Genomic DNA, 72,089 nt, shown 5'->3' with positions numbered 1-72,089 from the left:
TGCTTGTTCAGGTAATGTCCAGCTGAGGGCTCACCTTGTGATCTGACCACCCAAAGAACTCTACAATATGGTTGAAGATGTGGGTGATAAAACTGCTGTGGGTATGTTCAGCTGAATACTAGTTAAGGTTAACTGGGTACAGGGGACAAGACATATGTGTAACATTCATTATCCCACATCAGGCAAAATACTCAACCTTTCCCTGGAAAAACAACATGGGGTACAGATACATTCTCAAATCCTGCAGGTGACATCAAATGTGTCTCCTTAGTAGGTTATTTCCCTTCGTTTGGTTGTCCATACAATGGTCACATCGCTCAAGTGATTCACCTATACATTGGTTTTCTGCACTCAACTGATGGGTCTTAGCAGGATAAATTCATTATGCGGTTACTCAGTGATAGGATACGCAAATATGTGGTGCAAATAATCCTCATGTTGGGTTATATGACGATATATGAGTTTACTGACACCATACATCTGTGTATGACATCACTGAGTAACCATGTAACTAATATTAACAAATAGTTCCATGTTGTAAAGAATGTAGTAATTTACAACAGAAAAGTATTAAAGCATTTTAAGGTTCTACATTTCATATTCAAGCAGGGCAGTATGTAACTGACTGCCAAATTACCATTTGTTTCCCAGAAATGATGGATTAACTGACTGGACACATTTGTTAAGCAAGAACAAACATGCTAAATTACACTCTAAGTATATCGAACTAACTTACTTTTGTTGACTAAAATGTGATATTCCATCTTTCTGACTTGTGAATACAGGCTATTCAGTAATCTTAATCAACAATAGGTATAACTTGGATTTAGTAGCAAGGCTCCAAGGATGGAAAATCCCCATTTTGTTAGGTGCTTTACATATATGCAAAACCTCAGCTCAATACACACGGCACTTTTTGAGATACCAACCATAAAATATACTTTAACATGGATTCTAATACACAATAAACTTTGTCATGAATTTTGTAAATTATAGTATTTATAATGCCCATATTGAATCAACCATGAAATGTACCGCTCGTGTTATTGTGCTCTACATGTATCTAAAACCTAAACTCACACATGCAGTGCTTTTCAAGATACCACGCGTAGCATTTACTTGAACAATGCTTTCCCTGTTAATGGCGATTGGCAAAGCACAAACAAGCTATAAAGAATGAATGAATGCTTGGGGTTTAACATCATACTTAACAATTTTTCAGTCATATGACCAAAAGGAGTCATTAGGTGTGTCTACATGTATGGGTCTTCTTGTGGCAGGGTGCCACCAAAGTGCTGCTGCCACTGAAGTATGATGCCAAAGACACCAGACATGACACCCCACCCAGTCACATTACACTGACACCTGTACGACCAGTCATGTTTCCTCACTCCAGCCTCTCAGTGCTGAAAGCCATTAGAGGCAGCAACAAATACCATTTCTTTGCTATAACCCTACCTGGGATTGATCCTGGGTCTTCCCGACATCGAGGCGGATGCTTTGACTAGCAGGCCAACGAACGGTCGGCAAGCTACATGTAAGAATCACACACATAATCTCATCAGTTATAGGCATGTCTTCTACAGGTATATACATGTACACAAAACCTCAAAGGATACATTCATGATGCTCTACTATCAACTTGTCATCATGGTCAAAGAGCAGCAGTCCTACCACACCCATCAACATGATCAGAGCACCTCGCAACTGAAAACAAATACATACTTCATAATCACGCATTTACAACATGCAATATGTAAAACATACAAAATACAGTCTATGAAGAATTTCTCCACTGGTATTTTAATTTTGGAGAAAAGTGCCAAATTTAATTGCCCCACCAGTGAAGTATACATATATATCAAATGTCCCACTCATTTATGTTGGAATGCAATGAATTTGGTTTGGAGGTTCTAAAACAGATTTTTAACAATTTCATATTAGAGCAGTGACAAAATAGTGTGTAAATTTAAGTATGAATATAGAAAGTCAGTTTAAAGATGCAAACATTTTAGTGAAGATTTCATTTGATAAGATTTAACTGGAAACTGTGTAAAACACTGGCACATTCCTGATCAGATTTCACTTTCCCAAGAGATCTGTTACAGGAGCAAATAGGCATTTACCATTTACCAAAATATTTATCCATTAATCTCTTAATGTACTTTTCCTGTCTTCCTTTTTTCAAGGTACACTGCTTGAATGGTATGAGTTAATAAATGAATCATTTAATACACATGTACATGAATTGTTATGCAGTCATTCAAGCTTTCCTGGTGAACATATTCATGGCAGGGATTGTTTTGGAATGTTTCATAAACAGATCCATATCCCAGACACAATATCTAAACAAACTCATGCAGCAGTAACCTTACCTTTGAGGGGCCACCTCCATTATTAGAAAACATTGCACTAGCAGCTGCTATGACAACAAGATCACTGTGTTCAAACAAGGCTATTGTTCTGTAACAAGATAGAAATGTGCAAAACTAATAACCATACTTAAATGACTAAACTTGTACCAATATTTTTCATTCATATTAATTTATTTATTTATTTATTTATTTATTTGATTGGTGTTTTACGCCGTACTCAAGAATATTTCACTTATACGATGGAGGCCAGCATTATGGTGGGAGGAAACCGGGCAGAGCCCGGCGGAAACCCACAACCATCTGCAGGTTTGTGACAGACCTTCCCATGTACGGCCGGAGAGGAAGCCAGCATGAACTGGACTTGAACTCACAGCGACCGCATTGGTGAGAGGCTCCTGGGTCATTACGCTGCGCTAGCGCGCTAACCGACTGAGCCACAGAGGCCCCTTCATATTAATTTTTCCTATTCATCTGATCAGTGAGTTAAATGGTCTTTAACATACTGGTTATTTCTGCATGTCAATTCTTAAATTTTTACAGTTAATAATTCTTATTTATATTTATTTTTTTAATTTTATGGATAGTTGATGCAGAATTTGGTGTAGAATATTTTTCATCTCAGGGTCAGCTTTTCTGTTTTAGCCTTGAGGAAGAGAAAGTCAGGGTTCCTGAAAGAACTATCTGCACACCACTACAGCCACACACTGTTCACATGCAGAGTTAGAGTTCCTTAAAGAACTATCTGCACACCACTACAGCCACACACTGTTCACATGCAGAGTTGAAAGAACGTGACTAAAAATTGGTTTACAATACATGTAGTGTAACATGCTGTTTTGATTTCCCTTTTTTAGTGTTTGCTTCATTTGATACTGTAAAACATCTAGTACAGTACTACTGCGAAATTTTTTGTGATTTAAATTGAACAACTAAAAGTGAATACAGTTGTAGCACGCACAAACCACATGTATTGTAACTAACATAGCTCTTCCATTCAGGATCGGCTGGTTTCTATGATACTGCTGTGGATAGACAATCTTCATCACAAGCCGGTGTACTTGTTCCTGTCTCAGAGCATCTTTACACAAGAAAATCTTCAATCTCAATATGTTCCAACGTATTTAGTCCAGTGGTACATGTGTTGAACACTATATTCGAGAACTTTCAACATATACATGTAATACAGTGGAGAGGAGCAATCCACTGCCATTCCTTAAATAAAAATGTACCTGTCAAAAGACCTTCTTCATACTTCCAATTTTGTTCTACAAACTGGAGAATGGGTGAACAGTGTCATAGCATCAGCAACGTTGAATGCAGGACATTCCTCACCAACCCCACACCCCCACCCCTCGCTTCTGTCACCTTTATCGCAGTGTTTAGCAGGCTCATTGTCCATTGTAGCATCCAAAGCATTGTCAGATTTAAGACACCTAAAGACGTCTAGAACAAGAAGATTCCTACTGGGAACTGTAATTTGGGAAGTGTCTTCTTCTTGAAGATGCTTTATGGTTGTAGTTTCCCACCATCAGCACAGGTAAGCATAACCGTAAATCCTTTTTTTTCATTTCCAGTAGTACAGATTGACACTGTTTTAGACCCCCCGCAATGAAATGGATGTATCCGCTGATAGGTCAAAGGTCAGTGGCATTTGATCTGCATTACTGATCTGTTCCAACGCACGATATCTCATTTTCTGTTCATGGATAATGCATTTCTGAAAATTCATCAGCTTCTTTTCAAAATCCATAGGAGTTGGCATTTGATCTGCATTGCTGATCTGGTCCAAAGCATAATATCCTGTTTTCCGGACAATGAATTTCTGAAAATGCATCACCTTCTCCACATAATCCATAGGAAGTTTTTGGGCAACCTTTGTCCTAGATTATTCCTGTGCATGAGTTTATGCACCCACAATGTATATGCCTTCCGAGTGCATTTGGCCAGTGTCAAGGCTCTTATATTGATTTCCACTGCTGAAACAGCCAAGCCTTCCTTTCTTTTTTCCCTCGGGGAACTGAGGGCTGCTTCCTTGGTTCATGAACATCTTCTCCAGTTTACTTTACATCTGCCGCCAGTGCCTGACATTACTCTCGCACATGGAGAACTCTTGTCCAGTGGCGCGGTTACCATGAGCCTCAGCATAGCGAATGGCCTGTAGTTTTCCCTTCACTGTAAGTGTAGGGCATCTTGACATATTTGCTTTTCGAGAATCATCTGCATTATGAAATTATAGATCATTTTCGCTACTTTTATATTCTAAGGAATTAAGATCAGCTCCACCACAACTGTATCTTTGTGTGTGTGTTGGATGTCGCTAGCATTACATGGAAGTTGTTTCATATAGCCAACTTTTTGTATGTAGACGTTACAATTCAAACCGGGTGATGTATCTTGATGATCTTGCTGATTTTATGAAAAGGTAAACAACAAAGCCATACTAATACTAACTTCATGCAGTGTTGATATACCCAATGCAAGCTAGCCAAAGATGTCCACACTGATTATTTACATTCATCACGCTGAGCTTAGTCGAAGGTCAGCACCACTCACAGCATGGGCCTTTGATGGCTTTGCGTGCTGAGTGATCTGATGTTCCGAGTGGACGGCCTGAGTTTGTTTTCCAGCTTATTGGTTGTTAAAGGTGTTTTTTTGCGATTAACCACTCAAAGTGATCACTCCAGCACACAAGAGGATGAATGATGTATCCGTGGCTTTACGGCACTTCAGCATTAGGATAATGTTGAGGCCGAATACAACAAGAGCCCTGACATGTTCTTAATATATGACCAAATGTTACCTGAGAGGCCCACATAATGTCAATCCAAACAACCACAACAGGTTGATGCTGCTCCCGAAGAATGCATGTCGAAAAATCCTCAACCACTGAAAATCAAACATTGAAGCAAGTCTTAAGATTAACTTGAGCAAACCCTCTATTCAAACTTAGCCTTAAAATCTTAGGTCAATTCAACTCTATTTGAATTTTCTTTAATACATTTAATTCTCTCCAACTAGTATCCACTTAGTACATGCATGTGGTGAATCTAATATACCTGTTTTACTTTGAGAACAATATAGCTAAAACAAAAAAAGCTGATGGAAATGTGATATGGTACTCTATTCTCAATGAACTACAAAATCTGACAGGGCAGGTGAAAGTCCTGATGAACAACAGAAAACAACTTACTTGATTCTTGGTAATTCTCTTTCCTGTGGAGAAAGGCTTCTGTAGAAATATCAGTGGAAGAGCTGCTCTGTAAACCCAACAAGAAACAAATCATAATATGGAAATCCCTGTAACACCTTAGACATTATTAAACATACCTGATATACTAACAACAGAAAAATGAATTCAAGGAAATTACTAAAGCAAAATTCAAAAACAAAAAAGGCCAAAACTGTCTAATTTGTTTATTTCTTTGATAGGTATTTTAAGCCATACTCAAGAATATTTCACTTATATGACGACGGCCAGTATTATGACGGGGGAAACACATGACCATCCCCTGGCTGACTCAAAATTGTCTTATTTATTTATTTATTTGATTGGTGTTTTACACCGAACTCAAGAATATTTCCCTTAAAGGACGGTGGCCATCATTATGGTGGGAGGAAAGTGGGCAGAGCCCAGGGAAAACCCACGACCATCAGCAAGTTGCTGACAGACCTTCCCACATACGGTTGGGGAGGAAGACACCAAAATTGTCTTAAGCTAAACGCTTATTAAAATTGTACAAATGATAAAAAATTTTTCTTATCACTGTAGAGTACATCTATTCAGTAGAGATAAAACACTGAAATCTCAACACCTGCATAAATACTGGCTGTGAGACTACATGTATAACTCCTAGGTGGTGAATTCAGGTGTCACTTGAAATACTGGCCACAGGATGACTGTTTCACAGTCAGAAATTAAATGTCTTTGTTGTAATAAATATTGGTGATGACTGTATTAAAATTTTAAATTAAATGAACTTACGCAGCTTTGATTGTACATAAGAACTGCACCACATGAATGACCTTCAGCAAGTCATAAGACAGAAAAAGTCCAAATGCTCGGAAGAACTTGGATAATCCTAGCAGCCCTAGGTAGATCATCAGCCTGAAATCAAAAGATAAGACAAAATTCTGCACACATTCACACCCTTGCAATGATTTGCAGCCATATACATATGTACCCATGTATCTGTTGTAGCTAGAGTGTACAAAGACATTGGTTCAAACAAAAATTTGGCTGTTTGACAACTTTGTGTCCAAACAAGGTCCAAATCACTGCCTTTCATTAACTACCTAAAATATGTGTTAATAACACAGATAGAAGGTGGATTTGAACTTGTAACCTGTTGGTAACGAGCTTATGGGTCAACTGTGCCAACACCTACATCATCATGTAATGCAATTTAACAAATTAACAGTTGAGAAATAATGACTTACCTTCAAGCAGCATTTTCATAATTAATACACCTGACATAACCTGTAAATCTGCAATACCTGTGCATGTCATACCTGGTTTTTAATAAATCAATTTAGTCTGTAACAAAGAACTGCACTTACTTTGCATACTTGCAGGAGCAGCAGTACCATTTCCAAAAATATGTATGGATGAAATTGTATGCATGCTTTTGGACTTAAAAATTTTTCAGTCATATGAAGACGAGGAGTCATAAGTGTGTGTACATATATTGTGTCTTCTTGTGGCTGGGCAAGTCCATGCCATCAAAGTGCTGACGCCACTAAAGTATCATGTTGAAGACACAAGACACATCATACTGACAAAAGGCCAACCAGTCCTGTTTCCTGCTCTAACTTTTCAGAATTTGGTATGTGCCCGGAGTTTGATCCTGAGACAGACACTCTTATGGTAACCATTAGGCCACACAAGCAGTCCATGTCTAAAGGGAGGTAAGGAGGCCATGGGACAGAGTATCAAATTAGTCAACTGTCCAGAGGCTGCCTAAGAAAACTGGGTGCTCTATAGAAGTCCCAATCTATAGTGATTAAGTAATAGGATTTATTACAGAGTGCACAACTTTTGGATAGAGATCATCAGATCATGAAGCCACTCTCAGTTAGCTAACTTTTAACCTTCATTACCTTGAAGAAGGGTATATAGCCCTTGATGGCAATATGTTGGATCCAAAATCGTCATGCATTGTTCTTGTTGTACTGGCACTTCTGATAAAAGTTCAGACCACTAATTCTATTCCCTGCATTCTCTGCTTTCATGAATTTGCATAATCAGCCCATTTCATAACTGAATTTATGCTGCTGACCACATCCACAGGATGAATAATCTTCATCAGAAGATGCTGTAAATAGACACAAGAAGAACAGGTAGCATCAATTTTTACATGCCGCAGTACACTGTTGTCAGTAAAGAAGTTAACAAGGTGTTTTTATCACATACACTAAGACACTATATATACAACAGCTCTAAACTGTTGATAATGATCTAACTGTTGATAATGATCTAACCCTTATCATTTAATGTAAGTTCTAGTCAAATAATTTGGACTAGCAACAGTCATATAATTTGTAATCTATATGTCAAAAGTTACTTGTTATAGCTGAGTGAGTTAAATATTGATAATGGGGTTCCCATTGTCACTGTCTTTTGTCTGTTGTATTCTGAGTACAGTGGTTATCCTGTATTGTTCCTGGACCCCGCAAATGCAAATGGTGGGCATGTGTACCCCAGGAACCCAGATGTTGTGTGTGATGGGCAGCCATCTTTGTGAAGTTCAAGCTAGTGGCAAAGTTGAACTTGCTGAAATATGGATGGATATTTACCTTTGGGATGATCGACAGCTCAGGATTTTATCAGTCTGGCGGTCTATGAACTTAAAACATTTTAATGGAGTAACTGAACAGGCCCGGGTTGGGGTAGCCAAGAAATTTGGCTGTGAACTTTTAACATAAGGTGAGGTATAGTTCACAGCCGAGAAGCTGTCCATAGTAAAATATGTATATGGGAACAGAGCCTTCCACCGACATATTCAGTAAAATTAAAATACAAGAAAAACTTTATGTCTAATCGGCAAAAGACAAGTGAATTACATTTGTTGGCGGCTTCGTGGTCTTCCGGACAATTTTTATCTAATTCCGTGGTGTATACAAGTGGTAATTCCATACCTCGCTTCTGTGCCCTGCTCACAAATGTCAGACACATGTAGCTATTGTTTTTGCTCGTGGTGCATGTGCATCAGTGGTTGATGTTTAGGTGGTGAAAAAAAACCCTCACAGTCACAGTGTCAATTTCTTGTCATTTCAAAAGCATCTGGCCCTTCATACTTTTACTTCACTCAACAATTAGCTTTCAAAACAACACTGTTGTCCACCTTTACGTGCTGAGCAGTTCTACAGATTGGAACCTAAATAATGTTGTGATATATTTTTACATGTTGTCAGATTCTCAACAGACGTCAACATGATTAGGTCAATCAGGTAGACGGAATCACGGTAGGTGTGGGAGTGGAGATAGTAATCAAATATTTCCCCGATACTTTACAAAACATCCTACCAGGGTGAATGGTGCCTAGCCATGAGTATGCGAGCGCCAGAACAAATATAAAAGTCATGCATCACTCGATCAAATCACTCGGTAAACTTTGTTAATTTCCATCTACATCGGTTGTATTTCAACTACTGCAGAACTGTGTATTTTAATACACAAGGATTAAATGATATTAAGTAACACTACATAGGCTACAAACATTTACATGTAGTACCGGTAGTCGTCAAATGCAAGTGAGTAGACCTACCGGTTGTTTATGGAAAACTTTAAGTGTCAAAAAATTATCACAATAACAAAATTGCCCAAAAGTTATACCTCGCAAGAATTCTGTAATTTTAGAAACTATCTTACATCACTTTCCGTTCGATAGCACAATAATTTCACATGTTTTCTAGGTGTCAAACCACATCATTTTAGTCCACGATGGCAAATGTGCCGGAAGTTGTTTTCTATATCGCGCCTGCGATGTGTCACCGGAAACAGCTGTCTGGCGTGTGTTCGTTGCGGGGAAGGGCATGGAGTTGCGTTCCGAAGGGTTTGATATTGTTAAAACCGCCGTCTTCACGCTGACAACCCGTACCGTAGAATGGGTTGCGAATTGTTTTGTCTGAAACAAAAATTTTTCACCCAGTCGCATTGCAAGTTGATACTTCATACACTTCATAAGTGGGACTTATCAGCTCACTTCAACTTGTAAACAACCGCATTGCCCCGGTTTTGCCGACATCATTGAATGATCGGTTTCCGAGAGGGTGATTACGACTTCGTAGAGCTTTGCAGATGACACTTGACAATGCACGTTGGCAGTGTCGAGGGCAATTTTATGATATCGACCCTTGCATTTTATGAAAAATGTGATGTGAAAAAACCTTGTGTCTTGTGATAATATCAAGACACTGACAGATAAACAATTGATATTTGCTACTAAGTCACAAGATAATCAGGTCAGAAAAATGGATTCATCTGAAGCGATTGTGCTGGATACTTTGACAAGAGCCTGCAGCCAGGACTCCACAGTGCTAAAACCAGCAGAGCAGCAGCTAGAGGACTGGCAGACAAAACCAGGATTCCATATGGCATTGTCTGTAGGTTACAAATGACGCCACATGTAGTTATGTAACATCATTTAGACATAAGTAAAGTTTAGCAGACCAGGTGATAAGTCACTTTGTCCATAACTCCATTCATTCAAGTCCAACCTCTTTTGTCTGACTTAAATGAGCCTGGTGTCAGCCGGCTATACTTTACAATATCCAGTCAGTACTACTATGAATACTTTGTGTTAGTGTTTGCATTTAAGAACTCTTACAAGTGGGGGCTCTCGTTAGCTAACGTAGCTAAAAGACGTGATTTAGAGGAGCTGCTAACAGTGTGATTGAGCTGACATACATGACTATGCAAGATATATATTCAGTTTAGTAACTACTGTGAAACCTTGCCCTATAGCCACATTAGTTGGTGAGAGTCCCCACCTTGTCTTGTCTAAACCTCCAAATTTTGGAGACTTCTGAAATACCGTCATGGCTTATTGGACAGAGTTTGATCTGAACAGAAAATACCTCAGTGATAGATTTATTGATTTTGTAGTGCTCAGATTTGTAAACTTCTTGAAAAAGGTGGACAAAGGATTTATTGCAGTATACAGCATGCATGTTCTTGCTTTTATACAACATTTGCTTTAAAGTTTAATTAGTATGGGCATGCATGTTTGGAGATTAAATTAAAAGTGAACTACTCTGTTATGTCCTGAGAGCAGTGGTCAAAGTGTTTGCCTTTCAATCCCTAGGACACACAAGGCACAGATTTACCCCCAGCTGTGGAGTGAGTGAGTGCTAGGGGTTTAGCTTTGTACTTAACAATTTTTAAGTCATGTGACGACGAAGGAATCCTTAGAGTGCATGTAATGTGCCTTCTTGTTGCATGATGGATTTCCACCACTCTTTTATCAAGTGCTGCTTCACTGAGACAACTTACCGAAAGCAAGTAAGCTGCCCCACCCGAACCATTATACTGATACGGGTCAACCAGTCATTGCACTATCCCCTTCATGCTGAATGCCAAGCAAGGAAGTTACAACTTCCTCTTTTAAGGTCTTAGGTGTGACTCAACCCACGATTGACCCTGGATCTACTGCTCCCGACACCCAGCCTTGGACAAGGAATGTGCGCAGTCCCATGCTGTCAATATGGCAGACAGTAAATCTCTTGTAAGCGAAAAGTCTGTAGTGGATAACCTATATTACTCCTTGTTAGTAATTTAAAACCTTGTTTTAATTATTGGTAGTGTTATGGTATTTCTACATTTTTCGTTAATTTTAAAGTTTTATTTTTCTTCTCACAGACCATTTTTCTAAACCATAGCTTAGATTCCAATGTCAGATGGCTGGCAGTGCTGTATTTCAAGAATGGTGTGGACAGATACTGGAGGAAATCGGCGCCTAAGTAAGCACATGGTTGTGTACATAAATATTGCTAGGTGTATGATCAAAATCATCATCTACCTGCAAACTGATGTCAATTAATTGGCTGTAACTTGACCAGAGAGATTGCAAGATCGATTTCAGCTATTGCTGCTGAAGGTGAGGTACCTAGCAGAAGTTAGTTGTTCACTCTGGGTGCTCTGGTTTTTTCTACTCATAAACCTAAGCACCAAGGGATAAGTGAAATATTCCTGACGCATGAATGTGATGGTACAACACCAGTAAAATAATTAAATCAAATTAATCTCAGTAATTTTAATTTTAAAAGGCAACTGTTTCATTTTATGAAAAAGATTTTCGCATTTAACCTGATAAATGAGACCTGTAAAGACGAGGAAATGCACACAATACAGGCAAAACAATGCACCTAAATAAATAGAAGTTAATATTTCTGACGTGGAGCGTTTTACTTGCAATTGATGATCCGAGTGAGCCATATGCAGAATACTCTCTGTCAAGATGTTCCATTCCTGGTTTGTTTCTCGAATTACAGTGCTATCCCTGAGGGTGAGAAGGAAGAAATCAGGAAAAGATTGATTTACAGATTTAATGAGCCAGTTCCTCAGGTCAGTTTCATGTAGAAAAGTAAATGTAAAGAAGTAAACAAACTAGAAATTACCTCTTTTACTCTAAAAGACCTACATGTAAAATTTCACCCATGACTTAATTGCACATTTTGCCCAATTTGGAGACTTCTAATGATCACTGGAAGCTTTTTTGGGGAAGCTATTTAGACATGGTATTATTGTTTGACCCTAGAAGCATGTGATTTTTCATGTGCAATTAATGCAAGTTTCCAGTATTTTTGCATTTAACTGATATTTGACACATTCAACAGCGTAATGTATTTTTTTTTTTCACCTGGCTCGTCAGTCTTTTGATGTTTACATTTCAGGTACACAATTAAAATGTCAGTCTTTGATGTGTTTGAGCAGATTGCCACACAGTTAGCTGTGCTCATAGGTAAAGTGGCCCGTCTGGACTGTCCACGCAACTGGCCTCTCTTGATTCCCACGCTTCTTCAAGGGGTGCGCTGTCCAGAGGATTTACTGCAACAGAGGGCGCTGCTAGTTCTGCATCATGTGACCAAAACCCTGGCATCTAAGAGGCTGTCTTCCGATAGAAAGGTCTTTGAAGAGGTACATACAGTGTTTGATGTTAACTTCATTTGTTTACATAGTCATTTGTTTTTCACTTTAGAACAATCTAGTTTGCTATATACTTTCTTGTTTGCAATGCTTTATCTCAGTGTGTTGTCACGTAGAGCAGTTTTAATTTTGTCTATATACAGTTAAATGTACTAGTGAAATATACACCTCTCATTGAAGGCACAGATTTTACTTGGCACAGATTTTACTTGAGAAAAACATACCTGTAGTAATAACATAAGCTTGAGACAGAAAGTCCAACCACAAGCACGTGAAAGAAAACCTACAAAAGAAGGAAAATCTTGAGGTACTGAGAAGGGTTTGCTGGGAGGACCTGTGTAATTTCACAGTCTTATTCATTCGTTATAGATCCGAATTCATTAAATCTTGAGTGGCTTGTTTTTCATTTAAAAATATCTATTTTTTCTATGTTAAGCTGACTCTGGATATCTTTGGTTTTATTCTGGACCTATGGAATAAGCACCTCTCTGAGTTTCTCCAGTTGGCGTCTCAGCATGATGAACAGATGCTAGCCGCAGTGGATAGAGCTACTCTTAGTTTGAGAGGTGAGCAGTATTGTGGGTTTTGATAACTTCATAGCTTTTGTCACGACTGCAAAAATTTAATTTTTTTTACTTTTGTGTGGTGTCCGCATACAGTCTGTTTTGTTAGAAATTAGTTTAATTACCCTTGAATATGGGTTAAGCTCTGGTTAAATAAATTCTGAATAATCACATGCTTGTAAAATAATAATATTTTCTGCTTTTCACAACAGATAGTATCATAACAAGGGGATGAAATATAAAAATATGCATCACCAATTTTGTTCAACTGTTTGTACATTTGATTGAATTGTAATGATCTAAATTTCATTTTAATCTTTGTGGTAGACTATACAGTTTGTAGTGTATTTAGATATTTTAAGAGTACATTTTACAGAGATACACCATTGGTCAGCTGTTTTCTGTGACTAATAACCTGATGAGTTCTTTCTGTAGGGGACCTCCGTGGCGAGCACCTCAGCACAGCTCAATGGCCCAGGAGCCTCTCACCAATGCGGTCGCTGTGAGTTCAAGTCGAGCTCATGCTGGCTTCCTCTCCTGCTGTACGTGGGAAGGTCTGGTAACAAAATGCGGGTGGTCGTGGGTTTCCCGCCGGGTTCTGCTCGGTTTCCTCCCACCATAATGCTGGTCGCCGTTGCATAGGTGAAATATTCTTGAGTACGACATAAAACACCAGTCAGATAAATACATTCTTGCTGTAGACGGTTGACTCCTTTATGATGTGTATATGTACTCTTGGTAGTCCTCAGGAAACAGGCTGCATTTGGATTTCGGGATCCCCAGAAGAACCCCTTGATCAACACGTTCCTGACCATGGTGTTTGAGAAAGTTAAACCCACTCTGGAGTGCAGTATGTGGTTGACATTTACTTTCATTCTAACATGTGTCTGTTGATTAGCATATACTTTGTGCAGGTTTACTTGATCGAAAGTGATGACAAGCTTGTTTTGATAGAGATATTTAGTAACATGTTAACCGTATATCTAAGTGATATATGGTGAAGTGACAAGGAAATATAACTATAAAGGAAAATGTGAGTTTTTTTATTTTTTTATTTTTTTTTTTCAGAATGACTTGAAACATTGTTGGATAAAATCAAAACATTTGTTTGTTTTTTTTCTCTTTAAATAGGAAGAAGTTTGTGGGGGAATCACCAGATGGTTGAGAAAGTAGAGAAACTGACATTGTTGATGACCAAAGTGGTAGGTACATGTATTGATGCACCTATAATTTTAATTTGGTTTAGCAGACTTTAACACTATGGAACAATTCTAATTTATTTACTGAAAATATGCAGAGTAGCTTACGAGTTTAAGTCCGAATGTCACAGACAGGTTTTTCCTCTTCATAATTCTCGGTATGTTGAAGTCTTGAATCCGTACAGGTTTGAGGTTGACAACTCTTGAGGCATATCCTGTCTTAACTGCTAAATATTTCTCTGTGTTGTCAGCTCCTTGACATGTTAGAGTCCCATCCAGCTTCGTATGTTCAGTACATCAGGCCAACTCTCGATTTTGTGGTTGCATACACCTTCACCGATGTTGGACAAGGTAAGAACTACACGTAAATAGATTTTTGTTGATTTTTTTGTTGTTGGTTTGAGATTCTCTGGCCAAGCTGTTCTTTATTTATTTATTTGATTGAAGTTTGTACACTGTACAGAAGACGATTTCATCTATGCACCTAGCATTATGCTGGGAAGAAAGTTAACAGTGCCTGGGCTAATCCACAACCATCCACTCAAACCATTGTGGAAAGGTCACTAATTCTTGAACACTGATTTCACTGCAACTTTTAAATCCAACTGCTGCATATGTGTAGTGACTAAAATATGGATGTTTTGGACAAATTAGTTCATACGAAGCTGTCCATCTTCAAGAAATTCAATAATTTTATTACAGAGTATGTATATATTTTTGGGGGGTTGTTTCAGATTGTATAAAATATTTTTTCTTTTTCAGGAATTTTATTTGAACGATTTATTGTAAACTCGTTCAACTTGATGAAAGGCATTGTTCATTGTGAAGAGTATAGACCAGCTAAGAACATTGAAGGTTAGTCTCTCTTTGGGATGACTGTTCATGAGGAAAGCTTCGTAGCTCTGAAATTGAATAATGTGATATTGTCAAATTCTAATGCACAAAGTTGTGCTCCACCTGAAAATGTATCTTTTGACATTTTGAACAGAGTACAGGAAATAAAACTTTGATGTTATAGTTTTATTTATCACATGTAATCTTATTGACTTGCTGTCTCACACAATTCAGGGATTTATTCTAGAGCATATCACTCAGCTGTGAACATGAATGAAATAAATACATGTAAAGGTGAATTAACTTGTATACTGTATTTGTCCATATTTCACTGTCAGGCCATTGACCAGTCAGGTTGCGTGTTCAAATCTGCCTCTCACTTTTTGGGTTGGGGCTTTGAGTCCAGCGGTTAGTCAGGTACCTGGTGAAGGTCATTGGTTTACTCCAGCTTACTCTACCCATTCACCTGATCACTGTTTTTTTGGGGGAAAAAATTTTTGAGCGCAGAGTGAAACGCCAATCAAATAAATAAATATATATTCACCCAGATACTGCGGACCCGGTTACTCTTGAGGCTTACAAAATCAAGATGCAGTTCTTCACGCCTGGCGTCCTGACAGAAATCTGTCGACAGCTCGTCTCAAACTACTTTCTGTTGAAGACAGATGACCTGATGACATGGGATGCGGATCCTGAAGATTATGGTAACTTTGCTAACAAAGACTGGTAATATTATGCATCCTAAAAAATGTAACTTCTTGTATTATTCCTGCTAGCATTTGTTCGTTGTAAAAGTGAAGATATCTTAGGAACTTTTAGGAAAGTTTAAGAAATAATCATTTGAAATGTATCTTGATGGGGGATTGATGTTGGAATACAACGTTAAGGATTATTCAGAAACAAAACAAAAACCTAATGGAAGAAAATGGTGTAAATCAACAATATATTCATGTATTATTGTGAAATTATACTGATTTTTACAGCTCTCGATGAAGGTGGAGACAGTTTTAGATTTTCCCTCAGGGTAAGTCTCAAAAGTGACAATCATTCTTTGTGGTAAAAAAAAAAGCTCTCTGGTAGCCTTGCTACCAAATCTAAGTTTTTTAATGTGCTTGGTAGCTCAAATCAACAAATTGGGAATCAGAGCAACCGGAAACACAATGTTGTAACCCTCATACCCCAAGACCATATGGTTAAAAGGCAATGCAGGGTTTGAGTGACCTAAGTGGAAACAGATGTTTCCTCTGGTCATAGTTACAACTCATGCCTGATGTCCCCGCTTTCGTTTACCTCAGTATGTGCAATTTGGCTTACTTTCAAAAGTGATAAATCATTTGTGCTATGTCTCACAAGGAGAAAGTTACGCTTTTTAAACTTCTTGTGGGATACTTGATTGATGCATGTATACATTTGGCCTAGTGTTATCTTTTCTTTTACATCTATATTTCTGTTGTCTGCTTTTATCACTGTTGCTGTTACTTCTAACTAACTTACAAAGTTTGTTTTGATTTGATTTGATATAATGTCATAAGATTTTTCTGTTTATTTTATGTCACTGTGTTTGTGCATGTAGGGCCCATTAGATGTCCCAGTTGTACTTGAAGTATTTATTTGCTGCTGTGAAATGCATTGGTCACCTTCATTTTTTTCAGCCGTGTACAGAGGTGCTGTTCTTGTCGCTGTTCAAAGAGTTCCGTCAGACGTTAACCCCTGTGCTGCTGGAGATAGTGAATGGCTTACAGGGACCATGTGACCCTGACGACATGGCAGCCATGCTGAGGAAGGAAGCAGGTACAAAACATTGGCTTACATCAGTCAGCTTATCCTGATTTGAATAGTCTTCCTGATGGCTTTTATTAGCAGAATTAAATGTAATTTTTGTATGCTTCAGTGCAGTACATGAGTATTAAATTCAGTATCAACGGACCCTAAAGAATTAGACATTGTATGCTAACGTCTGTCTGACAGAGGTTCCTGCCCAAAGTGCCGGGTATGTTGCCTAATATTTTGTCAATTTACAATTCTTAGTCAATTGGATCACACTTTTGTTGGACTAAAATTGGCTTCTGTTATGGTCATGTCAGCCATATATAGTCTCCGATCCAACAAACTTTGGATAGACAGTCATGTTCGGCATTTCTAACCTTTGTGTGTATGAACCTGGTGAGGAGCGAACTATTGTCCACGATGTGGATTTTTCATTTGTCCTGTATAATGGATAATTTTTATCTGTGAAGAAGCTATAAGCACGACGACAAGCCTCCGGTCTAGAGAAGACGGCAAAGCATTGAAAAGGCAAACATGGCTGGTTGTTTAAAATTTTTAAGGTTTTCAGTCTACAAGTGACAGATTTATGCAGAACAGAAGCTATTTTTTGTTTATAGCTGTGTACTCTTTTTGCTTTTTCCTGTTATGTCACACTTGTTGATAAATATATGTGCATAAGACGCTTAAATAGAACACAAGAATTGTAGCATTACAGTGGAAAAAAAATTAATTTTGGCGCAGTTTTGACCAATCCTTGTAGCGGTTCAGGTGCTCAAGAAACGTCCTCTTTGCTGTTCTTCTTTCTAGTACATGCATTAACAATTTAGTAGGATTTTGCTCTGTGTCTTTCAGTGTACAATGCTGTTGGTCTTGCATCATTTGATCTATATGATGAGGTGGATTTTAACAACTGGTTCTCAACACATTTAGTCCAAGAACTCAAGATCAAGCATCCCAAGTATGACGAGGGGGATCTTTTATTTTAGACACTCTGAAATTGTGGGGTTGTAATTGTCAAGTTTTTGTTTTATATATACATATAGACTTTATGTTTTATACCTGATTGCAAGGTTGCGAAAAGGGTTAATGTTAATTCTTGTTTTCCAACATGTTTGTAAGTAAAAAGGCAAGACCAGGTTTTCGCGTCTGAAAGGGCAAATAACTGTGCGATTTGTGCAGCTTTTTGTTTTGATATTTTGAGACAAAACAACATCAGCTGGGTTCACCAATTTCAGGGCTTGAAAAAAAAGTGTAATTGTTTCAGTCTATGTAGAATAATGCCCTCAGAGTATGCTTGAATAAACATCTTGAAAACATGCAAAAAGGTTTATGAATTACAGTACATGTTTTAAAATATGTCTTAATATGCACCATGTAAACAAAATAAGATTGATAACGTATGGTTACATGTAGTGTGAAGAGGCCTTCAAATAGGATGTATTTTTCTCCTCAGCTATCGTATTATCCGCCGGCGTGTGATCTGGGTAGCAGGACAGTGGGTGGGAGTTAAGATGGCAGTCAGTCTACGCCCCGCTCTCTACGAGGCCATCCTGCCCCTCTTGAACCATGATGAGGATTTGGTGGTTCGCATAGAAGCAGCTACTACTCTGAAGACTGATATCCTTGTGTTTAATTGGCTACTGAAATGAAGTATTATGTAATATCTCTGATGTGATTGATAAGTTATGGTCTGTATAGTGAGGTAAAGAAAACTGCTACACAGTTTACTGGTAGTCTTTAAGCTGTAATCCTTTAAAATTTCATGGGGTGAAGATAATATTATCAGTGAATCTCCATTCCAAAAAATAATGCAAATTAACCCCATGTGTAATTTCAGGCAAAAATGTAAGTGTTTTTCAGAACCTAAAATGCATTTTGTCTGATGGCGATTTCATCTTTGTGGAAAGGTTAAGAGATCAGGCCCAGGAGCATGAAGCAATCTTAGACTGAAGTCAAAATTTTAATCATTAAATTTGGTATGCTCCTTTCCATTATTTTAGCTGAAATTTGTTGTACAATAACTTACCCAATACTTACATTACCAAGCAATATTTTGACCTTGTTAGATCAGAAATAACAATTTTAAAGTAATTTGAAATTTTGACTTAAACCTAAGATCACTTTGTGATCCAGAGGCCCGATAAATGTATTGGCAGAAATTTGTGCCAAGACAATACTGTTTTGTTCCAAATCCTTAACTGCTTTCACCTGTGGATGATTTTGAGTTCAAGACAGAACAGTTTCTTCCTGTGAGTATTTAAGCCTTGTTATTTATCTTGGGAATATTATATTTCTTATTTAAAGGAGTATGCATCTCTGTGATATTTAATATGCTTGGCTTAAAGGATTACTGAAAGCTTCCTATATGCATAGTTCCTGAAATTATTGTTGTATGTGGTGGATGGTTGTAAACTGTTTTCAAAAGGCAGCTATTAATTTCTCATATGAATATGTATTTAATCTTAACCATGTTAACTTCCTGATTACGTGTTGCACAAACTTAAATCACAACAGATTGCCTTGTTAATCCAGAAAATAATTTATTTCTTCTGCAGTACCTGGATACAGCTTTTGGCCTTCTGTTCCAGCTATTGAAAGATGTCAATGAATGTGATAGTAAGGTATGCTCGAATGACAGATAAAATAAAGAATTCTTGAATAATTCTTAACAATAAAACTATATTACTTTATGTACACGTGTTGTACAAGTGGGTAACAGGGTGGAATATCTATTTTACAATAAATCTGTATTACTTTATGTACACCTGTTGTACATGTGAGTAACAGGGTGGAATATCTACTTAACAATAAATCTACATTACTTAATGTACACGTGTTGTACATGTGGGTAACAGGGTGGAATATCTACTTGACAATAAAACTGTATTACTTTATATACACGTGTTGTACATGTGAGTAACAGGGTGGAATATCTACTTAACAATAAATCTACATTACTTAATGTACACGTGTTGTACATGTGGGTAACAGGGTGGAATATCTACTTAACAATAAATCTACATTACTTTATATACACGTGTTGTACATGTGGGTAACAGGGTGGAATATCTACTTAACAATAAATCTACATTACTTTACGTACACGTGTTGTACAAGTGGGTAACAGGGTGGAATATCTACTTGACAATAAAACTGTATTACTTTATGCACACGTGTTGTACAAGTGGGTAACAGGGTGGAATATCTACTTAACAATAAAACTGTATTACTTTATGTACACGTGTTGTACAAGTGGGTAACAGGGTGAATATCTACTTGACAATAAAACTATTACTTTATGTACACGTGTTGTACAAGTGGGTAACAGGGTGAATATCTACTTGACAATAAAACTGTATTACTTTATGTACACATGTTGTACACGTGGGTAACGGGGTGAATATCTACTTGACAATAAAACTGTATTACTTTGTGTACACGTGTTGTACAAGTGGGTAACAGGGTGAATATCTACTTGACAATAAAACTGTATTACTTTATGTACACGTGTTGTACAAGTGGGTAACAGGGTGAATATCTACTTGACAATAAAACTGTATTACTTTATGTACACATGTTGTACACATGGGTAACAGGGTGAATATCTACTTGACAATAAAACTGTATTACTTTATGTACATGTGTTGTACATGTGAGTAACAGCGTGGAATATCTACTTTACAATAAAACTGTATTACTTTATGTACATGTGTTGTACAAGTGGGCAACAGGGTGGAATATCTACTTGACAATAAAACTGTATTACTTTATGTACACGTGTTGTACAAGTGGGTAACAGGGTAGAATATCTACTTTACAATAAAACTGTATTACTTTACGTACACGTGTTGTACAAGTGGGTAACAGGGTGGAATATCTACTTGACAATAAAACTATATTACTTTATGTACACATGTTGTACAAGTGGGTAACAGGATGGAATATCTACTTAACAATAAAACTACATTATTTTATGTACACGTGTTGTACATGTGAGTAACAGGGTGGAATATCTACTTAACAATAAAACTCTTAATTTATGTACATGTGTTGTACATGAGGGTAACAGGGTGGAATATCTACTTAACAATAAAACTATTTTACTTTATGTACACGTGTTCTACATGTGAGTAACAGGGTGGAATATCTACTTAACAATAAAACTGTATTACTTTATGCACACGTGTTGTACATGTGAGTAACAGGGTGGAATATCTACTTAACAATAAAACTGTATTACTTTATGTACGCTTGTTGTACAAATGGGTAACAACAACATACACTGCCCATGATGAAAATTTGAAATAAACTTAAACTCAGAGAAGCTGTAATAAGATACAATGAAAACATGGTTAAATAATCAGTCAAGACAAAGTGAGTGACATTCTATCTCCCATTATTTACAAGCTGTAACTGATCCCATGCATGCAGACTCAAGGAATCTTTTCTTGACTTTATTGTCTACACCTACATGGAACTTTGTTTTTGCCATTGTTTTTAATATTTGGTGCATGATTTGATTCTGTGTTGGCAGATGCATATCTTACATGTGATATCCTTTGTGATAGAGCGAGTGGGGGTACAGATTCGACCCCATGCTTCCTCCCTGGTCCAGTACCTTCCCATCCTCTGGCAAGATGCATCAGAACACAACATGCTTAGGTGTGCCATTCTCACCACACTTATCCACCTTGTCCAGGTAATACATTTGATATTGAGTATATGTATAAATAATCAGTTTATTACCAAAAGGTTATAATCGGTAGCATCTCTTTAAAGGGTTTATGGAACATTTTACCAGTATGCCTCAACTGTAAATGATGTCTTTTTGTAATCATAGCCAAAGTGTTGCAGTGGTTGGTTTTCAGTGCGTTCCACTTTATGTTTATGAGAGGGAAGAGGGCTGCAGTTGGGTGGTTAAAGGTGCTAGCTTGTTTGTTGAGAAATCACAGGCTTTGGGTTCACAGCAGGGTCCTGTTCTACAAAGCGGTCATAATGCTACCTCAAACACATTTACTATGGAGACATATCTTTTCATTGTATGTTGCAACTGCTTCGTAGAACAGACGCGTGGCCCTGTTACAGGGTATTTGTGGATTTCCCTGCTTTTGTTGTTTGTGGTGTTTTGGTTGACTAGTGTACATTCTAACATTACTTTAATGAGCGCTTGTCTTCCACTGATGTGGGTAAAAGTTTGTCAGGAACTTCACAGATGTTGGATGTTTACCCTGGCCACCGGTTTCCTACACCCGTAAAACTGCCATTGTATGAATCTTCAGTATGTATGAATAAATAGATTTATTGAGTTTGTTGTCATTGTGGCCACCTTGTTGCAGGGCTTGGAGACCACTGGCGCCAGTATGTTCCACTATGTTCCACCTTTTGTAACTGTGTTGTTCTCATTGTTTCCACCATGTGACAGGGTTTGGGGACCAATTGTGCCAATATGTTTCACTTTTTGTAGCTGTGTTGTTCTCATTGTTTCCACCATGTTACAGGGTTTGGGGACCACTTGTGCCAGTGTGTTCCACTTTTTGTAGCTGTGTTGTTGTCATTGTTGCCACATTGTTGCAGGGTTTGAGGACCACTTGTGCCAGTTTGTTCCACTTTTCGTAGCTGTGTTGTTCTCATTGTTTCCACCATGTTACAGGGTTTAGGGACCACTTGTGCCAGTATGTTCCACTTTTTGCTGCCTGTGATCCAGATGAGTACCGACTTGACCCAGGACCCTCACATTTACCTGATGGAGGATGGGTTAGAGCTGTGGCATGTCACCCTGCATAATTCCCCCGTCATTACTGAAGGTCTCATCTCCCTCTTCAGAAACATGCCAGCTCTCCTGGGTAAGGCTTACTACACTTTTCTGTACGCCTTGAAGGTCAGGACTTTTATAACCTTCACTTTTTCACATATCAAAGTTATATTTAATCAGAGGCTTTTGGGAAAAGTTCGCTTCTTTCACATGTTTTCCCCTTTTTCTACCAAGTTGTGTTAGTGTTCCACATTGCATATTTCTATGTCGTACACTTATGCTAATTGGTAGTTGGAGGGGCAAACAGGCAGAGTGTCAGGATCATTATTGGATAGGCTCTGATTTAGTCGTTTTCAGAGCTACAACGTTGTCTTTTATGCCTCTTGCATTTTAAGGACTTGAAATCACGAGCATAGGTCAGGATACCTTTGTGAACCTTGCTGTCAAAATAAAACAGAATTTATACCATGGTCTGGAAGTTTGAGGAGAATAACAGTTGTTGAGTTATTCATGTTGTAATGCAGGCTGTAATGTTTAAACTGTAATCCAGCACCTGGCTAGCTCATTTGCCTAACGCATTGTTTTCACAGACAGACTGAAACCCCAATCTAATAAATACATATTAAACGGTTTAATATGCTTGTATATGTGGATTCAAGTAGCTTGACTGGTACTCAACACAGGCCAGGTTATGAGTATTTTATTTTCTGTTTTGGATTACTACTAAGGAAACAGGCTTACTGATATTTATTGATACTGTAGAATTGTTGAGGATATGTGTACATGTTTTAAATACATAAATTAAAATGTGTAACACAAGTCATTAAGGTAACTAAATGTAACATGAAATGGTGAGCTTTCTTCACAATTCCCTTAATAAACTTGAAACGAGAACTGTGAAATTCCTTTTTAGCCCATTCAGGAACTCTTGATCCCAGAGACACTTTTAACATAGTTCCTCGATCAAATTTCTTTCTCTTAAATTTAATGCTTTCCTTTTTTTTTGAGAGTCTATCTTAGAATTTAATCTTCAGTAGAATGACATGAATGATATAATTTAAATCAGCAAGTGTCGAAATTTCTGAGATTTTTTTGTTGCCTGTTTCAGAACTTGGATCAGAGAATTTACGAGTTTCCTTGAGAATTATAGAAGCCTATTTACTGTTGGGGCCAAAAGAACTGATGGAGGTAGATATTCAGTGTACATAGACATCAGTGCAAGCGAGTCACCTGAAGTTATTACCCAGATGCCTTCATGTTTTGTTCTGTGGATTTTGTAGGCATACTTGACATCTAAATGTACTGATTAGCAGAAGTCTCTGTACGATGACAAACTCTCTTCAGGACATTAAGACTGAAATTGTGTGCTTACAAAATCCAAAAGTTGTCAGCTGAGGGAATGTTCTCAGTCAGCCTTTTGTATATTGTTTGCTTTTTTTTTCTCTTTTAGCTTTTGTTTTTGTTAACTGTTTTGTTGGCATTGTTTTGCTTTGAAGTCATCTTGTGTGTGACATATAAATTACGCTGAACATGGGCAGTGTAGAAATGTATGTGCACGTAATGAGAAATAACTGACGCAGAATACTGATGTCTTTAGAGGACTGGGATGTGTTAATAATGGTTCAATATTGTCATTATTTTATTTTTTTTCAGAAATACGCCTCCAGCTTGGTGACGTCATTGTGTAGTTTGATGACTGATGTCAGAACTGAGGCCCTTGTTATTATCCTCAAGGCAAGTCTGCAAGTTTTGTTATGTTTGTTTATTTCTTTGGTTTTTGTTCAATGCTGTACTCCAGAGTATGTCACTTATATGACGATGGGCAGCATTATGGTGGGAGGAATCCGGGCAGATTCTCCGAGAGAGTTGCACTTTACGACCAGACTCGGGGATCATGAAGCGGTCTTAGATTGAAGTCAAAATTTCAGATTACTTTAGAATTCTTATTTCTTAAGTATTTATTTATTTGATTGGTGTTTTACACCGTACTCAAGAATATTTCACTTATATGACGGCGGCCAGCATTATGGTGGGAGGAAACCGGGCCAAGCCCGGGGGAAACCCACGACCATCCGCAGGTTGCTGGCAGACCTTCCCACGTACAGCCGGAGAGGAAGCCAGCATGAGCTGGACTTGAACTCACAGCGACCGCATAGGTGAGAGACTGCTAGGTCATTACGCTGTGCTAGCGCGCTAACCTACTGAGCCACGGTATTTCTTATGTAACAAGGTCAAAATATTGCTGGGTGACATAAATTCTGGGAAAGTTTTCAGATTGTGACAACAATTTTCAACTAAAATAACACAAAGAAAGATACCAGATTTATAGATTGAAATTTAAGACTTAAGCCTAAGATGGCTGTGTGATCCCGGGGCCTGGGCTGTGAAGGCCACCCAATAGCCTGGGCTGTGAAGGCCACCCAATAACAAACACGGCAATAGTTAACACTGTCAGCCTGTGTGAAAACTGAAGGCTTTATTAAAGGCATTCTGTCTCTTTGATGTTCTATCTGTTAACGTGGTCCATTCACATAACAGCTTAACAACCTGAGTGCAAGACGACTTAGCTTTTGCCAGATGTCACAGCTGTTGCAAATTTGGGCTTGTTTAATACAGGGAGAAGTCCATCAGATGTTGTGCCTGAGGTTAGTTACCCTTCAAAAGGCAATTTATATCCATTATATAAACTGTATAAGGTCGACCCAGTCTCAAAAAAAATCAAAAAACAAAACAAACTAAGCAAGTCTGAGGTTGTCCCATTCTCAAAAATAACAAGCAAAACAATTTGAGCAAGCATGTTATGCAAGTAAAGTTTTCCGGTGCCTGATAATTTATTGTGTTATCTGCATGTTGTTTGAAATTTTTGTTTATGTGTTATGTTCAGGTTGTAGAGTTGGTGCTGAGGACATTCCCTATAGAGGGCCCTCAAGTCTTCCGTCCTATGCTGCCAGCTATGATCAAGGCCATACTGGAGAGGGAGGTGAGTTGCATTGACTGCTTGGGGAAATGGCTTGTTTGAATGATAATACAAGTTGTACCTAAATAGCTACTGCAGTTCCGAGCGAAATATTGAATATTTACAACAGAGAACTGACGCCTTTGTTCGAAATGAATTTGAAAGTAAATCATTTAGTGATTTCTAACTGGAGGTGTCTTCACATACAAAATCTTTGGTGGTTTCTGTACAACTGGCTGGATATGACATGAACATATTTCTTGTGTGATGTTGGACTGACACAGACATGAGATCAAGTAAGACAATTTTACTGGAATAACATCAAAAGTGTTTGAGAGTAATACAGCATTGTGTGTGGTTATACCTCAGAAATACATGTTTAAGAATATGTCTTATGTATATGTACATCCTCGGGAGTAACATGCTGTCATGAGAATCTGACTGCACTATTACATCTGTGTTGCAGGAGCATGGCACTGTGATAGCCATGTATTTTTCTATGCTGGCCAGAATCCTTCTTCAAAACCAGGAATTTATGTGGTCATTTCTCAACCAAGTGGCTTCAGAGTTTGGAAAAGATGTAAGTGTGTTAGTCATAGAAGGACAGAGGTAGTGTATTACTAGGAATTGTTTCGACATACACATTCCTGTAGATGTACATATCTTGTGGCCAGAACGTCTGCAACAACTGATGTAAAGAAGACCCAGCTTATTTCCTTAGTTATTTCACTCCAAAGGTTCTGAAGTTGTGTTTCTTGGTTTGATGCTTAGCATTTAAGGAAAGGACAAATTTACGGGTATACTGGCATTATAAGTTTATAATTGGGAGAGATGACTTATCTCTGGTATCTTCAGACTGACAATTCAGTCGGGCTGCATCACCTATACAATATTATTATGCTTTATAGACATCATAGCAATAAAAGTAATACCAGCTCCAAAGCCAAAACTTACCTCAGCTGAGTTTAAAAAAAAATCTTGTCGCTGTCACAGCAACATTGAACCTGCCCTGAAGCTCAGATATAAAGAATTTAACTCCGTTAATGATCACACGTCATAACTTACTTTTCATTTTATGTACACTTACATTACTGTGAGACTTAATAATAGACCTGTTCATCTCTTCAGAGCCAGGAACTGTTTGGTTGCTTGTTAGATGTCTGGTTTGAGAAGATAGACTACATTGCACAACCAGAGAGAAGGAAGTTGTCTGCCCTTGCTCTGGCTTCCTTGTTAACACTGAACTTCAGGTAAGCCATGGCACTCATCATGTATGATCGGAGGTTCTGATCCTAAACTTTAATGGTGACATTGTGACTATACATGAAGAAATTTTATAAAATCCAAACGTTTCCTAATGAGAGCTTTAAAATCTGTAAACGAAACAGATTTTAAAGCAGAAGTTATGTGAAAACTTCACTTGTTATCAGTAATTATTGTTCAGTGTACTTGTTTTGTTTTGTTTTTTTTTTTGACTGAAATGGCTCTAGATATGGCCTGGGAGTGTGGTTTTAAATGTGCTCAGAGTTGAGATTTTGGAACTACAGGTTGACATTCCTTTAATACTGAGGTGATGGCCACTGAGATTAATGTTGGATGTTGGGACACATAACTTTTTCTTAACAATGCAGGATTATCAGGTGAAAAGAAAAGGTTTGTGTTTCTTTTCACAAAAACAAATGAAAAGGAAGATATTTTAAGGAAGTATGAGGTCTATGTAGAGTGTACATGTAGATTTTACAGACAAATCATCTTGAACCTCAGTGTTTTTGCTAAAGATGATTGTACAGAGAAAAGTGCTCCGTCCATTGGATTTTAATGTACATGGTTGTTTTTTTTTTTGGATGTTTTGGTATAATTCTAATGTAATTTGCCAGAATTATGACATGTTTATCCTGAAGAGAAAACTGTGTGTTATGCCTTGTCATGACTTTATTATAGCTCTGTTGTTGTTGTCATGTCAATTGTCAGCACTGTACTGGAGCGGTTCTCTGGCATTATCAATGTGTGTGTGGAGGTGCTAAATGACGTCCTGCGGTCAGACTCGGATTCTGCTCAACACGTAGAGTAAGTTTGGGCTTACCCCTTTGTGACCATGGCCGACAGTTTCAATTCCTGGTCTGTACCCAAGACCTTTAAATCAGCAAATTTGCCCTTTTTAAGCTCTCAACAGAAGTAGATTGCTCAAACGGGGTTTGGTACCTGGTTTTCAGGATTGACTCATTATTATTTATTTATTTATTTATTTGATTGGTGTTTTACACCGTACTCAAGAATATTTCACTAATACGACGCAACCAGCATTATGATGGGTGGAAACCAGACAGAGCCCGGAGGAAATCCACGACCATCTGCAGGTTGTTGCCAGACCTTCCCACGTAAGGCTGGAGAGGAAGCCAGCATGAGCTGGACTTGAACTCACAGTGACCGCATTGGTGAGAGACTGCTGGGTCATCATGCTGTGCTAGCACCCTAACAAACTGAGGACTCGCTATTATACACAGACATTTACATATATGTGTGTGTGAAAATAATATTTTTTCACAGGTTTTAAACTTTCTGGTCAATTCCCTGTAAAATGTTGTTTTCCACTTTCTGTCTCTTGACTCTTTGGTACAGATTTCTAAACTGTACATTCAATATATGTGCTGTCTTCGGTAGCGCTCAGATTTCAAACAGATCTCTGTTAACCTTTTCTTGCACCTGATATGTATGTTTACCCTTGGCTAAAGGTACCAACAGTATGCCTGATGTTTGATCTGGACTAACTTAGCCAGTTTTTAGTCAGAGTGTGGGTGTGTTTTCTCAATACAGCTGTCTGGTGCTTCAAAATTCTGAAGAATTTCTGGGTGAAGAGGAGACAGACACAGAACATGACAAGAGGAAAAGACTGGTTAGTTATCTCCCTTCTTTATACATCACCATTTTATGTATAAAATTTGTATGATTTTTCTTTACAGAATTGAAATTGTGGTGATTTATTCAATTTTTGAAAGAATCAGATGACAAAAAAAATTAATTTTGTTCTAGCTAAAAATTGTTCCTAAAAATGAACATACCCTAATTCCTCAATCTTTTCACATTTGAAAAAACAACTTTCAGTGTAGTTCATGGACTCTTAATTTTGGAGACAACACTACATTGGTTGGTTGAATTGGCCAGTTTCAGGGCTTCACAAAAAGTATGATTTAATCAGTGTACACAGAATAATGTTGCTCTAATAAACACCTTACAAACATGCGAAAATGTTAACAATTACAGTAAAACTTATGTTGTTTTCCCCTCAGCTCTCCCTCCAGGACCCTGTCCACACTGTGGATCTTCGTCAATACATCATTTCACAGCTGTCCAGCTGCTGTCAGATGGTCGGTCAGACTGCCTTTAGCCAACTGATGGACAACACAGATGCAGAAGTGGTCACTCAGCTTCAGGATTTCATGAAGTGACTGTTAAATTAGGATGAGAAGTGATGAAGTAGCTATGGTGACTTGACCATTCCTGTGCTAGCTGTGTGTTTCTCCAGCTAACTTGAAGGATGGAAGTGAGGGTGAAAAATTTAAATCTGCTGTCTTTGTGTGGTAACTTTTCATACTTGTACCTTGGAAGAACATAGAAAATTAGATATGTGAACATTCAAACACAGTAACATAGGTAACACAATGTAGTAGATAGTAGTGATCTTGAGACACACCCCATTTGCTCATAGGTACACAGTACTCAAAATGAATTCTGTTCATACAGTACCAGCAGCTTTGTCTTATGAAGGCCTTTGTTCTCCCAGGTGCACAATCTGACGTTGCTACGATCAGAAAGCCTCTATGATCTGATTTACATCAAACAATATGTGCTTTGGCCCTAACAGCTACAAAATCTTAAGTTCACCCACATTTGGAACTAGATAGATTTATCTCAGGAAAATTACCTTGGCTTTAAATATTAGGTTTTATTTTTAGAAATGAAACTGGCAATATCAAATTCCTGCTTGATTTCCTGTACTAATGGTGGGCATTTTCAATATCAGAAAGCCAACCATGTATATATATATATATATATATATAGATATATACTTTGCTTTACAAATACTATAAATGTAAGAAGGTTAACGAGTGATCCACTATGAGTGGATTCAGTGTCCAGTAAATAGATGTGGATCACATTTCACAGTAAGTGTATCAGTTCTTTATTGATGGCGCAATCTAACATTTGTAGATACAGATCCATACGGCAGATGCCTAACGATAACATAATTACCTGGAAACCAGGCATAAAACGATGTTGTGTGTGTATGTGTGTTATCTCAGTGTTGTGTCATTGTTCAGTATCAATCATAGACTTGAGGACGAGTTACAGAGAAGGTCCAGATGACAGTACATCATATCATTTTCTTTGTGACATTGCAGTGTGTACGCACTTCATGCATGTTTCATGAGCACATATGCATAGATAATTGTGGCGTTATAGAGGAAAGAACAAATGAGTTCACAGCTTTGGACTGCCTTGATACAGGTGGGAAGGAGTGTCACAAGTTCCCCATTGGCTTATTTGGCCTGTGGTCGTGAGGACAAAACATAAAAAATATTACTATAGTAAATAATTACAGGTGTACTGTACTCTCAGTGTTACCACGCCTTCAAATGGACTGCTGCTTGTCTGGAGGTTAAGAAGCATGTCATCAAGTTACCAAGGAAAGACTTCCGCTGAAATTATGTCAGATCTAGAACCTAGAGTTATACGTGCATGAATTCTTGTGTTTATATACCAGATTTGCCATGTGTTTAAAGAGATCTGTTAAAATTCTGTATGATATACTGACTGGGTATTTTTCATGATTATAGAAGTGTTTGTTTCAGCATCAGGTATATGTGTCTCTCTCTCTCTCTCTCTCTCTCTCTCTCTCTCTCGCTCTCGCTCTCTCTCTCTGCATGTGTGTTGCACAGGGAATATTTCCTTTTTTCATGTGTGAATGACAGGATCCGTTTCAACTGATGCTGGAAGACAATATCTTGCAAACTCAATTTTTCAGTGTTTGACCACAGAAATATGGCTGAAACAATACCTATATGTACAGCAATTTGTCAATTTCTACTGTAGTCACCTCCTTTTGATTCTGTAATTTGAATATATTGCCTGATATACACCATGGACTTTTGGTGTCAGGCTATTTTTTATTAGTGTGTGTGTAGCCTAGATAAGACAAACATCTAATGTAAACTGGTTTATGATCCATTACTGTAAATGCTGCCAGTGGTTCTTGAGGCCATGTACATGTTCTTTTGTAAAGCCGACAATATGTCCTTTTTATTTCCAGATAATACTTATTTCTTCTGTAAATATTTGTCACGACTTCTCATACATATGTTGATATATAATACGTATATAAATGTTGAATTAAACCTGGTGCTTGTGTAACAGATATATGACATGACCGATGTACCAGAAAACATGTCAGATGACATTTTGATAGCTTTGTGAACAGAAGTAATGGCAAAAAATGGTTTTAATTGTCAGATGTGAATGAAGTCATGTCTTAATGTGTGAGACAAGTGAAGAGAGTAACAGTTATTACATTATTACAGCCTGTGAAATTCCTGTGAAAGATGTTGGAGAATGAGATCTTCCAAATGAACCTAATGTGATAAATGGTGTGTAATGAAGTAGAATTCATTACAGGTATGCGTTGATGTATATAGAATGTACATGTACTACCTGGTGGGTTCTTTTGGTCACTTTGCCTCCTCCAACATTGAGTTTCCGTGAACCTTTTTGCAATCTCATGAAACTTAGGACTAATATAACAGTTGTATTGATCCCAGATTAAACCAAGTATCTTTGGTGGCATGTAAGACAAAGCAAAAAGTCTTGAGTATTATTACAGGGCCCTGTTTTATTCTAACATGGAATTGGATTGGTACTGTAGTAGTACTTATAGCATGAGAAGGCAGTGGTTGTTCATACCGTTGCTCAGTTGTTCAAATGGCATGAAAGATACTGCACAAGTCATGGTACATGCATGTGTCAGGCGTAGTACAATACAGATAGGGTCACTGAAAAGTTGCATGTAAGGAATTCAGTGTGAACTGATCATTTTAATGTTTGGGTGTGATTGATCAGTTTTCAGTTTTACTTTCGTTGTGTTTGTAGAGGTAAGGATGGGAAATGTGAGGTTGATAAAGTTTGGATGTTTGTATTGTGTGAAATGTAAATTGAGAAAATGCCCATTTACAATGGAGGCAATTAAACAGTATTCATAAATAACTGCATTTAAAATACTGTCTGTCCTAACAGATGATGTTTTACACTTCTGTAGCATATTGCATTGCAGTGTTATGAGGCAAAGTAATTAAAAGAAAGCTGCATGCGCTATGACAGTTTGTTCATATAAACATCTTCCTTTTCAGGATATGGAAATGGATGTACCTTGCAAATGAAATATATTTTACAGATATAATTTTAAAACTGATTGACAGGATATCCAATCATCAGCTGGTTGCAATGCATATCTACCTTCTTACTTTAACATATTAAAGTTATCAACTTTCTGGTAGTTACCGTGGACAGTGTCCAGGTGATCTTGTCAGCAAATTATTTTTGGCCAGCCCAGAGGTTACTGTTGTAGCACAGCACAATGGCCCAGGAGACACACCACTGTGTCGCTGCTCTCCCATTCTGATGTTGGCCACCACGAAATATTCCTGAATGTGGTGTAAAACACCAATCAATCAAATAAATCTCTGGAGTGATTTTGGTTCAGCCCGAACAGAGTTTTCTGGTGTACAAGTAGCTTTTCTGCTTATGGAAAGAGTTGATGAGCGGAGAAATGCTTGCTTATTGAAATGAGTTACGTATGATTAGGCATGGATAATTTGTGACAGAGTTGACTGAATACAGATTATCATTATGTGTAATCATTACTGATGTACTGAATGTGGACAGTGTCAGTGTGAGAGGTAAAACAGTTTGATGTACATTATTATAGTTGTTGATATGATGAATTGCATTGTTAATAAATATTATATTCAGCTATATCTGGCTTTGTCGATACACCAGTTTTTGTTTAAGATTGTTGATTTAGTAAGCAATCACTATTCCTTGGGTCTGATTTGTGGCCCTAATTCTTTTTCACAAATGAAAGCGAACCTTTCATAGCAATTTATGCACACTTATGATTTGATCTTGGAGGACTACATTTGTGGAATTAGCCATTTTCAGGGCTTCACAAAAAGTATAATTTTATCACTCTACACAGAATAATGCCATCAGAACATGCTTGAACAAACATCTTGCAGACATGCGAAAAGGTTGAAGAATTACAGAATATCTTGAAAGCTACCGGGAGAAAAATCGTGACACTCTCTAGTTACATTGAGTATGAAAGCCCTCAGGCCAAGTGTGAAAATTAGCCCAATCCACACACAAGAGTCCAGTGTCCTTTAAAGAGTTTTTTGGGGGTGGAGGGGGGTTCTTTGTGACCAACCAAGATTCTGTCATGGTGGGAAGTTGCATCTTAGAATAAGGTCTCATGAGGTGGAACCATGAGTGATTTTCTCCATGGTAGAGTGAGTGAGTGCTTTGGGGTTAACATCGTACTTAACAACTTTTCAGTCATATGACGACTGAGGAGTCCTCACATGCAGTGTGCTTCCTTGTTGCAGGACAGATTTCCACCGCTCTTTTTCTCTCTCCATGGTGGAAGATATGTTGACACCTGCTTGTTGCCTACACTTAAGGCATGGAGAGAGACTGATATTGATCAATAGTATAATGTTGTGATAGTAATGATGAAACGGAGAGTTAAACCCCGGGAAACAATGGACGACTGCCAAACTAGAGACAACTTAGCCAGTGAGGCTCCTGTAATCGACAGAATTTTACAAATACAGGCACGAGAGAAGTAAGATTGATGAGAGGAAACTCTGTCTGCCAAAACACAAATGGAAACCACTAAACTGTTTCATTGATAGAACTTCCATGAAGCATTTCAATGAGTGCAAAAAAAAAAATGAAATTCTGAACCAAGGTGATGTATAACATCATCTTCTGCATAAAGCAGAAATTTAGTTTTAACAGGAAACAATCGGACACATTGTCAGTAAACACTGATCTGATTTATTGCTAAAATTACAGTCCTCTTTTTTCTTTTTTTTTTGTAGATCAGTAAACACTGTAGGGCTACTTGAGTATTGATGCTCTTGACACCTTAGAAAAATATAAAAAAAATTATACATAAAACCTTAACAGAAATCAGTCCAGTCTCAATATAACAAACACTTAAATACTTCATCAATCTAACAACTTTCTGTGCGCATTCAGAATCAATAATAACCACAAACAATTCAACATTTTCTGCCTTCACCTTAACAAGCACAAAGCCATACATGTACAAATGAAAGAACAACATTCTAGATTTAAAAACACACGACTTTACAGAGATCATAATTAATTCACAATACCACGGTTTCCACATTATTATAGCATGAGTTGTTTCCCTTGACCAGCAGACGTCTCTAGTGGTGATGGGAAATGACTTATGCTAATGATCACCCATTACATTAATGTCAAATTACAACACTCTTGATAGGCAAGGGCAAATACTCTTCCATCAAGCACACTGAGCACTAAACACACTGTTCAATTTTTAAACAGAAGTTTCTAATATTTCTTTCTTATGACAATGACAGTCACCCTATGCAGTGAATAAAAATACCAAAACCTTGTTTCACAAAAAGCGTTTCTGCCTAAGCAAAGTATTTTTCGAGAAACACTCAATGCTACACTTCTACTAAAATTCTACCCGACTTTGAGTCTTGCTAAATCAGGCACAGATATCAAAAGGGATTTTTCTTTTTGTTATTTTACATGTGAAGCTATTAACAGAAATATGAACAAGTAAGCTACGTGTACATAAGTGAAAATGATAACACCACATGTGACCACAATTAATTACAACACATAGGCCAGTACACATCGGTCATTTTCACATATTTAAACAGCTTTCACATCCTTTGAGCTAGTGGTCAATAGAATGTTTATACAACTTCAATATGAACAAACTTTTGCCAAATCTCTTAACACTTCACAAACAGACTGACAACTACGGGCACAATATAGGTCTGTTATGAAGAACAAGAAATGTCATAAGCAGTTGTTTAAACAAGCAGTGCTATAGTACGACGTGTAGCCTTAATTCTGTTCTCGAGCAAGGATGACAATGGCATATGCATCATTACTGCTCGTGTTACTATAGGCCAAACTTCAAATAACACCAAACAACTTGTTTTTGTACTACCCATGTTGTCTTTGAGCATTCCACTTCGGACAGCAGTTTGAAAAAAATATTTACTACTGTACGACTTGTCATAAAAATTACAAATTTGTTGATCCCGATAAAAATGATGTAGACACCTTAACCTCTGTGACACATAGCTAGCTATTTAAGGTGGCTTCTCCGATATGAAACGGGAAAAACAATGCAATGGGATCAGACATAATCTATCTGTTCATCTACAGAGTGAAATTTCTTTCTTCATATGGCACAATCACATATATACAGGTTCTATATTCAATAAAAATATTCTCAAAAAAATATTTGTTCATACACACATACTAAATCAATGGACTAAAATGTATTCACATTCTCCAACTAAACTGTTAACTTTGCAATCATTACATGGCTTAAAGATCACATTTAGCAAAACAAACATGAAAAGCACATTAACAATCATAACAATCTGGCTTTTCTCCTAAAAGCACAAAGTTATAATGTAAGAGATCAATAAGACATTTTGGTGTCGTGAGAAGGTTTCATCTTTCGTGCCTGTGTAGGCTTCCGTCACAGAGCATAAATCTTCAGTGACTGTCACACTGGACCTAAAACCTATTATCACACAGAGCCGAAAGCCTCAATGATCCAGTCACACAGAGCCGAAAGCCTCAATGATCTGGTCACAAAGAGCCTAAAGCCTCAGTGATCTGGTCACAAAGAGCCTAAAGCCTCAGTGATCTGGTCACAAAGAGCCTAAAGCCTCAGTGATCTGGTCACATAGAGCCTAAAGCCTCAATGGTCCAGTCATATAGAGCCTAAAGCCTCAATGGTCCAGTCACATAGAGCCTAAAGCCTCAATGGTCCAGTCACAGGGTCTAATGCCTCCGTGATCTAGTCACAGAGAATAAAAACCCATGCCACACCTGTTGAGCACAGAACAGCTGCAACAAAACGTAATTTACCAGCCAGATCATCTCACAAATTTCAACTGTACAGTTCACGTACATTTAGCTGAGACTAGTTCAAAACCGATCTTTAGAGTTGTTTTTGACTCTGTCATACATTGGGACTGGACACCGCTTAGGGTCTTTTAGGAGCGGCTTCTATGAGTTAACTTAATTACTGAGCATTTAACGTTCTGAGAATTTTGAGCTGGTATACTTTTTTCGACTCTTAAGGCATAACACAGGTCCAGTAGATTCACCAATGTGACACAAGCTGCAAAACTGATCCACTGAGCATAAAGACTGATACAAGTATTTCATGTATTTCTGTCCACATGCGGTTTGGTCTGGTCAGATGTCAAAGGGACATAGGCTTGACGCTGAATTCTCCTTGATAACAAAATGAAATCACAGTAACATTAACTAATAAGTATCAAATAATATCTAAGAAAAACAAACAATGTACATGTGAAACCTTAACATAGCTAACATAAGCATGTTGCCAAAACAATCAAGCAGAAACAGAACAATATTACCAGCATACCTACTAAAAGAAATCAAACTTCTGTTATTTTCTTTATTCTTTAAACGAAAAAAAAAAAAAAAAAAAAAGCAAACCACAGATCACAACAATAATAAAGTAAATCTCAATGACTGAATTAAACAGGTTTCCTGACAGCAGAAAAATAAAAAATTTGAAAAAAAAAGTATACATCTACTTTAAGACTGGAAGACTACCTGAAATTTTCAGCACTTACTTGTAACATGATGATGTGAATTGATTTGTATAGGTAACAGTGAGTTTTAACACTTGACACATAAACCAACAAAAAAACAAACCTATCAACAGGGACTGCTTCAATACTGATACAAATGGAATGGTGTCATTCTCAGATGTTCGTGGAAGAAACATTTCTCCCCAGTCCATATATTTATCATAGTCCTAACTATGTATTTCACACTGTTGTGCTCATGGTGGTATTCTAAGGTTTAAAACCTTTCTACACACTATTGAGCGAACATGGTGATGCTAAGAAAATGGTATTAAACTTCTTTTTCTTTACAATAATGAGAAACATACATTTTTGTTAGTTGATATGGCACAAAAAACAGTACATGTTTCATGAAGGCTTGGCACTTACCAAAACTCAACTCATATACATGAAGAGAGGAAGTAAATAGACAATGGTTTAATACTCAAAGACGAGTCAAAATGAGTGAGCATTAGATGCCATTTAACAGCTTGACATGGTATGTGACATATACCAACTGTTTTGTTAGACAACTATCTTCCAAATCATGTGAAATGTAAATCAACTTCTTAAAATGATTTTGTTACACAAAACACTTCTTAGAAAGATTTTATGTGACTTCACTGACGACTGCAATTTTTTTAAAGCACTGACTATAACACCTTAACTACATTTAATTTGGTGGTCTACATCATTCTTTAAAAAAAAACAATATACATGTAGGAGCTCATGTGTCTACTCATGTAAGTATGTCATATATAAAACAATGTTGCATCCAACTGTTTGTGACACTTGTACACACAGTTTATTCAATGTACAGCAGCTTCTTAAGGTTTGCTTAGTGATGCAAAGGAATAATTTTTCTGAATCCTGGTATTACACCATACCACACAATACTTATGATTTTGGAAATGAGTTGTCAATTCCATGAAAATGACACCATCTGAGATCAAAGTTTTGTTCAAGTCATATATGTGTTATATATAACAGGCATACCATCAGCAAATGTCTTATCCAAATTGTTGTGAAAATGTGTTCTGCTTTCTGTAAATAAATACCAAAATGAAATCAAGGAGAAAGCAAAGTTATCTCTGTTAGACAAAGAAGAAACATTTATCTAGTGATTCACTACGCTAGAAAATCCTTATTCAACCAAACTTGTAAATATCTTATGCATATTTATCAGCCATCTACATTTTAAAAACATCTTATAGCAATTTTATAAAAACAATTCTCCCTTTGTACACATGTGTATAGAGGAATGTAGTTAACGTTAACATACTGGAGATTTACAACTGTAATAGTTTCAGTTTCCATGCAGAAATAACTTTTCACTATTTAACCTGGTTGTTATCAGTCAGTGCAGGTGTACTCATATTGTATTGAATGCTCTAAATAAGTGCTATGATTTATATCAATTTCACAGTGACAATTATGTGCACTAAATTTGATGAAAAATATCCCTGTTGCATGCTTGCATCTTACTCTGAAAATATGTAATAACAATAAACTTATGCTTGGATAAATTTGAACTTGCATTAGCATGTCAAATATAATCTGACAATGACTGAGCCATGTGTGCAGCCATGTGAATATCCACTCACAAAAGTACATCTCACAGGTTTCAAAGATTAACACAAAGTGAAATATATTATTTACACTCTACCAGCATGGAATGAGGCAAACTTACTTGTAATTCTCCATGTTACATTATGCATACAGTTATAACAGCCTTTGATATATGAACAATGAGGATTTGGGCCACAACCTAAAATGTGAACTTCAAAGAAAATTAATACTTTTAGTTGAATATAAGTTTAAAATTTGCGTTCCAATAATTGAATACATGCAAGAACTGCTGTGGCACTATGGTTTGAATTAAAAACTTAGAAACAAAACTATCTGCATTCAGCCAATTACCTCATTTAAGAAAACAGACTTGACATTCTTTTAATTCATGAGCTAGTGTTTTTTTTATGTGTGATTACTGGATGAAACTGAAATGTTTACTGCAACTTCAAAACTTGTGCTTGTACAGCATTGTATACATGGGCTTTGTTACCCTCTTCTCAGCAGTATACTTCCATATAGCACTTCCACACAAACAAGCTTCAGTAACTGAGATAATCAATTTAAATCAAGAAGAACCTCTTGCATACGATAGCTAAGAAGAAAATAGTGTTATTCTAATATCGTTAGCAGAATATTTACCTGCATAAAAATACATGTACCTACAACAGACTGAACCAAGCATCCATATTTCATTAAAGCAAAAACAAAACAGAAAATAAATAGACACAAACAACTAACTTATGGTTCACTAACAGGCTCTTTACCACTATCAACAAATACAAACTACTACTTCTACTGCACTTTGCTTGCATTTCATTTTCAGTTATGCACAAAGTGAAAAAGGCATCAATAAGTTAGGCTTTGCCCCTAACTGATAATCATATTTTTCTAATTAAGACTGAATATTACATGTTACTTAATGTCTACAACTGATTTGGATACCAGTTTTGCTAATTGATGGAGGAGATAACTTTGATCTATCAAGCCAAGAAGCACACTGTCACATTCACCTTGTATGCAGCATTTATAACTAACAGAAAATATCCTACAAACCTAGATTCATAATGTATTTTTGAAGCCCACATAATGTAACAATGTGTACATCTTGGGACATGGGATCACATGGCCCAGCCTGGCTTGTGCTGTCTGCAAGAGCAGACAGCTTTCAGGGCTTCCTCCAGATCTGGGTACAGGTTACACCGCCAGTCCGCATGCAACACATGGCCATTCAACTTCTCCAGTTTAGGGGCACCTGTTGTCAGTGTACCATATAGACAAGGTAGGTTGATCTGGTCTGCTTGTATCAAGGGCCCATTCCACGGATGACGAGCCACGTAAAACTGACGCAGGCTTGGCAACCAGATGTTCTGAAGATAGAACCCCCGACTCTGAGAGATGTCAAGGTAGCGCAATGATTCTGATTGAATGTGGTACTTGATCAAGCCCCTCCCACTTGGGGTCCACACCTCCAGCATGAGACGCTCCAGGCTGGGAAGACCTGTGAACAGCTTTGACAAAAGGTCCTGATCTAGACGCTGAAATACAAAATATTTTTCCAGCACGAGTGAGTGCAATGACTTCAAACGAGACAAACATGTGACCGATTTCTCTGACCAGTCAAATGGTAGGATGAGGGTTTTCACATTAGAAGCCAATGTGGTGAATTTATCAAACAGCTGAACAAAAAGTCGTTGTCTATGACGGTGGCGGTAAACAATGGTCTCAGTGTTGTCTCCTAAATCCACGGGATCTAGGCAGAATGATTTCATGGGTGTGTCCTTCCACTTGAGCTGCACATAAACCAAATCACGCAGGGGCAGATTGTCCAGGAGCTGATGAAGCATTGTTAGCCAACCATCACATGTGTCAGCGATGTCATAATTAAACACCAACCTCGTCACCAAAGGACGTAGTTTGATGATAAACTTAATGAATTTGTGGACCCGTTTGCGGTGACATTGGAAGCAAAAGTGCATACGTCCTTCTGGGCTGAAATGGCGGGTTTTCGGTAAACATGTGAATGGGAACTGCGTGAAGTCCACATTTTTCCACAGACTTGATGTCTTCATCAGATCCCTCCATTCACGACAAACAGAGGCAAGCTCGCCCTTTTCTGGGGCAGAGAAATAGGAGAAGACTTTCAATTTACAATCTGTGGGAAGCTGTTCAAAAGGAAAGATGTCTCTAGCCCGTCGGGACCGAGTCCAGATTTTCAGGGTGTTGTAGTACTCCGTGTTTTTGGGGACACTATTCCCTTTGGGTGAAGGGTCAAGACTATCAACCAGGCACTCAAAAGAAGAGCTATAGTACACCTGTTTACCGTGAGTGCTGTTTGTGAGCTGGGCACTACTTTGAGCACTCCTAGGTCTGGGTGGGTCAGCTTCAAAACTCTTCTGACTGCATGCACGGTGAGCACTTCTGGGACGGACTGATCCCGCTTGAACCCTCAATGATGATGCATCAGTGTACAGAGTACTGCTGAGGCTCACCTGGGGCTGGACACTTTTGGGATGATAGGTGGGTGGGCTGGGCCTCGTGATTACACCAGACACAGCAGGGACTGCTGGTAAACTTGACGCCTTCCTCTTGGAGTTCTTCTTTTTTGAGCTTCCCTTCTTTGTTTTAGGCCATGATGAACTACCACTGGTATTCCAGGGTTTATCCATTCTCCTAGCTGACTCATCGATTCTGCTGCCACCTGATACCCATCTGAAGCATTAACCATAGGTATGTACATGAATAAAACCCTTCAAAAATGCCAAAATTCTGAACACTACCGTTAGAGAAGAATCTCTTTCGGCAAGAGGAAATCGCAGCCATTTTTAGGAAACATTTATTCCATTGTTGCTTAACCCTCCAAAAAAGGGCCCCAATCTAAAGTTCTTTCTTACTGTGCTTTTTAATAGAGGAATTCCATTTTTTTTTCTTTTCCTTTTAAATTCTTCTCCTTGCTAACCAACATTTCTGATCATACTGATCAATGGGCATACCATATTGATGGAGAGAGGTGTGCGTGGTATTCAAAAAACATTATGCTGTGCTAACGACTTCTCAATTTTCATCAAGGCCTCCTAACAGTGAGAGCAGAAATTTATACAAATTCCCTGTTCACGGCTGAGTTCTGACCTGCAACTCGCACAGCCTCAGCTAAAGGTTGCCACTACATTACAATGTTTTCTCAGGACAAGTTTGTCGGCATCTCCTTTAACAACATGATTTCCGTCCGATCGTTCTGACTCCATCACAGAATTCGACTCTCATTCAGCAGTAGACAATCCGAATGAGGAAATCCATAGCCAAACTGATATGCCAGTGTCAAATGTACTGAACCCAAAAGTTAACAACTCTAAGCATATACATGTAGTTAGGAAAAAAACCCATCCTTGTGCTGAACTTCAATTGTTGCTCATTAAAGAGAAATTCCATGGGAAAACCCAGCAAACATCCTCAGTACTTTGCTGTAAATTTTTAGCAAAACTTTTCAAGTTCTGAAAATAGAGACCTGACAGTTCTATAACATGAACGTTAATCATGTAATCCCCGACAATTTGTAATTATGTATGCATTAAAATAATATGCTTAAAACTGTATTATTTAGAATAAAAGAAATTAGACACCATCACTTGCAAAATTAATGAGGAATTACAGTAACCATACTTTGTTTTCAATGATCAACTTATGACTGCTGTATCATGACAAAATCACTTCCTACAATGCAGGGTCAACAGCAGTCAGCCAGCCGAGGACTTGCAGCCCCCGAACACCCAATAAATATGGCTGTGCCCCTCCTTGCACCCTGCCCCTCCAAAACCCTAGATGCTAGAGCATTGTGTCAGTTCAAGTTTTTTTACTTTGTGCATTTTTGTTCTCTATCCATAAAAAGATTCAGGTGTCACAAAAACTCTCATAAAATGTACAAACTTGGCAGAACTCATGGTAACTGTCCGGGATAACAGTTCTTTACCCTAGCATGCCCATGAGGCATGCCACTGTTTATCTACTGTAATACATGTACCTGAATGTTTGGCGATGCGCACATCAGCGACTGGAAACGCTGATCTGGCCTATATTGGAAGTTCTTAAAAAAGCAGAGTAGTCTTATGACTTTGACGATGTGTGCAATCCCTAACCAAGGAGATTGTACTTTTGGAGGAGCAAAATGGGTAGTTAAGGAGTGGCATTACTCTTAAATCGGAGAGAGTAACAGAGATAAACTGCTTTTAATGTATTAGATCAACGATAAGAAGCATTTACCACATATTCACACGCACATTAAAACTTCTCTAGTGTAGTCTATGTCAATATCGGTGTCTGAAAATGTATTTATTTTGTGAATATGTGGGGTTGTCATGGATCGTTTTTGTTTCAGTGAGACTCACAACAGGTTAGCTGATTATGGGGACATTGATTTACTCTCCTTTAATGCGCATATGAAGATGCCGTAAATGTTCCTTGTGACCTGTGACATACATGTAGGCACACACACTGGTTGACGTAGGTGTGTGTCGTCTTCAAAAAACATTCTGCTGTGCTAATGACTTTGTGAGCCTGGTCAACCCCTTGTATTTAAAATATGTCAAAATATTGTAGCGATTTGTTGTTATATATATATATCTTCTTAACGATACAGATATCCCAGTTCCAAATCACACCATTTACTACAGGGGAAAGCACAATATTGGTAGCGTGAATCACCCAGTGTCGAACTCTGGAACAATATCTGTATACTGCTGGAGACGTTCGCTACTATGGATTCTTTTGAATGTCAGCTCGGTCAGTCTGTGTCATTCAGTAGTATGTTTGGGAAAACCACTAGTTAGCTCTGAACTTCGAATAACCAAGAAAAGTCCGATTTTTAAGGTTCAACAAACAGCAGCAACAGTTTTATTAAAATAGAGTGACAGGAGTATGTTGATATATATATAGGTAAAAGTGCCAGTACTGTGTACAAGCACAACATCTGTACTTCAGATGGTTCAGATAACTGTGTTAGGGATATCTCAGGGAGGTATTAAACCTAGTACTGCTGTGATAGTGGTATGTCCTACTGGTGTCATATAGACAATATGTCAGCCATGTGTGGGGACATTATCCGTAAATAATACTTTCAGGTCTTCTCTGGGAGTAACAGTTCCAGAATTGGTCCAGTAATAACTTGGGAAAACGAGTTTCAAATTCTGGGACTCGGTGTCTCACTGTGCCGAAACTGGGAATCCCAGTCCCACGATTGCTCAGGGGCACTTATGCACAAATTCTCCCAGTATAAATGTTTCAGCTCATACTTGGGAATTATAAAATTTTGGTCCAGAAAATCCCAGTGACAAACTATTGAGATATACTGTCTCAATCATGGTTGGGAATATCAGTCTCACAGCCTGGGAAAGTCAGTCCCACAGCCTGGGAACACTTGTGTCACAATTTGGAACTAGCAGTCCCACTGTCTCTAGGTATGCTCTAAAGCTGAAATCCCACTTCAGTGCTGACAACTTATCTAGCTACCACTTTACACTGCTTATATACATGTAAAATACCTGCCTTAGAAAGCTAACTAGGTGGAAATTTAGATGTTAACACGACGGTGGTCCGAGATCATCTGGGACTAAAAGTGGGAATTTGCCCAGTATTTATAGTCTACGCTCATAAATATTCATGTGTACCAAGGACGGTACTCAGAACACTGATTGGCTAATACCAAAGTAACAACATCTGTGTATAGAAATACTATACATGTACATGCGTATCTAATGTCATGGCACATTTTTTTTTCTTTTTCTTAATAATGGAAAGATGAACAATAACTTGTAGGTAGAAAGGAGATGAGCCTGTGGAGTGAAACTATTTACTTTCGCAAATACAAGTTAATGCCCCTTTTGAAACTCTTCAATATGAGTTTAACACTAAAGGATGTCGTAAAGTAGACAACCTCGTCTAGCGGCAGGTCACCGTGAACGACGATCGTGCGCGGCGAAGCAACAACAACAACCACAAGAAAAAAAATGATTCAGTGTCTTAAACTTGGTACAAAGGACGTTTTATGCCAAAATCATGCCACAGTCAGTGAGTACTAATGTTGTTTTAACTGGAAAGATGCCGTACGTGGTTGGTTACAGCAAGAATATGTCCAAAAGTAATGGAAACTCTACTCGAATTTGTCACTTCAAAATATTAACAATGGCGGATGTTTCGCCAAACTTAAGGTCGCTAAAAAAAAAAAAAAAAAAACTGTTGTTTGCAACCTAGTCAAACAATATCTGATCACCAAGCTTGGAGAGAAACTCCTTCAACATGTCAATGTATTATACGTGAAATATCGTGTTCTAATTAAGTCATCAAGTGTTAAAATTCTTACGTTGGAAGGGACAGGGGTCCACGGAAACTGGGTCCTTCAAAAGTTATATCAAGGCGCCAAAAACAACTTGCTCTCATGAGTCCACAAAATATCCTGTCTCTATATGTTACAAAAAAATATATATATATATATATTTAAAAATATTCCACAAAAATTCTAATTTAATTTAAGGATATGTCTAACCCATAAAAATTTACATTCTACCGGTAAAACCTGTGTCTACGTTATGGACAAGGCAGAAAATTAACCCCTAACCTCCCATGCAATCATATGAAATAATATACTGTCTCTAGCAAAATCGCCACAATATATTTATTTTGCAGATTTGTACCGTTCTCATAGATCATTTTTTGTTTTTTTTTTGGGCCAGACTAAGAACAGGGTAGTTGGTTATGGGGACCACATGGTTGACTTCAATTTTAAGTTGAGTTCAGTTTCTCTCCTCAACTACAAAATGGGTTCCTGCATCAGAACTGTAAACATGGCCATGCCTATTCCAGATCTTGTTGGGTTTCAGTCTGGAAATGAACGATTTGAGAAGAACAGACGCCGATTTAGGTCCAACAAAAGTGCGATCTCCTCAGCTGGGAGAATGCTTATCTCGGGACTGCTGGTGAAGAAAACGTCAAGTTAGGAAACAATGCAGAGGAAATGCATATGGAGAGGGGGAACTCGTAAAACTCATTCACACCTGTATCAAGACAGTCCAAAGCCGTAAACTCATTTGTTCTTTCCTAAAGTACATCACAATTATGGGTGAATTTGTGTACTCATAAAACAAATATGAAGTCCACACACATTGCAACATCACAGAAGAAAATGATATGTTCGAGTGTCATTTGGACCTTCTGTGTAGCTCGTCCTCTAGTCTCCCATTCCTTATGCTGAGTAGGCCTATCAAATATAAATGGTAGTTCTACCATTACCCGATTCTTTACAGCTCATGCAAACGTTTTAAACGACAAACTGAGTCACTAAAGTTTCAAATGTAAAGAAATTGTACAATGTATAGTTTCCACAACTATCACAAGTTTGATCTTGTGCGAGGGCCGGTTTAGCCGCATGTAAAATCCGCGTGTAACACTGGTAAAACGAAAAAAAATTCAGAATCTATCATCCCATCTGCAAGCAGTGGTTTTTTGGAATTGGCTGGGTGCAATGATACAGATTTAGCTGAAAGTAGCAATCTTAGATCTGAAGTGAACTGTTCGGCCAATAAAATATCTTCATTATGAAAACATTTTTCATTGTGAATTATCTACTTACCGACTACAAAACCGGCAAACTCTCTTCACAACCCCATTCTCCAACCATGTCACTCATGACAGGTGTCTCATACAGATTGTTGCAAAATATACCCACCAGATGGCGCTTTCCTTCCCACTAGTAATTTATCCTACGCTGAAATCTCACATTAAGGATGACAATCCTCCTTTATTGCACTTAAACATAAAGGTGTATGTATGTTTCGATAATTAGTTGTTTTATAACGTGGTCTGAACAGATGTTATCTACAAAAATGTGAAATGACTAACTAAGTTTGAATAGAAGTTTCTTGAATGCAGGGTAATATTAAATACAAGGAAACGGAAACTGTCATGGATTGCGTCCCTTCGATGAATAACTTACGGACGAAAACCGATGAACTTGAAATAAAACGCTTAGGCTATCCATTTCATTCCGTTTTCAAACAGTGTCATTTAAAAGCTATAGATTTTCCATATGTAGTATACACGTCGAAGCAACAAACAGCATACAAATAACAGGATGTTTCATTTGTGGTTTGCGGTCTTGTGGTTTTGTTGATGTCATTTCATAAGTTTTGACCAATCAAATGGGTGAATTTGTGATGTGGCGCGAATTATGTGGCGAATCATTTCATTTGCTAAAGTTTAGTAGTGATCGGCTATTTTGTTTTATGTTGAGCAAGCTAGGAATCTGGACTTTCTTTTCTTTCAAATACAAAGATACTATTTTGTCATTTTCCCCGCCATATAGTAAAATCATCTCAAGTCCGCGTTCATTTTAATCTTTCAAGGATTCCGAAATTTGGGTGCATCATGGTGGACTCCTGAGGCAACACGCGTGAAATGTTGACAGCTACACCGCTTCGAAGTAAAAGATAATCAGTGAAGAAAGATATGCCTTGACGACATTGTTGAGCAAGATTAAGCAATGGCTGGCAGAGGAAGGGGGCGAGGAAAGTCTTTATCTTTCAACGTTGAGGCCCTCGGATTCGGAAGAGGTGAATCCTTGCCCGGTCCAATTCAACAACCTCCCCCTCTCTATCCTGTGAGTCACTGAGTGTGCACAAATCGTGGGAGTTGTAATGCTGAGGATGATGTCCATTGTTTCCGCTTATCGGATGATCATTGTGAAAAGCAGATTCTTCAATGAAATGACACCAAACCTTTGCTAGCCCTATACAGTATAGCCCTTAATTGATAGACATAACGACTTGGGCTTTTGTAAAGACTAGGGTTATATTTACGTGTAACTTTCTTCGTCACTACTTACGCCCATTCATTCATGCTTCTCTGAATGAGGTTGGCCAAATATGGAGGAGACCTTTTTCAGATGTTGTTGACGTGACAAAAGCCCATGACACATGTACATGGGCATTCAACCCCTACCATGTTCAACTGTCTTAAATGTGTTCAAGTGGTATAGTGGTATAAGCATCTGGCTACTGATCTGACATGCTGTCTGATGGAAGTTCGAATGCAGAGCATTTCACAACAAGTAAAGTAAATCCTTTTCGAAAGAGTACGAGTCGCGAAGCAATGTCATATTAATGACGGAGACACGTGACAGGAAGTTGAATGATAAATGCCATTTTTACACTGTCTTGTATGCAAATTGAACATCTTCCTATTCAGTTCTGATCAATGGAAGATCAGTAAAAGCATGTGACCATGGGTAAAAAATGGTGTCAGAATGCACTTGGAAATCAACAGGTAAATATAACCCTTGTTTTTACAACTCCCACAACTTGATGTTGGACTAAGGCCATCATAGATACTTGCTCTTTTTCAAACATTCACGGTGAACCCACTGTATGAGTCTGATTATTACCAGTATGAGTAAGGCCACACCAATGGCAGATTTCAGGACAAGTTTCGCAAAAGGTCCAATTGCAGGAGAATGCATCGTTTTCTTCTGTGACGTTCCAGTGTGTGTGCATTTCATGTATGTTTTATGAGTACACATACACTCATAATTGTGACGTAATAAAGGAAAGAAGAAATGAGTTCACAGCTTTGGATTGTCTTGATACAGGCATGAAGGAGTTTTACAAGCTCCCCATTTGAATTGTTACCTCACCAGGCTGGCGGAATAAATCTTTTTCTTATGTTGTCAGAGGGTATAAAAATAACAGTAAAACTTAAAACCATCTTCGTGGGAAATATGGATTGCTCCAGCAATTTTTTACCTGTTCAAGACATACTTAAATTTACATGATCAGAAAGCTTTGAAAAAAATGAAAATCATAAAAATATCAATATCGGATATACCAATAACATAGAAGGGTTGAGTTTGAGTTTTATTTTTATACCATTTTTGGATTTTCAGTGTTAGCTTGCTGGCAAAATACAAACTATAATGGGTGTCACCTGAGCATTCAGGGAGGAACCTGACAGACTTGGCCGACAGGCTCATGGTGATTGTAGGGAGAAGAACCAACATCTACATGTATGCCCCCCCCCCCCCCCATCCCCTAGGCAAATGTAGCCTAAAGTTGTTTTAGGTGCATAATATCGAGTTAAGGATGCAAGTATGTTCATCCAGGGTTATATATAATAGGTACATTTATAGTCCTGATATTACATGGTCAGTACTGTGAAACTCGGATGCGGATTGTATAGCACTGACCTGTCGCGCATCTTGTAGACTTCTAGCAAAACAATGTAGAACTTGTCTCATGTCTGTGTTAAGATCTTTCAGACTAATTCTGCATTAAGAATTGCTGATAATTGATCAGGCTAGTGAAACATGAGAAGAATTGCTGATGTTGAGGGGGCCAGTTTGCTTTCCATGGCTTATGACGTCTTTGTGTTCCTCTTTCTTTAAGTTGATTTCTTATTGGTTAAAATGAATGGGAAGATGTCTGCATGAAAATAATAATTAAGTAGTAAATTCACTAATTTTCGTACTACACCCTGTCACATGTCATAGTGTTTTATTCTTATGTGATTGGAATGTACTTGGTACTTGTTGAACTTTACCATTTCTTTTGGAAACCTCAGTGTTTAAGCTTCCATCAGATCACATCTTTGGTACCAGCCTGGTGTCTGCTCCACTATACGATTTGGTTTGTTGTGACAAAATGCATTCATTAGACCAGTTTGTTGGTATACTAATAGATGGAATTTGGTAAGTGTTGAAAATGCTGGTGCTTGTAGCAGAATGGAACTCGCAAGTGTTTTCATGGTGCTGCCTCACTGTAAAAAGTGTCAGTGTCTGACTGATAAGTGAAAGTCCACTGACTTTGCCACCATCTGGAATTGATGTGAGTAAGAATTATTACATCTACAACTTTATAGTATATGTTTCATCATTTATAATGGTAACCACGAGTTGGGTTATGTCATATAAGTGGTGGGTTTGAGGCATAAGATATAAGACACCTTAGCACAATCGCACCATTACGTCATGGAGAAACATTTCCCAATCCTTTGTGGGTTTCCTCTGTGCTCTGCCTAGTTTCCTGTCACCATCAAGCATGAGATTTGTCCTCTTTTTGGAGGAATTCCGTTTTATTTATAAAAAAAATGCATCAGAAAAATGTTCAGAAATTAATTCAGAAATGCTAAAAATGTAAAAAATATGAGTACGATGTATAGTTTTCTCTTTTCCACCCCAGTATCTGCCTCATCCCTGCACCATAATGCTTGTCATTGCCATGTATGTGTGATTGAAATATTTTTGAGTATGGCATAAAACACCAATCACCAACTGTCTGGTTTTATCCTCAGCCAGTTGACTTCAAGGCTGTTCCACTGTTAGAGGGCGATGCTCACACTTACCTTTTAGCTCTGAAGCAGGAATTCAGAGCGACCGTGAAGGATCTGCCATATTACCTCCAGCACCAGGAGAAGAAAAAAGACATTGAACGCTACTCTGACAAGTACCAGAGCAATCAACAGGATGGAAATGCCACATCGGAGCCAGGTGAGGAATTTGCATGCACCCATTAAACAGTTTGCAAGCATCCTTCAAGTTTGCAAGCCTTCTGTGAAGAGTTTGCAAACATCCTGTGAGGAGTGTGGTTGCACCTGCTGAGGAGTTGGCAAGCATACGCTGCAGAGTTAGCAAGCATCCACTGAAGAATTTGCAAGCATCCACAGAGGAGTTAGCAGGCATCCACTCATTTGGGAGCTTATAAGCACCCTACAGGGAGTTTCCAAACCCCCGCTGGTGATCACACAGCAAGGCCATGCCTGTGCCTGGCTAGGAGGCCTTCTTCCAAATTTACATATTACGTATAACTGTGAAAGAACTGGCTTGCAGCAACTGTCAAGCCCTTGACCAATGAGAATGTGTACAGGTACATGGCGAAAGTCATTGGTTAAACCTGGGTACTTTCACCTAAATCTGAACCCTGAAACATAAGTGAAAAAAAAAGCTTCTGTGGCCTAATGGTTAGAACATCTGCCTCAAAGTCGAGAGAGCTGGGTTCAAACCTGGGTCGGGTCATACCAAGAACTTTAAAAATGGTACTTTTTGTTGCCTTGCTTGGCACTCAGCGCTGAGAGTTCAGCAAGGAATCGTGACTGGGTAGCCTGGTTGGCCCAGTGTCGGCATAATTTGACCGAGTCTGGTGTCTTCGGTAGCAATGCTTTGGTGGTATGGATTCGTCCTGTCACAAGAAGACATAGTATATGTGCATACACCTAGTGACTCCTTGGCATCATGTAACTGAAAAAGTGTTATTTATGTATGAGGTAAAAACCCAAGAATGCACACATACAAACATGCATACATACATACATACATACATACATACATACACACATACACACATACATACATACAATCATACATACATACACACATACATACACACATACATACATACATACACACATACATACACACATACATACATACACACATACATACATACATACATACACACACACCATCATACATACATACACACATACACGCACATACACACGTATATACAATCTGACATATACAAAATTGAGCCACAATACTGGCTCAATGTAATTGAACTATTCTTTAGTAAAAATTCCTGTTCTACGTAAATTTATTTGTTTATTTATTTGATTGGTGTTTTACGGCATACTCATGAATATTTCACTTTTGCGATGGCGGCCAGCATTATGGTGGGACGAAAGCAGGCAGAGCCTGAGGAAAGCCCACGAACTTCCGCAGGTTGCTGGTAGACCTTCCCATGTACGGCCGGAGAAGAAGCCAGCATTAGCTGGATATTCACCGTTAATAGCCAATCAAATAAATAAATAAGTAAATGAAAACATAATGGGGTGTGAAACACTGTCGTTGTCACTGTTGAATCCCATTGATTGTCCCACTTGCAGGTTCTCTTGACTGGTCTCCATTTTGGCATACAGGCATGTAGCTTGAAGATATATTTCCAATACTACAAGAAGTCCTGAGTTAATTGTTAAGTACATATTCCTTTACTTTAACTCCTCTAGATTGGCGCCGTCTTCCAGCGGAGCTGCGAATAAGACCGAAAAAGGTGAAGCGGTTGCGTCCAGGGATTAAACCTAATGTCTCCACAGCTAGGAAGTCAGGAGCCAACGTAGATGTTGCAAAAACACTGGAGGTTCGAAGCTCACATCTGTACTCTTCTTTATCATGTTGACATATGACAAGTAAACATGGGTAATACATTTAAAGATGGTTTTATCGGAATCAGCAGTTTACTTTGGTGAAAGAAAACATAAAACATGTGAATACCATGTGTTGTTTGTGCTACCCCTACATGATGAAAATGTCCATCTTTTCTTCTTCATAATTCTTCATATCATGTACTGCATATATTTGTCTAGGTCATGTACATGTACCAGTTATATTTGCACCTTAGGAGTTGGAGAAAAAAGAAGAAACTCAGAATGTAAAAGGAGAAGGGGAGGAAGAGGAAGAAGGAGAAAAGGAAGGGGAGGAAGGTCAAGAGGAAGAGGAGTATTACGAGGAGGAGGATATGGAAGAAGTAAGTGATGAATTAGGGGAGGAGCAAGAGGAGGGGCTGGGTGATTAATTGACACTTAAGAGAGAAAGGAAGGAAGTGAGGGGAGGAAGAGGAGTATTACGAGGAGGAGGATATGGAAGAAGTAAGTGATGTGTTAGAGGAGGTGCAAGTGGAGGAGCCAGAGGAGGGGCTGGGTGGGTAATTGACAGTTGAGAGGGAAAGAAAGGCAGGGGAGGAAGATCAAGAGGAAGAGGAGTATTATGAGGAGGAGGATATGGAAGAAGTAAGTGATGTGTTAGGGGAGGAACAAGTGGCGGAGCCAGAGGAGGGGCTGGGTGGGTAATTGACAGTTGAGAGGGAAAGAAAGGCAGGGGAGGAAGATCAAGAGGAAGAGGAGTATTATGAGGAGGAGGATATGGAAGAAGTAAGTGATGTGTTAGGGGAGAAGCAAGTGGCGGAGCCAGAGGAGGGGCTGGGTGGGTAATTGACAGTTGAGAGGAAAAGAAAGGCAGGGGAGGAAGATCAAGAGGAAGAGGAGTATTATGAGGAGGAGGATATGGAAGAAGTAAGTGATGAGTCAGGAGGAGGAGACAGAGGAGCTAGCTGATAATTCTCCCATAATCAAGGCTTCCACTGGTACTTTTCATTCTTGCAAATTAGAACAAAATTTTTTGAAATGGCAATAATATTTGAAAAAATGTGAATGATTTTGGCGACAAACTTATTTACTTAAAAAAAAATACAAACGTTATGCAAAATTTACCATGAGAGTTTTCTGGGGTTTTTAGCAGATTTTCACAATTTTTCTTACGAAAATACTCCACTTTAACTTCAAACAGCCTCATCTCAGCGAAACAACATCAGCACAGTTGTATGGCAATAACTTGACAGAAATCTACTAAGGGGTTCAGCATTGTTGCAAGTTGACTTACATTAAATAATGCTTGAAATCATTTTTGTTAAATAATGAATGAGAATCATGGCATTTTGGGGGATGCCTTTCATCTCCAAATGTAAAATGTAAAATTTAAACTTTTCCACTTAATAAATAAACTATTTTTTTTAGATCCAAAGTAAATTAAATATTTCAGAATATGTGCCATTACATAAATGTGTAGGCCCTCTTTTTTTCTCCCGTCAAACTGTGTTACTCCAATGTACTGATCATAATGTTGCATTTAAATAAACTGAATTTACAGGTTAAATTCAGAACAAATTTTTCTGATGAAGGAAATTACATTTTACTAGGATCTTACAGATAGGTTGAAAAAATGATTGAAACGCATACTGCGAAGCATTGGTTCGTTATTTTGAGGGTAATTGTTCTAAATGTAATGTTTGAAAAACTCCAGATGTAGCTAGAAGAAACCAAACTGATTCTAGCAGCTGCACCAAGGCAAATAAAAACGAATTACAGAAGGAGACCTACAGAAGGAGTCATGGCTGTTAAGGAAGTTTGGCTAAAGAAAAATAGTATTTACTACAAAAAATCTGATGTGTGGCTAAAGTGACTGGCTAAAAAAAATGCTGACCCAGAGGAAGCCCTTCGTAATGATATATGGCGTTAATTATTTTTTAACTGAGCCAAGGCTAGGTCAAAGAATGTGTTGCATTATAGAGGTGAAGGGCAGATATTTCTTGCAAAAGCAAGCGTACTATTCAATATACATGCATGCAAATTAAAGCGTCTATTATTCAGACCTAAAATATAGTCTATAATGTGCACCATGGTATGTTCAAACTAGCCTTGAAAATGACGAAAAAACTCCTTGAAATTTCCTTGCATTTCATTTACATATACCCTTATGAACCCTGTATTAATTTGCCGTGTTTAGGAACTAGATTTTGTAACTGGGATCTACAAACTTCAATATTAAGTTTTGCAAGTAAAATCGTAACATTAAAGAAAATGTTTGCATACTTTTTAGGAGACGGACTACAATATGACATATTTTGACAACGGAGAGAACTATGGCGTTGACGATGAAGATGATGCATTGGACGATGGACCAGTCTACTGATTGGTCATGGAGATCTTTGCACAGCACCTCTTCACACAGCACCTCTTCACAAAGCACCTCTTCACACAGCACCTCTTCACACAGGCCCAGGATAAAGTTTGTTGATGTAAAATCCCAAGGAAGAAATGGAACTGCGCTAAGAACAGTACTGCTGATATGCCATATAATTTGGGGTATTGAAGAGGTTGGTAAAACAGAAACGTAAGAAAGTTGAAAACTTCTATAACAGAAAAGTCCATTTTTCAAACAGGGCAACAAAACCTGATTATAGGCAGTCCTACTTTTAAGGTTTTGAATTGAAGAATAGTGCTAAATGGAAATAGCTGTAGAAATTGTAGAGTTGAAAAATGGAGTTGGCTATCAGATAAATCTCCTAAAATGAGCTGAATATAGTTGCAATATTGTGAACACATTGTAATAGTGGTATTCAGTGGAACACGTGCCACTGGCCAGATAGTAGAAATTGATGCCAAACAGGGCCCGCTATAGTTTATATAGTGCTGGTTACTATGGTAGTTATGTACATGCAGGGCTGAGAGAACTAGGTGCAAACGGACCCAGGAGTACAGTCTGTAGGGCAGTGATTCAATCTGCAGTCAGAAGACGTGCCATTATAAATATTTCATGCAAATGTTCAGAATTACATTTGCAAAGGTGAACTGAAACAAAATACTGGTATGGCGATTACTCTAAATTGTTAGTTTTTGTGGATTGGTTATGTGATATCACCTAGTGGTGAATATTACATTCGCTGGACAAACGCCCTTTATATAGATTGTCCTGTATGATTTCTTTTTTAAGGAAATACAAGTATAAAATCATAATTTGCAGGTTTGTGTTTGTTATTTGTATGAATTTTCTGAGGCATGGTATTTGTTCATACTTACGTTTAGTATACTGGCAGTTGTGTACTGCTGGCAACCAAAGTACTAGCCTGAAGGGACTTGGCTAACCAAATGGATAAATCTCCAGATTACAGGTTCAAATCCTGCTGTGGCCTGATCAGATCTGGCTTAGGATCAGTTTGTCATGTTCTTTGAGTATTTGGATCCCTTAAACTCCTATTTGTCCATAAACATGACTTGTGGTTGAAAGGAGTCTGAATGATGGTGATAAGAGATCGTGGGTTCAATCCCCAGTTCTGCCATACCCATGACTTTGAACTTTGGTTAACCTTGCTTGTTGCCCAGCACGGGAAGTTACTGGTCAGCATACTGTATGTTCAGCATGGCGTTCCACTTGGGACAGATTAATTAAAATAGCCAAGGAATTGGCCATGAAGTTCTAATTTTGGATAAGGTGGAGTAAGGATGACCATTGCTCCCCACATTTTATGTAAGCCATCCTTACAGTAGAGTTTTGGGAGAAAATACATGTAAAAAATGAGACACCATGTTGGCCTACAGCATGGTATTTTCAGCCTGGCATTCTAGTGAGCCAACACAAAAATATGTTGACAAAGGGACAAGATTAATATAGGGTGACACCATTATATTTAGACAGTCACCGTATACCTATTGGATATAATCAGAATTTATATATATATACACCCAGCAGATGTGGATATAATATGAGTTTTTCCTTATTTGCCGGGCGGCTGTGGATATAATGAGTTTTTTCCTTACTTGCCAGGCAGCTATGGATATAATCAGAACTTTTTGCCTTATATACCCAGCGGCTGTGGATATAATCAGAACTTTTTGCCTTATATACCCAGCAGCTATGGATATAATCAGAACTTTTTGCCTTATATACCCAGCAGCTGTGGATATAATCAGAACTTTTTGCCTTATATACCCAGCAGCTGTGGATATAATCAGAACTTTTTGCCTTATATACCCAGCAGCTGTGGATATAATCGGAACTTTTTGCCTTATATACCCAGTGGCTGTGGATATAATCAGAACTTTTTGCCTTATATACCCAGCAGCTGTGGATATAATCAGAACTTTTTCCCTTATATACCCAGCAGCTGTGGATATAATCAGAACTTTTTGCCTTATATACCCAGCGGCTGTGGATATAATCAGAACTTTTTGCCTTATATACCCAGCAGCTGTGGATATAATCAGAACTTTTTGCCTTATATACCCAGCGACTGTGGATATAATCAGAACTTTTTGCCTTATATACCCAGTTGCTGTGGATATAATCAGAACTTTTTCCCTTATATACCCAGCGACTGTGGATATAATCAGAACTTTTTGCCTTATATACCCAGCGGCTGTGGATATAATCAGAACTTTTTGCCTTATATACCCAGCAGCTGTGGATATAATCAGAACTTTTTGCCTTATATACCCAGTGGCTGTGGATATAATCAGAACTTTTTGCCTTATATACCGAGCGGCTGTGGATATAATGAGAGTTTTTTACCTTACTTGCCAGGCGGCTGTGGATATAATGAGAGTTTTTTCCTTACTTGCCAGGCAGCTGTGGATATAATCAGAACTTTTTGCCTTATATACCCAGCAGCTGTGGATATAATCAGAACTTTTTCCCTTATATACCCAGCAGCTGTGGATATAATCAGAACTTTTTGCCTTATATACCCAGCGGCTGTGGATATAAGGAGAGTTTTTTACCTTACTTGCCAGGCGGCTGTGGATATAATGAGAGTTTTTTCCTTACTTGCCAGGCAGCTGTGGATATAATCAGAACTTTTTGCCTTATATACCCAGCAGCTGTGGATATAATCAGAACTTTTTCCCTTATATACCCAGCAGCTGTGGATATAATCAGAACTTTTTGCCTTATATACCCAGCGGCTGTGGATATAATGAGAGTTTTTTACCTTACTTGCCAGGCGGCTGTGGATATAATGAGAGTTTTTTCCTTACTTGCCAGGCAGCTATGGATATAATCAGAACTTTTTCCCTTATATACCCAGCAGCTGTGGATATAATTAGAACTTTTTGCCTTATATACCCAGTGGCTGTGGATATAGTCAGAACTTTTTGCCTTATATACCCAGCAGCTGTAGATATAATCAGAACTTTTTCCCCTTATATACCCAGCAGCTGTGGATATAGTCAGAACTTTTTGCCTTATACACCCAGCAGCTGTGGATATAATGAGAGTTTTTTCCTTACTTGCCAGGCAGCTGTGGATATAATCAGAACTTTTTGCCTTATATACCCAGTGGCTGTGGATATAAATCAGAACTTTTTGCCTTATATACCCAGCGGCTGTGGATATAATCAGAACTTTTTGCCTTATATACCCAGCAGCTGTGGATATAATCAGAACTTTTTGCCTTATATACCCAGCGGCTGTGGATATAATCAGAACTTTTTGCCTTATATACCCAGCAGCTGTGGATATAATCAGAACTTTTTGCCTTATATACCCAGCAGCTGTGGATATAATCAGAACTTTTTGCCTTATATACCCAGCAGCTGTGGATATAATCAGAACTTTTTGCCTTATATACCCAGTGGCTGTGGATATAATCAGAACTTTTTGCCTTATATACCCAGCAGCTGTGGATATAATCAGAACATTTTGCCTTATATACCCAGCAGCTGTGGATATAATCAGAACTTTTTGCCTTATATACCCAGCGGCTATGGATATAATCAGAACTTTTTGCCTTATATACCCAGTGGCTGTGGATATAATCAGAACTTTTTGCCTTATGTACCCAGCAGCTGTGGATATAATCAGAACTTTTTGCCTTATATACCCAGCAGCTGTGGATATAAATCAGAACTTTTTGCCTTATATACCCAGCGGCTGTGGATATAAATCAGAACTTTTTGCCTTATATACCCAGCAGCTGTGGATATAATCAGAACTTTTTGCCTTGTATACCCAGCAGCTGTGGATATAATCAGAACTTTTTGCCTTATGTACCCAGCGGCTGTGGATATAAATCAGAACTTTTTGCCTTATATACCCAGCAGCTGTGGATATAATCAGAACTTTTTGCCTTATATACCCAGCAGCTCTGGATATAATGAGAGTTTTTTACCTTACTTGCCAGGCGGCTGCGGATATAATCAGAACTTTTTGCCTTATATACCCAGCGGCTGTGGATATAGCCACAAATTTGTTTTATATACCCAGTGCCTGCGGCTGTGGATATTACTTGAATTTTATCCTTACACACCCAGAGACAGGCGGAGAAGGTTTAGGGCCATCCATGGAGGAACAAAATTTGGCCAGAGCAATACTGGACTAATAAAACAGCAAATTAACCTAACGTCACTCAAGCCACGTCGTCCAATGTGCAGATAATTTCCCGTACCGTGTGAATTATAATTGCAATGAAATATATATTAAATGTTAATGTTTAATTGTTCATCCACAAACTGACAACAGTACACACAGCATTAATGATCTTTGATGGCAGGAAGAATTTGCTTTTCCTAACCTCTGTGACACTGATCAGCTGTGAAGCTAATCCCTGCAAACTAGGTAAATGGTAAAAGTATAAAGTTCATTTACTTTAATGTAAACTGCCAAAACAAAAAATAGTAAAATAAAAAAAAAACAACAATGAAGAAGCTACAAGGAGACACAATTTATTATCATTATACTATATCCCAGGTTTTACTATTGTCTATCCTGAACTGCAGATAACCTTTCTTGCACCACTTTTTACAGTAAGCGTGAAAGGACGACCAGGAGCTAAACGCCTGACCAACCATCATCTTAAAAGTCTTATGAAATTGTGCACATCTTGTACCACAACAAATCTGATGCTTCAAGGCTATGGAAGTTTGCCCAGTGATTGATTTGGCATAGATGAGGATATAACCTGGAATTGATTGTTACAGCCACTTCGTTGTATTTATTTATTGGGTGTTTTACGCCGTACTCAAGAATATTTCACACATATGACGGCAGCCAGCATTATGTTGGGAGGAAACCGTGCAGAGCCCGTGGGAAACACACGATCATCTGCAGGTTGCTGAAGACACCATTGTATAGTGTGGTATCTTCAGCAGAGCATTTCACTGAGCCAGCACTACGAGTATGTTTGCACTGGCTTGATACAAGGAGACACCAACAGATCAAGCAGCTTAAATAATGGTTGAAACTGACAATTTCCTAACCAATTTCACTTATCTCGTACCGTGGCAGAGGGAAGCAGCGGTTTGATTTTGAATGGACCAGTGACCAGTTTTCACTGCTTAATTTCAAGCCTAAAAAGAGGTCCTGATCAATCAATATACCAATAGCGACTAAAAAAGTCAGAAAACACATTTCTATTCAAAATTGTCCAGATGAAACTGGAAGATTTCTCTTTGGGTGATGCAGTATGTTGACTGATAGTTGCAGTTGTCCAGCTCATTTTGATTGACGTGTGGTTGGTTATTTATTTATTTGAGTGGAGTTTAACACCATACTCCAAAATATTTCATAATGGTGGGTGGAAATGTGGCAGAGCATTGGGATGCTGGGGGAACCCACGACTATCCGCAGGCCACTGGGAGACTTTTTGCACATACGGCCAGAGAGGAATCCAGCACGATCTGGACTTTGAACTCACAGTGACCACATTGGTGAGAGGCTCCAGGGTTATTGCACTGCGCTGACATGCTAACCACCTCAGTGACAGAGGCCCTGCAACTGATCAAAAAACACAAAAAACACAATGATACTTAATCAAAAATTTTATGATTCATGATTAAGGTATGATAATATGATATGTACAGTATCTCATCATTTATACATGTACAATGTTTGTAATCATGTTTTAAATGTTTTTTTCTGATGCATTGATTTTTTTTTTCCCCCATATAACATCAAACAGAAACAGAATCAAGAACCGTTATCACAGCCTGACATGTAGTTAAGTACATAGATACACAGTAAGTCAAATGTTATACAGAGCAGTTTCCTGGTGAACGATCATTCGCACAACTCATACTGAATTTGTACAAATCTTGATACACGGAACAAAACATTTTACTGTTTTAACAACACACACTTGGGTGAAAAAAGCTAATGTGGCTATCTCATTTATCTTATTCATCTCACAGGCCCATCTTTATATTGCGCATAAATTTTGGTCTTAAAAGTCTTTATTAAGTTGTGCTGTCCAATGAGATAATGGGATTTAAGAAACAAAAAACTTAAAAATTACTACAGAAAGTTTTCCATAAGAAGGTCTGAAAGAGGGTTGAACAGATATATATATTGCAATCCAGCAAAATATTGTTAACACTAATGACCATTTTCTGACCAAAGTAGCTTGATTCAATGTCCTTCAAACCTTGCACATACCAGCATAGTCTTCCACAAGATGAAAAGAAATTCCAAAAAACAGGATAATCTTGTGACTGAACTACTTAAGTGGGTACGATAGCTGCCTTGGTGATGGTTGCTAAGTGACAAATATTCAAGTTAAGTATGTCCTATATTGCCCTCAAGATAATCTTCACATATGCCGTATGAAATTCAATAATCAACGGGACAAAAACTACACATCCTGTAAGAAGGATGGAATACAGAACCAAATGAAAGACCTATTTAGTGTTTACATATGAAACATCAGGTTAATACATGTTGTGGACATGCATGCTACCTGGCTGAATATCCTAATGCCAAACTCTAAAAGGAAAACAAGACATGTTTAGGAACAGGTGTGTCTTGAGGTAATTTGTAGATGTGAATATTTACACGTAGCACCAAATCTAACACCTCTTCACACTGGTCTAAAACAAAGATCAAATAAACACCTCTTCACACTGGTCTAAAACAAAGATCAAACAAATACATCTTCACACTGGTCTAAAACAAAGATCAAATAAACATATCTTCACACACCAGGTAGTTGTCAGGTCTGTATGTATGTTAAAGAAATTTTGAAACAACATACACCTTTTCTCCTGTTCAGGTATCTCAAAGTTCTAAATTATCTCCTAAACAAGATTTAACCCTCATATGTGTCACACACTGTGACTTTGAACACATCTGATGTCAAAACAAAAGAGTGTAACAAATGACAGCTATGACTGGCAAAATTAATGTCAGTTTAACAATACCTGGCTAAAACTGTTTGGTTTTATACGTCCATCAGTCTACAAACATCACCCGTAGTCATATTACAGATATGACCACATTTTTATTGTATTATATTCATAAGAAAATGTATTGTCTAGAGCATAAGCAAATGTATTGTCTAGAGCATGAGTAAATGTTTTGTCTAGAGCATAAGCAAAAGTTTTGTCTAGAGCATAAGAAAATGTTTTGTCTAGAGCATAAGCAAATGTTCTGTGTAGAGCATAAGCAAATGTTTTGTCTAGAGCATAAGCAAATGTTCTGTGTAGAGCATAAGCAAATGTTTTGTCTAGAGCACAAGCAAATGTTTTGTCTAGAGCATAAGCAAATGTATTGTCTAGAGCATGAGTAAATGTTTTGTCTAGAGCATAAGCAAAAGTTTTGTCTAGAGCATAAGAAAATGTTTTGTCTAGAGCATAAGCAAATGTTCTGTGTGGGGCATAAGCAAATGTTTTGTCTAGAGCATAAGCAAATGTTCTGTGTAGAGCATAAGCAAATGTTTTGTCTAGAGCATAAGCAAATGTTTTGTCTAGAGCATAAGCAAATGTTCTGTGTAGAGCATAAGCAAATGTTCTGTGTAGAGCATAAGCAAATGTTCTGTGTAGAGCATAAGCAAATGTTTTGTCTAGAGCACAAGCAAATGTTTTGTCAAGAGCATAAGCAAATGTTTGGTCTAGAGCATGAGCAAATGTTTTGTCTAGAGCATAAGCAAAAGTTTTGTCTAGAGCATAAGAAAATGTTTTGTCTGGAGCATAAGCAAATGTTTTGTCTAGATCATAAGCAAAATGTATAACTGTGTACCTGTGTGAATTTTACCCCAGCATTCTACAAGTATTCTTGGGTTATTCTAATCTGTCCACCTTTTTACTCCATTTACCATGAAACTCTCTATTTAAACTTAAACTATTTTTAAATTATGTCAAGTTACAGCATTCAGCATGAGAGCAAATAAAATGAAAAACTAAAATACATATCACACTTAATAATATGAATATGGATATTTCTCTCAATTCTAACAAGAATGTTTTTAAAATTTGCTAATTCGTAACGATCATGTTGCCAGAATGAAAAATATCATATAAATAATGAGGGTCACCAAAACACTTTTAAGTCCAACGAGAGTGCAAAATTTCTTTGTACAGGCATTATGGTACACCTTCACAATTGCAAACGGACATGTTATGTAATCTTAGTGATACATTCCCCTGAAGCATCAGTACTGCCATATCACAGTATTAAAGCAGATGGCATCTAATATACAGCCTAGATGAAACCGTTCAAATTACAGATGCACGAATATCAGCGCAGAAGCTTCAGATTTAAACAGCCACTAGATACAAATGCTCTCATTCTTCATGCTTGGGCACATTCTATAAGCAACTAACCAGTATAATACATTTTGTGAAGTTTAGAGCTCAGGTAATCTAACAAATGAAGTTTAATTTGTGAAATCCTGATTGTATGTACCATTTTTTTTGGATATATATATACACGATTTACCAGAAACATATGACCTTAAACTGGGTAATACCTTTCTCTTCACATTTGTCACCAGAAATGAACACAAGGTGTTCAAATACCACTAGTATTCAACAAAATATTAAACTCAATAATTGTGGTTTTACATATAATTATACTTAATCAAAGATTTGCTAAAATGGAATTTATCTTTATCATATGGGAAAAATTTTATAGCCTGCTTTATGTGCTTACAACAAAATATTATTCGGAGTATTAGACTAGAAATGGACACGTTTTTATTTTGTCAGAGGATGACATTATTAAAACTAAGATACAGGTACTCAGAATGGTACTAGTAAAATGCCTACCAAAACATTATTCACATATTTGTATACATGAAATAAACTTCTAAGACCAAATGTACGCGAAGTTTGTCACTATAAAGACAAGGTTTACTGTATTTCACCGGAGGTTAGACCTGTAAAAGTATTCTTTCAGGAGCACTTGTAAAATGATACTGTTGGTGCCAACACTAAAGCTTTTCTGAGTGTGTAATGTGTAATTATTTATAGGCTATCATGACTAATAATATAAAAAATATGCAGGCATTAAGATATTGCTTCATTCACCACTGATTAATTTAGACTCACACTCCGTTATGAAACTTAATCATGGTGCATGTATAAATGAAAGTCTTAATCAAACTATGAACTGACGACTTACAGAAGATTCAATCACTCGCAGTTTAATCAATCCTGCAAGGTGAGAACAAAGCAAATGACCAATGTATCTGACTTTCAGCCGAGTGTAAAAAGTAATGACTAGTTTCACCTGGTCACTGTACAATACACCTGGACCAGTGCTTGAATCAAAACTAACATTAAATGGAAAGTGAGAAGAAATCCCGAGAACAAATTAGTTTAGGTCAGCAAAAATACTGGAATAAACAATTCTTAAGAATCTCTTGTACAAAAATGTTTTTACTTGATTCTGATCACTGAATACTACCATGTTAAATTTCCTCATTAAACTGACTGGGCTAAAAGTCTGCAAGATCTGATCTTCTTTTTCATTATTAAATTTCTTTATCAACCTATATGTACATCAAAGGAAGAGTCAGAATAATTGTATACATTTTTATGTGTATGTTGGAGGTAAGGTGCACTGAATGGCTGATCTCCGTACAAAACAAAACAGATTTCATCACAATATCAGCAATTATATGCAGAACACTTTTTCCGACACCATAAAATAAAGAAAATAGACGTTTGAAGATGGCCTGATATCTACCTTTACCTGGCACTAATAGAATTGAAACCCATCACATTATCCATACTGATTTCAAATTTATAATTTTTGTATGCCAGGGGTTGAAATTCTGTTCACGTGCACTACTGGTGGTGTTAAAATTGCAGAACTATATTAACATTTGAAAAGTATTTCAGGTTTAAAAAGTTACCCGTATCCATACACTTTTAAATGTGGGTTAAAATTAATTCAGTATGATAATGCTAGTAATGTCCCTTCCGTTGTGTGACTGAGAAAAAAGATGACATTGTCACAGCAATTCACTCTGTAAAACCATAACCTGGTGTACAGTATACGTACGAAAATAGAAATTAAGTGAAATCAGTTACATTTTTTTAGGCTAAATTAGTCTAAAGCGTAAGATAACACCTTACAGCCATGTTAAAACGGTAGGTAAGATTCTGTTTTTCTTGCTCTCAAATGCACTCAAATGCGTGCAATCTCAAATGACCTTTCTTATTGTACTTTAAACCTCAACTCCTGTAAATAGCTGTTATCCAACTGATCAGGTAATTATAAATTTCGCTGGCAAAGTAGAGTAAAATGACATAAGGTGTAAACAAGATATAGATCAGCTCCACTGACATGTTCCTTTATAACAATAGACAACTATAAAAATTAAAGGAACCACCACCGCAACCACAACCACGGCCAATATAATTTGACGCCAACTCGGCGTGCAGTCTACAGATTTTTTTTGCAAGGGCTGAATGCGCTTGTCCGTCAATGTAAAAGTCACGGCTTGAAGGGAAGGCTTGTAGCTGTTTGTTGACTTGCGTATATTTTGTAAATCTCTATCCATACTATTCAAGAATTCCTCCGCTTCTTTTGACTGGCTGTTGATGTTGTCTCGTATACTCAGAGTACGAATCAATAGATGCTGCATTTCAGGGTCACTGAGACAATTATCACTGTCTTCATTAATGTCATTAGCAACGTAATCTGTCCGGTCTCCTCCAGCAGTACCATTAGCTCGACTTTTTGGAAGGTAATTTGCACTCGCAGCAGCAGATGTGGTTTTCTTCTGTTCTTCTAACATTTCTGTCAGCAGGCCATATCTCTTTATCGGCACTTTAATTGACTTCAGAGCGAAAAAGTCCTGATCTTGCATCAGTTTGTTAATACGTTTTAATTCAGACACCTGAAGAATAAAAAAGGTTAAGTTTTGCTGATTCATTAAATTCACAAATGTTTAATGCCATAATTTTGTTTTTAGTTACAGTGTATATGAGGAGGACCAGGCTTATGGATGGAAAAAGCAGAGTAAACCACCAATCTTTGCCAAGCTACCTGACAAACCTTCCAACAGTTGCAGCCAAAGCAGCCATAGTTACACGTGGATTTGAACATGTTACCTCTAGGGCCTTACAGTTGTAGTTAAGTAGTACACTAACCATCTGAGCCAGCAAGGGCCCCTGTTAAATTTTTTTTGGGGGGGGGGGGGGGGGGGGGGGTGGAATTTTTAGTAATAAATTTAAAATGGATAATACAATAAAATAAGTGTATTTAAACTAAAGGAGCCACTTTGACAATACACACAGCTTATTGGTAGAGGAAACTTGGTAGACATTTGGCGATATCACTGCACCTCAACACTAAACCTGAAAACTGATCAAACGTAAAGCAGCAATCATATCAGCCAGAACAAGATTCGAAACTCCAGTATCACTGGTCAACACCACATGGATCACAGAGCATTATGTCACATTACAGGCTATCAAGATCAGGGCGGGTCATTCCAAAGACTTTAAAAATGGTACCCACTGCTACCTCATTTGGTGCACAGCACTTAAGACGTTGGAGCAAGGAAACAGGACTGATTGTCCTGGTGTCAGAATAATGTGACTGGGATGGGTGTAGTGTCTGGTGTCTTCCCCATGATACTTCAGTGGGGGCAGCACTTTGGTGGCATGGACTTGCCCTGCCACAAGAAGACACAGTATATAATATTTACACACACCTAATAACGCCTCCTCGTCATACGACTGAAAAATTGTTCCGTACGACATTTAACCTCAAGCATTCATTTATTCATTCATTCTCACCTGAGCAGATGAGAAATTCCTGTCAGACATAAGCTATTCTTGACATTATGTAACAATAAAGTTTATTAAACATTCAGGTTAGCACTTAAAGAGAAAAATAATAAGAGTGGTCTACTGGAAAAATTGTGTATTTATCAATGACAGGTTATCATTGCAACGTCACTGATTGATATACAATATTTCCAGTAGAGCAGTCTAATAAGTTTTTCAATTCTTGACATTATTCTTGTATTTATATCGCCAGGAACATTTAGCGATGTTCACATGTGCATTAAAACTTCAGCGTCATCTGAGGTCTCTCTACCTAAATAACCTGTTTTGTAACTTGTTGCACAGGGTCCATAGCAATCACACATCTTCCTGAAAAACAATCGCATTTTCCGAGTGTACACAAGCGGTTGGTGAGCTGGTCGCTATCATGCTGCTTGCGCGAGACTGACCTTGAGGTCACAACCTATTGTCAGTCTCTGTCAAACGTAAATGCATATACATGTATGGGGGAGAGTCCAGAGATTATCTCCCTTGAATGAGGTTATGAGTGGCCGTCTTCACCTGTTCTTAAGTTGGCCTAAAGAAAAAAAGACAAGAGTTTTCACAAAAAAGGATATTGTCAGGGACTACACAAATGCGGTCGCCATTTTGATCTGGTCGTCTCAGTCGTCTTCGTAAGTGATCAATGTCACCACTCAAAATGTCGTTCAAGGGGGATAATCTCTGAACTCAGCCATATACATGCTTGCATTCAGGCTAATGAAGGTCAGTCTCGTTAAAACAGCACGATGGAGGTGGGCTCACTACCTGCTGTGGTAAATCCTCGGACAGTGTGATTAGTTTTCATGAACAGATGTGATTGCCATGGACTCTTTTTGGTTTGGTAAGTTTCACAAGACGTTAGTTAATTACAGAGACCACCCTTTTGATGTGGATTTATGCTAGATAAGTTTCAATATGCCTGTAAACAGCGTTAAATGTTCCTGACCATACATCCAGCACATCTGCGGCACTTTCACACTCTATCTCCAACAGCTGCACTGCTTAAAATGAGAGTTACTCCAATCCGCAACTGACAGCCTGCCAGAGCTAACATAGAGCCTGCACGATATGATTAGCACTACGCACAATGAACTGCTACGCATTTGCTAATACTACCGGGTACAGCTATACAACATTCTGTTTGATTTTCATCTACTGTAGTGCCAGATTTCTGCCAACTCCCATATCAGGCATTTTTCTGGGGTTGCCTGCGAAAGGACATGCTAACACAAATATGAGCGCTACAATTTTGGTGGCCTTACCATCAATCATAATGAGGTTGCCAGCCTTGAAGATCATCCCCCAATGTTAAAATGAAACCTATCTGTCCCTGGTGATGGCTTCATTTTGCTTCAACTGCTGCAGTATTTCAACGACACAGATGAGAACTATTAATCACAAAAATGTTCCACCTGTGTGGTCAAAAGTCACTGATTCAGTTCTGCAAAACTTTAAGTTCGGCGCCAAATGCTACGAAAGTCACTAGTCATTGTCTACATACAGGACGCTGCGGGCATTACAGATTTCATTTTAACATGGGCCAATGATTTTTGAGACGAGCAGGCTGCTTAGGAATAAAGGTGAGGTCCCCGAAATTGTTGCGCGCACATTTGTGCAGGTCTCTACTTTTACAGGAGACACACGATGAGTGTTTAAGGTGTGGGTTGGCACTACTCCAAGAATATCAAACAGGATGTTGTAGAGCTCTATCGTGTAGTATAAGCGAAAGTGTAGAGGTATTTTGAGCGAAGATATGACATAGTTTATGTCCCCAAAGTATGAAGGACTGAGAAAATTACAATGCAGAAACTGCTCTCGTGATTGGAGAAGACCTAAAAAATTTGCAAGTGCACATTAGCAAAACCCACCGGACAACCGTACTGTAGTGCTATACTCAGCAAAGTGTCTTCTTCAACGATCTGTCTCTCAAAAAATATGTTCTCAGTCTCAGCAGAATTTCCACTATCGTAGCTGCTGTTTCGAGTGGATTTTCGAGAGCGAATCTCAGACATTTCTATGTCCTTGTCGTCGTCCTCGTAGATGTCATGCTGACCAAAGACGTAGACTCTGGCAGCTCGGCAGTTCTGAGTTTGCCCGCTACTGAAGCCGGCAGTTCGGCCACGTCTCGTCACCTCTGTCGTCGACGATCTTTCCGTATCCTTCTCGTCCGAAGACCCGTCATATTCGACTTTTGCCTTCTCTTTCGCGCGGATGTATCCCCCACTCATCCCGTAGTGCCAAAAAGTTTCCTTTATCCCCACATTACCACTTAAATGAGACTTTTCTCACACCTGGAAACTCTTTACTGGATTTTACAACCTGACGTACGATGTCTTAGGCTACAGCACACACCGGAAGTACATGGCATTTTACAATTCGTGGGGAGCAGTACTTGTTTACATTATATAAGTACGTATTTTTCTTGTGATAATATCAAAAGCAATAAAACATTTCTTTGCTGTTTCTCTCCATCCAATATGCAATGGAAACTGAAAACACGATGGTCAATAAATATAAAGAATTTTTTATTTACACAATTTATCGACTTGTCAGGCCTATCACATTTTTCTTTACAGCGGCTGAGAATCCGTCACCTGTCATCCTCTCGTGCAAGATGTAACATCTTGTAGCTAAAATCTCTTGATGGCCTTGGTGTTTCAGAACTTGACCAGTCGGTCACACAAACTTGATTGCTTATGATCATTGCGTTATTTACATCCTTAAAATATAATGCGGTCTACATGTTACGATAAACTCATAAGGTTGCTTACAAACAAAGCAAAGTGTTTCCCCTGTCTGAAAATCTAGGGTCAAGGTCACTTGTTCCTAGTTATATTCAAGATTCCCCATCGTCACACTGACAGACGCAACGGTTGGAAAATGGTTTGCGTTCCGTGTATTGTCGTCCCTTTCTTGTTGTGGTTTTTCCATAGGTATATCAGACCCATAGTGATGAAATTCTGGGATCCATGGAGTAAACAAGAGACGATTAAGTCGAAATCAACGCTAGATTCGGGCGACTCGCCGGGAATGGTAATCAAGCTTTGTTTTGGGTCCAAATTTCGTGTGTGATTCTTGTAGGGTTTTCTTAACGTTAAATGTGAATATCCCCCTTCAGGACTTAGAGTGAGTGAGTGCTTGGGGTTTAACGTCGTTCTCAGGACTTAGAGGACGTTATTTACTGTTAGAAGATGTATCAAACCTTTTGTTGAAAGTGAATGGTTCTAAATGCTGTAAGTCACAGAATATTAGATAATTGTCAAACATTTTCTGTTCCGGTGACATAGCGCAGTTCAAGGACTACCCTTTACAGTTTCGCCCGGCCACATCGCTATGCTTCAACCCGACGGAAGATGAGATCGCTTGCATTCGTAGTAAAACCAACATGTTTTTTGATCGTTGGCCTACCTTATTAGAAAGAACCCAGTCGGGTCATAACTCTGGCTCAACGTTTTCCTCCACCGCCATGTTTGGCATTTTTATGACATAGATATATCTGCTCTAGGAAAACATGAGATTCTACCCCCTGAAAACATGGTTTCAGATATACAGTGGAACTTACTGTAGCAGATTTTTTCTGTCCATCATGATTTCCCATGGAATTTCGATTGCAACAGGGCATTTGACAGTCCGGTAAAATAGAAACAGTAGAGATCTGGGGGCGGGTGTAGGTTGGGGTGATGAGGTAGAATTTGACGTTTTCCTGGAGTAGATGTACCAGTAAGAAGGTATTGGCCTTATTCATCATTTCCATAATATATTTGTTGTAGTAAAACGTCAAGTTCAAATGCCTACAGGAATCTATTAAGAACTAATTCACATAATTTAACTGTTTTCTCTGAGTTGATGATATAGGCCTGCTAAGAATTACTGTTCAGGAATGTGTTACTAGCTTTAGGCCTGATCTTAGTTTCATTTGCTCTGGAAAATTTATTAGAATTAGGTTCATATATTATAAAAATAAAATTTATCCTAATACTTAGCACAGTCTTGAACAGCTGATTTTAGTGTGTTTACATCTACAACATATTATAACATCAAATATAGCCATTGCCATACTTAATACTATTTACACTTACAATTCCAGGAGAAGGAGAAGCCGGTTGTTAATGGTCATGCTAATGGACATGCAAATGGAGTGGCCAAGTGTCCGTTTACAGTTGGCGGAGATAAAAAGACAGACTAGTACATGAAGTATACAAAACCTGTGAATTGAAGACTTCTGTAACAGTTACAGCCATGTGTTAGATTTGGACATATCACCTGTCCCAGAAGTTCTGACAGTTCAAGAAGTTGTACATTGCCTCTGTAAAGTATGTCAAAATCATTTACTCAGAACTGTTTTCATATACAAATGGACTGGCATCTCTAACTAGTGAGACCTCTGAGTATATGAATAGCTATGGAGGTTTTCATCAACTTTACAATTCAGTGGGAAACATTGTCTGCCCAAAACAAGCCATTCCAAGCGATGTACTTTTGATCTCATCTGTAATATGTCACATATTCTGTATAGTTGTGCTCATAAAGCAAAGAGGTAGTTCACAAGCGCAAGCTTTGGGCTGACTTGTTTAGACATGAAATGTTCCCCATTCTTGTGTGATTATAATGACATCTCGTTGAATGTATGTCTTAAACCAGATTGTTTGCATATGCTCAGCTCAAAGGCCATGTTTATATGTTGCAACACAACCTCATCACAATAACCATTATCAGTTATATGGAAACAAGAATGATTTTATCAGGCATATTTAAACAAAATTTTCTGTTTTCTGTTACATAAGTCAGGTACATGCTATGCTATGGTATTGAACACGTAAATGTTCTCACCAATCCATACAGTATATACATGTATGCTTTCTTGTCGAAATATAATCAAAGCCCGATTGTAAATGAACATCTTTTCTTTTTTTTAAAAGTAAGTTGATATCTTTTATGGCATGTAAAGGTAAAATTTACAAAATAAATCTGCTTTTTCTTGTTGAGTGACAATCTTGTTTGCACAGCATTTGCTGTACAAACATTGTTCTGGTATTGACAGTCAACCTTGTGTAAGTCTAGTTTCTATCTACATGTAGAAGCAATCTCAGTTTTAATAGTCACTTTCAGCTAGTAAATCGAAAGGGTAAGATTACGTGACGTCATGTGTTATCAGACATGCAAAAAAGTGTACAAGAATATCCAATGACAGAATGTAAAACATCTAGTTAAACATGTTACAAGTTAAACATCTACAGACATGTATATTGGACATTTGCTGATGTGGATTTCTGATGGTTGTAAATGTTTTCATAATGTGATAATGTACAGTAAATACATGAATGTAATATACATAACTTTTCGTTGTCTTCTTGCATGTACATAACCGCTTTAAGAAAAACTTTAAAAAATGTATTTGATTGATGTTTTACACTGTACTCAAGAATATTTCACTTATGCGACGGCAGCGAACATTATGATGAGAGACCGGAAGGCAAGCAGTACAAGGCCTAGTGCACTATATATGCACTGTAAGCAGGCCTGTTTTGAAATGACAGTTATTTCCTCTTACTTCGAAACACTTACGCTTTTCATGTATTTAAGCTACATTTACTTCTGGGAAGGATTATAACCAGGGTAAAAAATGAAAGCTCCATACTAAGACAAGGTAATTCTTTATGAATGAAAGTTTAAAAGTGAGGCAAGGTCATCAATATTCAGTATGTATGTTGCTTGTTGCAAAATTTCCAAAAACGTGTTTGCCTAGATGAAATACTTCCATAATCAGTGGCAGACATGGTAAAGAGTCGGGAAATGTTAACTATGTAGACTGGCTATTCCTCTTGCATCTCGCTGTTTGGACCACAGCTTTGAAGTCAGTGGGATGTAAGGTTTCTCAGGTACTGGTAGCTTTGAGATGAGTGAGTACTTAAGTTCCATCCAGACTACCCAACATCACACAACTTTTGTCAACTCGAAAAGAGTCCACTTGAAGTTCATTGAACAACCTAAGCCCTGTTCAGAAGTTTGGACGGCTTCTTCAACTCCATCGTCGTCACATGACTGAAAAATTGTTGAGTACGACGTTAAACCCCAAGCACTCACTCACTCACTCACTCACTCTTCAACTCCATTCAACAACACCCAACACCATCCAACTTTGTTGAATTGGAATTGTGTGTGCATGTGTATTTTTTGTCATATTGAATATTTTGAGCGAATGTAGCCAATCGGCAAACCTGTAGAAATAAAGTGACCATCTTAAGGCATACAACCTGGGCAAAATGGAGGCGCCAAATGCGAAAGAGAGAAACTGGTCTTACGATGAGACAGTTTTGTTGATACAGGAGAATGGCCATGACAATAAGGAGTCGATATACCCATGACTCGATTTGTCCCGCTGCTCGTCACTGTCTCTCATGCATTGGAGAGAAAGATGTAAGCTTCCATCAACTTTATCAAAAGTTTTAGGGTTTAACATCGTACTTAACAATTGTTCAGTCATATGACAAAGGAGTCCTTAGAGTGCATGTACGAGTAACTTGTCTCTTTGTTACAGGATGGATTTCCAATACATCA

General features: G+C 38.0%; 5 protein-coding genes across 6 annotated transcripts in view; 2 read left to right on the top strand and 3 right to left on the bottom strand.

The window, feature by feature from the left end:
* LOC135473104 (proton-coupled zinc antiporter SLC30A5-like) overlaps positions 1 to 9,325 on the bottom strand; it is a 16,601-nt gene extending 7,276 nt beyond the window's left edge. The window contains exons 1-8 of one of the 2 annotated variants that reach the window (XM_064752922.1): positions 9,244 to 9,325; positions 7,473 to 7,687; positions 6,358 to 6,480; positions 5,566 to 5,632; positions 5,176 to 5,261; positions 2,376 to 2,463; positions 1,620 to 1,707; positions 35 to 111 (exon numbers count right to left, since the gene is read on the bottom strand). In XM_064752922.1, the coding sequence (XP_064608992.1) occupies positions 35 to 111; positions 1,620 to 1,707; positions 2,376 to 2,463; positions 5,176 to 5,261; positions 5,566 to 5,632; positions 6,358 to 6,480; positions 7,473 to 7,531 (588 nt within the window). In that variant the 5' untranslated portion in view covers positions 7,532 to 7,687; positions 9,244 to 9,325. Of the gene's footprint in view, positions 1 to 34; positions 112 to 1,619; positions 1,708 to 2,375; positions 2,464 to 5,175; positions 5,262 to 5,565; positions 5,633 to 6,357; positions 6,481 to 7,472; positions 7,688 to 9,207 lie in introns of both variants that reach the window. The other variant, XM_064752921.1, reaches the window with a different exon arrangement.
* Positions 9,326 to 9,407: 82 nt separating this feature from the next.
* On the top strand, positions 9,408 to 29,642 carry LOC135472218 (importin-11-like). Its single transcript, XM_064751608.1, has 26 exons — positions 9,408 to 9,977; positions 11,233 to 11,333; positions 11,865 to 11,937; positions 12,307 to 12,510; positions 12,956 to 13,085; positions 13,825 to 13,932; positions 14,214 to 14,284; positions 14,533 to 14,632; positions 15,044 to 15,136; positions 15,664 to 15,819; positions 16,099 to 16,139; positions 16,768 to 16,906; positions 17,735 to 17,840; positions 18,336 to 18,499; positions 19,091 to 19,131; positions 19,438 to 19,503; positions 21,417 to 21,581; positions 22,533 to 22,725; positions 23,743 to 23,822; positions 24,288 to 24,368; positions 25,519 to 25,614; positions 26,057 to 26,170; positions 26,719 to 26,840; positions 27,562 to 27,657; positions 28,405 to 28,483; positions 28,878 to 29,642. Exons 1-26 carry the CDS (start codon positions 9,846 to 9,848, stop codon positions 29,034 to 29,036), a joined length of 2,910 nt encoding a protein of 969 aa, XP_064607678.1. The 5' UTR covers positions 9,408 to 9,845; the 3' UTR covers positions 29,037 to 29,642.
* Positions 29,643 to 33,719: 4,077 nt separating this feature from the next.
* Positions 33,720 to 45,785, bottom strand: LOC135473005 (uncharacterized). The gene is made up of 2 exons (XM_064752771.1): positions 45,736 to 45,785; positions 33,720 to 40,829 (listed from the first exon to the last, which is right to left on the bottom strand). The coding sequence occupies exon 2, from the start codon at positions 40,784 to 40,786 to the stop codon at positions 39,239 to 39,241; it is 1,548 nt and encodes a 515-aa protein (XP_064608841.1). The 5' UTR covers positions 40,787 to 40,829; positions 45,736 to 45,785; the 3' UTR covers positions 33,720 to 39,238.
* Positions 45,786 to 46,373: 588 nt separating this feature from the next.
* Positions 46,374 to 54,497, top strand: LOC135473015 (DNA-directed RNA polymerase III subunit RPC7-like). The gene is made up of 5 exons (XM_064752784.1): positions 46,374 to 46,761; positions 49,446 to 49,641; positions 51,156 to 51,286; positions 51,548 to 51,673; positions 53,581 to 54,497. Exons 1-5 carry the CDS (start codon positions 46,645 to 46,647, stop codon positions 53,671 to 53,673), a joined length of 663 nt encoding a protein of 220 aa, XP_064608854.1. The 5' UTR covers positions 46,374 to 46,644; the 3' UTR covers positions 53,674 to 54,497.
* A 6,932-nt stretch (positions 54,498 to 61,429) lies between these two features.
* LOC135472954 (lysM and putative peptidoglycan-binding domain-containing protein 3-like) lies at positions 61,430 to 67,862 on the bottom strand. Its single transcript, XM_064752699.1, has 2 exons — positions 67,400 to 67,862; positions 61,430 to 64,594 (listed from the first exon to the last, which is right to left on the bottom strand). Exons 1-2 carry the CDS (start codon positions 67,757 to 67,759, stop codon positions 64,025 to 64,027), a joined length of 930 nt encoding a protein of 309 aa, XP_064608769.1. The 5' UTR covers positions 67,760 to 67,862; the 3' UTR covers positions 61,430 to 64,024.
* Between the last annotated feature and the right edge of the window lie 4,227 nt (positions 67,863 to 72,089).

The sequence above is a fragment of the Liolophura sinensis genome, chromosome 8, assembly GCF_032854445.1.
Source record: "Liolophura sinensis isolate JHLJ2023 chromosome 8, CUHK_Ljap_v2, whole genome shotgun sequence".
NCBI lineage: Eukaryota > Metazoa > Mollusca > Polyplacophora > Chitonida > Chitonidae > Liolophura > Liolophura sinensis.
The sequence above is the reverse complement of the archived record's forward strand: the minus strand, read 5'-3'. Positions and strand labels throughout refer to the sequence as shown.

Bases quoted from the DNA above. Each gene is read 5' to 3' on its own strand.
- LOC135473015 (XM_064752784.1), top strand. From the start codon at position 46,645: ATGGCTGGCAGAGGAAGGGGGCGAGGAAAGTCTTTATCTTTCAACGTT. The intron at 46,762-49,445 runs GTGAGTCACTGA...TTTTATCCTCAG, and splicing joins AACCTCCCCCTCTCTATCCT to CCAGTTGACTTCAAGGCTGT. The intron at 51,674-53,580 runs GTAAGTGATGAA...CATACTTTTTAG, and splicing joins AGGAGGAGGATATGGAAGAA to GAGACGGACTACAATATGAC.
- LOC135472954 (XM_064752699.1), bottom strand. From the start codon at position 67,759: ATGAGTGGGGGATACATCCGCGCGAAAGAGAAGGCAAAAGTCGAATAT. The intron at 64,595-67,399 runs GTGGGTTTTGCT...TTTATTCTTCAG, and splicing joins CACTACAGTACGGTTGTCCG to GTGTCTGAATTAAAACGTAT.
- LOC135472218 (XM_064751608.1), top strand. From the start codon at position 9,846: ATGGATTCATCTGAAGCGATTGTGCTGGATACTTTGACAAGAGCCTGC. The intron at 19,132-19,437 runs GTGAGTATTTAA...TTTCTTCTGCAG, and splicing joins AGACAGAACAGTTTCTTCCT to TACCTGGATACAGCTTTTGG. The intron at 22,726-23,742 runs GTAAGGCTTACT...TGCCTGTTTCAG, and splicing joins AAACATGCCAGCTCTCCTGG to AACTTGGATCAGAGAATTTA.
- LOC135473005 (XM_064752771.1), bottom strand. From the start codon at position 40,786: ATGGATAAACCCTGGAATACCAGTGGTAGTTCATCATGGCCTAAAACA.